The following is a 72,089-nucleotide window of genomic DNA, read 5'->3' as shown; positions in this document are numbered from 1 at the left end:
GCGACCGAGGAGCTTGCGCCTGCCCTATCGGAAGGCGGCGAGCGGCACGACGCCTCCTCCTCCTCTTCCTCCTCCTCGTCATCATCCGACCAGTCTTCCACGCCTCCTCCTCCTTCGAAGCCACCCGCTCCACCACCACCTCCTGTGGCATTGCCCTCCAGGGTGGCTGCCCCCAAGTCGGGGTCCGCCACATCGCTTGCGTCCCGGTCCGGCATGAAGTCGACATTGGCCTCCAGCTGGAGGGGCAGGACCTACATCATGGCTGAGCTGGTCAGCCGGCAAGAGAGAAGCTGGCAAGAGAGAGGCCGACAAGAGAGAAGCCGGCAAGAGAGAGGCCGGCAAGAGAGAACCCGGCAAGAGAAAAGTAAAAGAGCCGAGAGCTTACAATAGGTGGCGGATTTGCACGGGAGTACGACCACTTGCCGAACTGCCATCCCTTCGGCTTGAGCTTGATGTTGACAATCTCGTTCAGCAGATAGGCCACCTCGGTAGTCGACATCTCCTTGGTGCAAATCCGGCATGGGTCGTGATGCTCACTCATCTAGCTTATGATGTGGGGCCGGCCTTGGAGCGGGAGGACTCGGCACACCACGAAGGCGAGCAGCAAGTCGGCTGCCTTGAGGCCCTCCGACTCCTTCATCACCTTGATGCGGGTGATGGCGGCGGAGGCGTCGGGCGACAGCGGCTTCGGCTTGAAACCCCAGTTGGTGCAGGGCTCGGCAGGCAGACCGGCTACGTACTCCGGCAGGTTGATGAAGTCGATCACTGGGTTGACTTTCTTCACGTAGAAATACGACTTCTGCCACATCTTCACCGACTGTATCAGCTTGATGGCCGGGAAGGCGTTTCTCGCACCCGGACACCGCACAGCGATGAAAGCACCACACTGAGTCGCCTCCTCCCTTGCGGAGGTGCCAAGCTTGGTGTAGAAGAAAGCCCCCCAAAGCTCGATGGTGGGGAGGATGCCGAGGTACCCCTCGCAAAGGGTGACGAAGGCCGACAGCAGCACCACCGTGTTCGGTGTGATGTGGTGCGGCTGAAGTCGGTAGAAGGCGAGGAACGAGCGGAGGAAGCCACTCGCCGACAGGCCGAAGCCGCAGAGGAAGTGCAAGCGGAGGATGATGCACTCGCCTTCCTCCGGCACCGGCGAGATCTCATCGGCGGGTGGCACGCGCATCTTGATGTAGCCCGCGCCGGGCAGCCACCGCGTGTTGCGGAGGAAGGTGAGATGATCTTCATGGACGTTGGATCCGTCCCAGTCGCCGGAGCGCTCCATGATGGCCCGAGCTCGATGAGGACGAGCGGCGGTGATGAGCGTGCGAGCTCTCCGTGAAGCAGAGAGAGAGCTTGAGGAGGAGAAGCTCAAAGGCGACGGTGAGCCGCGGCAGCACTCCGACGGAGCGCGGATGCAGCGGCGGCAAAGAAGAGGCAGAAGCAAGAGGAGGCAAGGGAGGGGAGAGCGCGCGTGCCTTTGCCGCTCCTCTCCTCCCCCAATTTATAGCCCCCCGGCTACGAAGCCGAGGGGGCGGGGCATGGGGTTGTGGGATTAACTGCGCCCACGTCCCCACGACCCCGCATTTACCGCGTGGTAAAGGCGCATGGGATCCCAACCGCCCCGCCACGATCGTAGCGGATCTGCACGCGCGCCAAGGCCCGGTAGTGGCAGGCCCGACCTGCAGCATGTCGTCATGCTCGTGGGCTGGCAGGCCGGCCTGGCTAGCTCACGCCGCGTGGCATGCGAGCGGCGAGCAGCAAGCCTAGATGCCTAGCTAGCGCGCCACCTGGTTCCCTCCTCGGCAGTTCAAAATCCATCAGGCGGCTGTCTGCCGCGCCCGACTCCTAGCAGTCGGCATTCCAGAAGACCAACAAGACAAGCAAACAATACTACACAGAGTTGGAAGCTGCTGGGCACCCCGCCTCGTCAGCTGCAGCGAACCACCAGCTTCGGGCACTACCGCCAGAGTTATTGGCCATGGGTAGCCTCATCTGCCCCCCATGGCGTTTCAATACATCGTGGCCAACTACGCCCCTCAGACCTCCATGCATGACCGCCGCCTTCTTGAGGCCGGCTGGTCTGAGCGTCCGGCTGCCGGAAGGCGGCTGACCCCAGGAGACGGCCACGAAGCGGGCCGCCTCCTAGCAGGCCGCCTCCAGAGAGGCCGGCTCCTAGCAGGCAACTCCAAGCGCCCTCAAAGTATGCACCCTCTTGGGCACAACGGGATGGGGCGTGGCTACAGCGAAGCCTGCCACCCCTGAATCCAGGGCAGGTCGTGGCCACAGTGCGCCGTACCAGCCGGAGATCTCTTGCGCGGAGCGGAACTGTGCCCCTCCGCCCATGACATCACCCAAGTCAGACGGGCCATTCCTCCACGACGGGCTGTCGGTACGGCCCGCAGACGGCGGGCCCTACCTGCCAGCAAGAAGCTAGAAGGCGGCAAGCCTGGCCAGCCAGCCGAGGGGGAGGCCGGCACCCAGAAGGCAGCCCTCCCCCTTCCTAGGAGTTTGTGCGCCATTAACCAGAAGGGACGGGGAATGGCTACAGTGAACGCTCGCCAGGCGGCGGGACTTTAGCCATGCCTTCCCCAACAAAGCAAGCATCATTAGAGGCATGGCTACAGTAACAAGCAGCCGGCAGGACCCACAAGTGGCGGGCGCGGCCTGTCGCCTAAGTACAAGACAGCCGGCGGGGCCCACCGGTCGGCAGGCCCCAGCAGCCAGCGGAGAAGCCGGCCACAAGAGACACTGACGGCTTGAGCGTACAGCCGACCGGTTTACCATTGTACCCCTGGGGGGTAGGCCTATATAAACCCCCCAGGGCACCCATGCAAAGGGTTCAGATCCTTAGACTACACAACCACATACATAGAGAGAGAAGAGAGCTAGCCTTGCCCTTCTTCCTCCTCTAGCGAACAGATCAAGGAGCAACTTGTAGCTACTTGTTGATATAGTGATCATGCGGAGACCCCGCAGAGCAGGACTAGGGGTGTTATCTCCTAGGAGAGCCCTAAACCTGGGTAAAGTTCGCCGGCGTACGTGTCTACGCCTCATCCCGCTTCCTGGCACCGGCGACATCTTACTATCCCCCACCATGATAAGCCACCCGTTGGCATATGTCGCACCAAAACCCCGACAAAGATCATATAGTAATCTTATGGTAGGTGATGACACCACATAAGGAAAAGTATAATTAGATAATTTTATTAGATATTGACAAATATAGCATTAGTCAATGATGCAACTCATGAAATAATTAATAAGGGAAGAGAAGATTCGCATATAAATATACTATCCTAGAAATCTTTTGTGATTGTGAGCCCCCATCAAAATATTATATGCCAAAATTGTTGACGTTGGACAAGGAAGACAACTTAATGGTTTATGTTTGTTTATATTCACATAGAAGTCATATTGTCATGGATCCTTTAACATGTGGTGCGTGCTCCTATCTTTGCTAGCCAAAAATTCCACACTAAGTAGAGATTGTTGGGGACCGCAATATTTCAAAAAAATTCCTACGATCACGCAAGATCTATCTAGGAGATGCATAGCAACAAGATGGGAGAGTGTGTCCACGTACCCTCGTAGACTGAAAGCGGAAGCGTTTAGTAACGCGGTTGATGTAGTCAAACGGCTTGACTATCCAACCGATCCAAGTACCGAACGTATGGCACCTCCGTGTTCAGCACACGTTCAGCATGATGACATCCCTCAAGCTCTTGATCCAATTGAGGACAAGGGAGAGTTCCGTCAGCATGACGACGTGGCCATGGCGATGATGAAGTTACCGGCGCAGGGCTTCGCCTAAGCACTACGATGATATGACCGAGGTGTGTAACTGTGGAGGGGGGCACTGCACACAGCTAATAGAAGACTTGATGTGCCTTTGGGGTCCCCTCTGCCCACGTATATAAAGGAGGGAGGGAGAGAGGCCGGCCCTCCTAGGGGCACTCTAGGTGTAGGGAGTCCTACTAGGACTCCCAAGTCCTTGTAGGATTCCCTTTCCTTTTCGGAGTAGGAAAGAAGGAAAGGAGGGAGAGGGAGAAGGAAAGCGGAGCCGCGCCCCCACCCCTTGTTCAATTCGGTTTGGGCAGGGGGGAGGTGTGCGCCACCTCGTGGCCCTTCTTCCCTCTCTCCACTAAAGCCCAATAAGGCCCATTAACTTCCCCCAGCGAATTCCCATAACTCTTCGCTACTTCAAAAAATACCCGAATCACTCGGAACCATTCCGATGTCCGAATATAGCCTTCCAATATATTGATTTTTACCTCTCGACCATTTCGAGACTCCTCGTCATGTACGTGGTCTCATCTGGGACTCCGAACAAATTTCGGTCATCAAATCACATAACTCATAATATAAATCGTCATCAAACGTTAAGCGTGCGGACCCTACGGGTTTGAGAACTATGTAGACATGACCGAGACACATCTCCGGTCAATAACCAATAGTGGAACCTGGATGCTCATATTGGCTCCTACATATTCTACAAAGATATTTATTGGTCAAATCGCATAACAACATACGTCATTCCCTTTGTCATCGGTATGTTACTTGCCCAAGATTCGATCGTCGGTATCATCATACCTAGTTCAATCTCCTTACTGGAAAGTCTCTTTACTCGTTCCGTAATGCATCATCCTGCAACTAACTCAATAATCACATTACTTTCAAGGCTTATAGTGACGTGCATTACCGAGAGGGCCCAGAGATACCTCTCCGATACTCGGAGTGACAAATCCTAATCTTGATCTATGCCAACCCAACAAACACCTTCGGAGATACCTGTAGAGCATTTTTATAATCACCCAGTTACGTTGTGACGTTTGATAGCACACAAGGTGTTCCTCCGGTATTCAGGAGTTGCATAATCTCATAGTCAGAAGAATATGTATAAGTCATGAAGAAAGCAATAGCAATAAAACTTAACGATAATTATGCTAAGCTAACGGATGGGTCTTGTCTAATGATGTGATCCTGTTCATCAAATGACAACACATGTCTATGGTCAGGAAATTTAACCATCTTTGATTAACAAGCTAGTCAAGTAGAGGCATACTAGGGACACTCTGTTTTGTCTATGTATTCACACATGTACTAAGTTTCTGGTTAATACAATTCTAACATGAATAATAAACATTTATCATGAGATAAGGAAATATAAATAACAACTTTATCATTGCCTCTAGGGCATATTTCCTTCAGTCTCCAACTTGCACTAGAGTCAATAATCTAGTTCACATCGTCATGTGATTTAACACCAATAGTTCACATCTTTATGTGATTAGTTCACATTACCATGTGACTAATACCCAAAAGGTTTTACTAGAGTCAATAATCTAGTTCACATCGCTATGTGATTAATACTGAAAGAGTACAAAGGAGTGATCATGTTTTGCTTGTGAGAGAAGCTTAGTCAATGGGTCTGTCACATTTAGAGCCGTATGTATTTTGCAAATTTTCTATGTCTACAATGCTCTGCATGGAGCTACTCTATATAATTGCTCCCACTTTTAATATGTATCCAGATTGAGACTTAGAGTCATCCGGATCGGAGTAAAAGCTTGCATCGACATCTCTCTTTACGGCGAACTCTTTATCACCTCCATAACCGAGAAATATTTGCTTAATCTTCTAAGGATAATTTTGACCGCTGTCCAGTGATCCACTATTGGATCAATATCATACCCCCTAGCCAAACTCATGGCAAGGTACACAATAGGTTTGGTACACAACGTAGCATACTTTATAGAACCTATGGCTGAGGCATAGGGAATGACTTTCATTCTCTTTCTATTTTCTGTCGTGGTCGTGTTTTCAGTCTTACTCAACTTTACACCTTGCAATACAGGCAAGAACTCCTTCTTTGAATGTTCCATTTTGAACTACTTCAAAATCTTGTCAAGGTATGTACTCATTGAAAAAATCTTATCAAGCGTCTTGATCTATCTCTATAGATCTTGATTGACAATATGTAAGCAGCTTCACCGAGGTCTTTCTTTGAAAAAATCCTTTCAAACACTCCTTTATGCTTTCCAGAAAATTCTACATTATTTCTGATTAACAGTATGTCATTCACATATACTTATCATAAAGGCTGTAGTGCTCCCACCCACTTTCTTGTAAATGCAGGCTTCACCGCAAGTCTGTATAAAGCTATATGCTTCGATCAACTAATCAAAGCGTATATTCCAACTCCGTGATGCTTGCACCAGTCCATAGATGGATTGCTGGAGCTTGCACATTTTGTTAGCACCTTTAGGATTGACAAAACCTTATGGTTGTATCATATAAAACTCTTCTTTCATAAATCCATTAAGAGATGCAATTTTGACATCCATTTGTCATATTTCATAAAATGTGGCAATTGCTAACACGATTCGGACAGACTTTAAGCATCGATACGAGTGAGAAAATCTCATCATAGTCAAAACCTTGAACTTGTCAAAAACCCTTTTCGACAAGTCGAGCTTTGTAGATAGTAACACTACTATCAGCGTCCATCTTCCTCTTGAAGATCCATTTATTCTCAATGGCTTTCCGATCATCGGGCAAGTCCACCAAAGTCCACACTTTGTTCTCATACATGGATTCTATCTCAGATTTCATGGCCTCAAGCCATCTGTCAGAATCTGGGCTCATCATCACTTCCTCATAGTTCGTAGGTTCATCATGGTCTAGTAACATGACTTCCATAACAGGATTACCATACCGCTCTGGTGCAGATCGTACTCTGGTTGACCTACAAGGTTCGGTTGTAACTTGATCTGAAGTTTCATGATCATCATCATTAACTTCCTCACTAATTGGTGTAGGCATCACTAGAACTGATTTCTGTGATGAACCATTTTCCAATTCGAGAGAAGGTACAACTACCTCATCAAGTTCTACTTTCCTCCCACTCACTTCTTTCGAGAGAAACTCCTTCTCTAGGAAGGATCCATTCTTAGCAACAAATCTCTTGCCTTTGGATCTTTGATAGAAGGTGTACCCAACAGTTTCCTTTGGGTATCCTATGAAGACGCATTTCTCCGATTTGGGTTCGACCTTATCAGGTCGAAGCTTTTTCACATAAGCATCACAACCCCAAACTTTTAAGAAACGACAACTTAGGTTTCTTGCTAAACAACAGTTCATATGGTGTTGTCTCAACGGATTTAGATGATGCCCTATTTAACGTGAATCGGTAAAAGACATCATAGATCGCACCATATCTAATAAAGTACAGTTACGATGTTCGGACACACCATTACGCTGTGGTGTACCAAGTGGCGTGAGTTGTGAAACTATTCCACATTGTTTGAAATGATGCCAAACTCGTACTCAAATATTCTCCTCCACGATCAGATCATAGAAACTTTATTTTCTTGCTACGATGATTCTCCACTTCACTCTGAAATTCTTTGAACTTTTCAAATGTTTCGGACTTGTGTTTCATTAAGTAGATATACTCATATCTACATAAATCATCTGTGAAGGTCAGAAAATAACGATACCCGCCGCGAGCCTCAACACTCATTGGACTGCATACATCGGTATGTATTGTATCCAATAAGTTATTGGCTTGCTCCATTTTTCCAGAGAACGGAGTTTTAGTCATCTTTCCCATTGCTACCTCTTGAGCATGCGTTGGTTTTGCCTTGAAGAGGAAAGGGTGATGCAGCAAAGTAGCGTAAGTATTTCCCTCAGTTTTTGAGAACCAAGGTATCAATCAAGTAGGAGGCCACACGCAAGTCCCTCGTACCTACACAAACAAATAAGAACCTTGCAACCAACGCGATAAAGGGGTTGCCAATCCCTTCACGACCACTTGCAAAAGTGAGATCTGATAGAGATGATAATATTTTTGGTATTTTTAACATAAAGATTAAAAGTAAATATTGCAAAGTAAAAATAGATTGGAAACATATATGATGGAAAATAGACCCGCGGGCCATATGTTTCACTAGTGGCTTCTCTCAAGATAGCATAAGTATTACGGTGGGTGAACAAATGACTGTCGAGAAATTGATAGAATTGAGCATAGTTATGAGAATATCTAGGCATCATCATGTATATAAGCATCACATCCGCAACAAGTAGACCGACTCCTGCCTGCATCTACTACTATTACTCCACACATCGACTGCTATCCAGCATGCATCTAGAGTATTAAGTTCATAAGAACAGAGTAACACATTAAGCAATATGACATGATGTAGAGGGATAAAAGAGGGATAAACTCAAGCAATATGATATAAACCCCATCTTTTTATCCTCGATTGCAACAATACAATACGTGTCGTTTCCCCTACTATCACTGGGATCGAGAAACACAATATTGAACCCAAAGCTAAGCACTTCTCCCATTGCAAGAAAGATCAATCTAGTAGGCCAACCCAAACTGATAATTCAAAGAGACTTGCAAAGATAACCAATCATACATAAAAGAATTCAGAGAAGATTCAAATATTGTTCATAGATAATCTTGATCATAAACGGATCTCGACAAGCACATCGAAAAAGAGTTACATTGAATAGATCTCCAAGAAGATCAAGAGAACTTTGTATTGAGATCCAAAGAGAGAGAAGAATCCATCTAGTTAATAACTATGGACTCGAAGGTTTGTGGTAAACTACTCACACATCATCGGAGAGGCTATGGTGTTGATGTAGAAGCCCTCCGTGATTGATGCCCCGTCCGGCGGAGCGCTGGAAGAGGCCCCAAGATGGAATTTCACGGGTACAGAAGGTTGCGGTGGTGGAAATAGGGTTTCGTGGTGCTCCTGGATGGTTTCGGGGTACGTAGGTATATATAGGAGGAAGAAGTAGGTCGGTGGAGCCACGAGGGGCCCACGAGGGTGGGTGGCGCTGTCAGTGTCAAAACCGGCGGATCTCGGGTAGTGGGTCCCGAACTGTGCGTCTAGGATCGATGGTAACAGGAGATAGGGGACATGATGTTTACCCAGGTTCGGGCCCTCTCTATGGAGGTAATACCCTACTTCCTGCTTGATTGATCTTGATGAATATGAGTGTTACAAGAGTTGATCTACCACGAGATCGTAATGGGTAAACCCTAGAAGTCTAGCCTATGTGAATATGGTAATGAGTATCCTCCTATCCGGACTACGCTCTCCGGTTTATATAGACACCGGAGAGATCTAGGGTTACATGGAGTCGGTTACATTAGAGCGAATCTACATAGTCGGTTGCCAAGCTTGCCTTCCACGCCAAGTAGAGTCCAATCTGGACACGGGTACATTCTTCGGTCTTGATGTCTTCATAGCCCATCAGTCCGGCCCACGGATAACAGGTCGGACGCCCGAGGACCCCTTAGTACAGGACTCCCTCAGTAGCCCCTGAACCTGGATTCAATGACGAGGAGTCCGGCGCGCAGATTTGTCTTCGGCATTGCAAGGCGGGTTCCTTCCTTCCGAACTGCAGAATATTCTTCGGATGTAGTAAGTATATCCGGACCTGTGCATATAGTTGCAGAGAATATAATATTCCATGAGTCCAATTTGCTGATAGTTGTTTATGACGTCGTATCACGCCTGCCCGGTTACTATTTCCAACCGTTGGCTAGCACGTCGCCCCACGTCTCGGGATGTGGATTTACTGGCACATCTTGTCAAGGTAGAGATCGTGTCCCCTTATTCACGGGATTTTTATTAATGCAGGCGTGGGTAACCCAACCGTCCCCTGGGTACAACAATTTGGGGATATGTAAGTTTCGAGACGCAGGTGGAGACGCTTAGTATTTGGGGTCTTTATATAGGGACCCAGTCTCGTCTTTTTCTTTTGCGCTTGCTTCTTCCTCAACCCCAGCCACCTCGAGTTCTCACCCTCGGGGTCCAATCTCCTCCAGCCCCAATCATGTCCGGATCCAGCCGTCCAGGCCGGTGGGTGGCTTCTTCTGTCGCGGAGGAGGATATCGCAAAGCTCCGCGCAGCGAGGTATCTGACCGCAGAAATCCTTCATCGGCTTCCCGCAAAGGGGCAGGTTAATCCTACCCCCAAATCCGGCGAGAGGGTAGTATTTGTGTCCCACTTCCTCCATGGGTTAGGGTTCGCGCTTAACCCCTTCGTCCGGGGGCTCATGTTCTACTATGGGATAGATTTTCACGATCTGGCCCCGGACTCTATTCTCCTCATCTCGACATTTATCGTCACGTGTGAGGCTTTCCTCCGGACTCCTCCACGCTTTGGTTTGTGGCTCAACACCTCTGACGTGAGGCCGCAGGTGACAGAGGAGGAGCAGGGAGAGTGCAGCAGCGCCATAAGAGGCAAGCTTGCCAGCGCGGTTTGGTTTGAAGGATCTTTCGCGAAGTCTTCCGACCTATGGCAGCAGGGGTGGTTTTATATCAACGAGCCGCGGGGCTCCAAGTGGGCGGCTACGCCTGCATTCTGACCCGGCCCTCCAATTCAGCTTGCTTCATGGATCAATAAGGGATTGGACCGGGGATCCGTCAATGAAGTGCAGAGTCTACAAAGTCGCATCTGAAGCCTTACCGAGAAGGGCATCGATCTTGTCAACATCATTCAAGTAATGCTAGTCCGCTGGACCCTGCCATGTCAGCTGCGGCCTCTCCGTATGTGGGAGTTTAATCCAAAAGGGCAGTGGACTCTTCAGCACTTCTTCGGCACCACACACGAAGGAATGTGGAAATTGTATTTCGGGGAACGAGAGCAATGGTCGGACACCACCGAAGATGTTGGCCTTGACTGCAATCATCCGGACACTGCGGTAAGTATTCAACCTCCGAACACCTTCCATTCAAGCGTCTCTTAACAAGATACTGAACAATCCGTCCCTATAAAGGACTGGATAAAGAAAGCAGTGTTAATCTGGTGTCCGGCGCCCCTTCCCGAAGACTCTGCGACCGCCCTGCTGACGAGAATGCTGATAGCGACACCGTACCCAGTGTCCACAGAGGGGGTTAGAGCAGGGAGCCCAGAGGTGATATCCGCCCTGAGGATGAACTAGACGCTGTGTTCGGGGAAACCGAAACCTCTTTGTCCAAGGGCAAAGGTGCAGAGGAAACCCTCCATGGCAAAAAGAGGGCCGCTTCCTAAGATCAGGAGGGGAAGCCTTCCAAGAGAGGAAAAATGCCATCGTCGGGGGGCTTGGGCCGGGCAAGCGATGCTGCCGTAGGACTTTATGACGAGGATGAACCTCTGGCCAAACCGTAAGTGAAGCTGGGGCACTTTTAAACGTACCTCATTCTTTTCCTATTAGTGAAGTAATCATCTGACATATGTACATCCACGCAGGTTAATGCCTGGTGTTTCTCAATCGTCCTCCTCCTCGGGAGACCTTCTTCCGGAGATGATGGAGAGTGACACGTCTTCTCCGGCCTCCTCGCCCAACAGGGGGGACGATACCGAGATGTTGTTCCGAGGGGCTCCTCCCGATCGTCAAGTAGTGCAGGAAACGAAGAAGGCGTTACCCGAAGGTGGTGCCTCTATCACTCAGGGTTCGGGAATCAAGAATGACGGCCCCGAACCATCCGGTTTATAGCTGGAGACAATTTTGGAGGTGAGTAAGCGGATTCTGTCAAAGGAATGCCGTACTTCGGCGGTGGTTTCCAAAGACCCCGGAGCGCCGGAAAAGCTGACGGACATGTCACGACAAGCGTCCATTTAAGAGGAGCACCATGACTTGATGGTTACGGTGGTCGAAAGGGTTCTATCTGTGTAGAGCGGACTGAACAAGGCCTTCTCGAGCCTTCTAAGAGGTTTTGAGGTTTGTGATGTAGTTTTGCCAACTGAATAATATTGACAGAATGCACCTGTTGTATTTGCAGTAGCCCCTGAGACTCGGGTTGCCTTCCGGAGGAAGCGATTGGAGGATCAAAAAGATATGCTCAGGTACTAACCTTGATTTAACTTGGAATACATGCTGTCTTTCTTCCTGCGGCTACCCAAAATACGGAAGTGGCCGAATTGTAGCGAAAGCTGGATATTGCCGAAGATGACATTGCATTGATCAATAGGCGTCCTGACCACTCGCAAGGTATATATTTCGAGCATTCCTTACACCAATGTGTTTATTATTTAGGCCTGACGCTGAAAAGAGTTTTATATGAAATGTGCATGAGTGCAGATGGTGCTGCCGCCGTTGAAGCTCTTCGTGCGGAGCTAGCCCGGGCCAAGGAGCAGGCCCGGTGTAGTGATGCGGCTGCCGAGAAGGCATCGACTGAGCTAAGAGCCGAACAAGCAGCTCAGCGCCGATATGAGGAGAAAATATCCGCACTGGCGCTTGAATTGAAGAATACTGCCAGCCGCTGTGAATACCTTGAGAAGGAGAATAAAGCCAAAATGGCTGAACTTGATAAGGCTGTACGAGAGGCGAGTGAAGCTCGGTCTAAATCTAGGGCAACTCGTGAAGAGATTCGGTAGGCTGAGGATATAGCGGCCGATAAGCCCTTTTTGCTTCAGACTAAGTTTGGCGACCCGGACTATGCTCAGCTGAACCAGGTCTGGAGTTCTCCGGCTGAATTTTTGGACTTGCCAAAGAGTTCTTTTGATGCGGCGCAATTTTACCAAGCACAAGAGGGGTATGCAACGAAGAAGCTTTTCTGGTCACAATTTGGCGCATCAAAGCGCCCTCTGTTGCTGAATGAAAAGATGTCCCAATGGGCCAAGCTTCATAGGATATCCGGTGACGCCATGAAGAACGTCACAATCCGGTTGTGGCCGAATGAGCATGTTCCGAAGAGCTACTTTGGCCTGGTGCAGCGTCTTGTTGATGCAGTGCCGCGTATCGATGCTGCGAAGCGGTCGGCATGCATTAAAGGTGCACGGATGGCCTTTGCTCGAGTTAAGACATTCTGGGGGAAGATGAAGGCCGTCGATGTTGCGGCAAAGAGTCCGCCCAAGGGCAAGGACCGTAGTGAGTCGGAGCATTATTTTGAAGACGTCCTGGAAGCCGCCTGCCTGATAGAGCGTCAATTCTCGAAGAACATAATGTTCGAGTGAGGTGTATTAGAATTGTAAAAGACAATTTTATAATTGATCTATTTTTATATTTTTTCTCAAAATCTTGAATTCCTCCTATGCGGCCGTTCTAATATAATCTGAAAGTTTTCCAGTCGTCGGCTTCAGCCCCGTCGTAGGAAGTACGGGGGTGTTCGGAAAAGCATTTGTCACTCTTTATCCAACATCTTGGTCCGTGAAGGAGGTGATAATGCAGCGAACCAGGCAATCGGACTATAAGGCGTTAACACTTTCACTTAGCCATAGAAGTTTTATGGTGGGACTCCGACATAGCCCCTAGTATGTATGCGGCATATAGTGCCTTACATATTTGATCTGAAAAAGATCCCTCGTGTGACACGGAGAATCGCTAAGGATTCCAAGAAGTCGTCAAGTGGTTGACCAGCTCTCGCCGCATCATGACAGTCAGTTTTTGGCTTTCTCTACCGAGGTGCTCATCCAGTTTAGACCAGGGCACAATCGCAGTAGTTCTCCCTTTACTACCCTAGCCGTTAGAACAGAACGTAGGGTAGCAAGCACATGAGACGGGCAACCCAACTATTGACCCAAGACAATGATTCGGAGTTGATGCATATAAGGCCTAACTTGCGACGCCGAAGTATGCTATAGAGCTGTTTGGACTTTTACTGGCAACTCATTCGTTCCCATACCAAGCCCCTGGCAGGGCCGAGGTGCATCTGCAAAGCAGCCGTTGAGGCCGTACTCATTTTTGAAAGAGTATGAAAGATTAGTTCGGATGAGGTTTACTGGGAGCGGAGCAATATGCCAATGATAAATTTATGTATATATAAAAAGGAAATCTTAAACCCGGCTATTTGACATGCTCGGGGTCGGGAATAGAGGAAAAAGGGCATAGTACAGGCTCGGAATGAAGAGTGCGGTCTTCAAAAAGTTATTTTGGACCTCTTGTCGCACGTCTGCGCTGCCCATCCTCGAGGAGGGGAATCCTTAATGGAAGTAGCCCCTTAGGTGAGTGTACGGATCCGAACTCCGATAGAGTCCGTTGTAGATGTTTTCCTATTGGTCACCTATTCATAAGAGATGATACAGAAAAAAAAGGAAAACAGATAAAAACATTACGGGAATGCTTGCAGGGTTGTCCGTATTGTGCTTAAGCCGATGCCCATGGTATGTTGAGTGCATAGTGATGTACGTGTGGTGTAAATCTTGCCGGTATAGTAGGTGGGTGGCGGAAACCGAACTGCTATTTCCGTTCCGGGAGCGATCGAACTTCAGAGGGAAACTGTTTCTGGCCCCTGGTGTTCGGCTGGCGAGCCACTCCGTCATCTTTATCGCCTGGTGGCCTTCTCCCTTTGTGATCGGTGTTAAGCTTGCCTGCCTGCTTGAGGACCCAACAGTCTCTGTTGGTATGATTAGCTGGCTTATCAGGGTGACCGTGAATCTGACAAGGTCGGTCCAATATCCTGTCAAGGGTGGATGGTCTATCCTTGTTTTCCTTTAGTGGCTTCTTCCGTTGACCGGGTTTTGGATTGTGAAATCTGGCGTTGACCACTGTGTCGCGTAATCTTTCAGTATTATTGCGACTGTTGTGTTTGGTTCGTCGTGGCTTACCGTTGCCGTCTCGGATTTCATAAGTGCCCGGATCGCTGGCGTTGTTGCTTTTACGAGCGAGCCAGTTGTCTTCTCCTGCACAGAAGCGAGTCATTAAAGAGGTAAGGGCTGTCATGGATTTGGGTCCTTCCTGGCCGAGGTGACGCGCTAGCCATTCATCCCGGACGCTATGTTTGAAGGACGTAGGGCTTCTGCATCCAAACAGTCGACAATTTGGTTCTTTTTGACTAAGAACCTAGTCCAGAGCTCCCTGGCTGACTCGTCGGGCTCCTGGATAATATGACTCAAGTCATCGGCATCTAGTGGCCAGACATAAGTTCCTTGGAAGTTGTCTCGAAAGGCGTCTTCCAAATCTTCCCAGTTGCCAATAGAATTTTCTGGCAAACTGTTCAGCCAGTACCGAGCTGGCCCTTTGAGCTTGAGTGGTAGGTATTTAATGGCATGAAGGTCGTCTCCGCGAGCCATGTGAATATGGAGGAGGTATTCCTCAATCCATACCGCGGGATCTGTTGTTCCATTGCATGACTCGATGTTAATGGGTTTAAACCCGTCTGGAAATTCATGCTCCATTACCTCGTCAGTGAAGCAGAGAGGGTGTGCGTCTCCTCTATGTTGGGCCACACTATGAAGCACCTCCGGCGGACTCCGTTTACGTTGTTCAGACCGGGCATGGTCTGTTCTGTTGTGTCCGAATAGGTAACCATTATCACTGGTCGGGGCATGTCCCCGCGATCTGTATATTGATTTTGTGTGTCCTGTTCTACCCTCCAGGTCTTGTTGGATGTCGCGAGTATTCCCCCGACCTATTTTTTTCTTGTTTTGACGGCCGGATGGGTTGGTCTGGTCCCTGCTTGGGCTGCTGCTTTATCTGGGCCGAACTGTAGTCGGCCTACCGCATTATTCGATGGTGGTGTGGGCTCCAATGCCCTGCCATCGTATTGAGGGAGCCATCTACCCTTGGGGTGGCTTTTGTCTGGGCTGCTAAGGCTGTATTCTTCGGCGGCCAAGACCTCGGTCCATCTATCATTGAGCAAATCTTGGCTCGCTTGAAGCTGCAGCTGCTTCGTCCTTAGGCTCCTTGCAGTGGCTATGAGCCGGCCTTTAAAGGGCTCCTACTCGCGAGGTTGCTTAGGCACAATAAAATCCTCATGGCCAAGGATCTCCTCTTCCTCGAAGAGTGGGAGCTAATTTCTATCCTCTGAATCTCCATATGTGGCTTGTTCATCATGGTTGTCTTGCCCGCCCTCCTGTTCTTCCTGTTCGGATCCTACCTCAACAGGGTCTTCATTGTCCAGAGTGTTATCTTCTCCGGTGCTAGTATTGTTTTTTCTTGAGCGACGTGACTTAAGGCGGCGCAGGACGCGCCGGTGTTCGGACTGTGTACCAGGAGGTTTGTCCTCAACTGGGTTTGCCTTGTCATCGTCGAGAGTGTCGTTGGGTGTGTCTACCATACACATGTCATGCCATGAAGTGGCCAGCCCGCGTCTAGCGGGTAGTGAGTTTTGGCCTTTCCCCTCATCGTCGTCCATACCGTCGATGTCTTCGGAGCAGGGGTCTAGTGTGTTGGTTGGGTCTTCGACAGTGGCTATGAAGTGGGTGGCGGGTGGAGAGCAAAATTCTCCATAATCTACCGCAAGTTCGAACCGAACATAGTTCGGCGGAGAGTCACCTGCCAGGGATAGGTTTTTTAGTGAGTTTAGTATGCCGCCCACGGGCGAGTGTTGGAAGACGTCTGCGGCCCTGAACTTGAAGACCGATAACCGATTTAGTTCGGTATCCGCGGACTCACAAGGTTCGGAACTTGTCACCGGAGACGAGCTCGAGGCTCCGTTGGTGCAGATATCATATGAAGTAAAATTTGTGTGCGGCTCAAACGCCGTGGGATCAGCAGCCTCCGTGACAGGGTTGAGCTTCCCATCTTCGGATGACTCGATCTGCACCAGATGTAAGGCCGGAGTTGTTGCAGGAGCTATCTCCTGGATGGGGCCCGACGACAGGTTTAAGCCATGCTCATCGGGGCGAAGGGGAGCGGCGGCCGTGGTCTCAAATCCATTGAAGATCAAGTCTCAATGGATGTCCACGACGTAGTTCAAGCTTCCGAATCTAACCTGATGGCCATGGGCATAGCTATCGATCTACTCCAGATGGCCGAGTGAGTTGGCCCGCAGTACGAAGCCTCTGAATACGAAGATTTGCCTAGGGAGGAAGGTTTCTCCTTGGACAATGTCATTACAGACGATCGAAGGGGCCATCGAACCTTTCGTCAACGGCACAGTGGAACTCTCAATGAAAGCACCAACGTCGATGTCAAAACTAGCGAATCTCGGGTAGGGGGTCCCAAACTGTGCGGCTAGGATCGATGGTAACAGGAGACACGAGACACGATGTTACCCAGGTTCGGGCCCTCTCTATGGAGGTAATACCCTACTTCCTGCTTGATTGATCTTGATGAATATGAGTGTTACAAGAGTTGATCTACCACGAGATCGTAATGGCTAAACCCTAGAAGTCTAGCCTATGTGAATATGGTAATGAGTATCCGCCTATCCGGACTACGCTCTCTGGTTTATATAGACACCAGAGAGATTTAGGGTTACATGGAGTCGGTTACATCAGAGGGAATCTACATAGTCGGTTGCCAAGCTTTCCTTCCACGCCAAGTAGAGTCCGATCCGGACACGGGTACAGTCTTCGGTCTTCATGTCTTCATAGCCCATCAGTCCAGCCCATGGATAACAGGCTGGATGCCCGAGGACTCCTTAGTCTAGGACTCCCTCAGGCGCGCCCAGGGGGCAGGCACGCCTCCCTACCTCGTGGCCTCCTCGGTTGTTTCTTGAAGTCCACTCCAAGTTCCCTGGATCACGTTTGTTCCAAAAATCACGTTCCCAAAGGTTTCATTCCGTTTGGATTCCGTTTGATATTCCTTTTCTAGGAAACACTGAAATAGGCAAAAAAACACCAATTTACACTGGGCCTTGGGTTAGTAGGTTAGTCCCAAAAATAATATAAAAGTGTATAATAAAGACCATTAAACATCCAAAATAGAATATATAATAGCATGGAACAATCAAAAATCATAGATACATTGGAGATGTATCACCCATGAGGCATGGTTCGCAAGTATCAAATGATTCATAATTAGGTGATTCCAAAAGCCCATCTGTATGGAGTTTCTTCATGCGCTTTACACCAATATGACCTAAATGGCAGTGCCACAAATAAGTTGCACTATCATCATTAACTTTGCATATTTTGGCATCAATATTATGAATATGTGTATTACTACGATCGAGATTCAGTAAACCATTTACATTGGATGTAAGACCATAGAAGGTTTTATTCATGTAAACAGAACAACAATTATTCTCTGACTTTAAATGCATAACCGTATCACAATAAACATGATCCAATCATATTCATGCTCAACGCAAACACCAAATAACATTTATTGAGGTCCAACACTAATCCTGAAGATAGAGGGAGTGTGCGATGGTGATCTTATCAACCTTGGAATCACTTCCAACACACATCATCACCCCACCCTTAACTAGTCTCTGTTCATTTTGCAATTCCTATTTCGAGTTACTAATCTTTGCAACTGAACCGGTATCAAATACCCTGTGGTTGCTATGAACACTAGTAAAATACACATCAATAACATGTATATCAAATATACCTTTCACTTTGCCATCCTTCTTATCCGCCAAGTATTTGGGGTAGTTTCGCTTCCAGTGACCATTCCCTTTGCTGTAGAAGCACTCGGTTTGAGGCTTAGGTCTAGCTTTGGGTTTCTTCACAGGAGTGGCAACTTGCTTGCCATTCTTTCTTGAAGTTCCATTTCTTTTCCTTCGCCCCTTTTCTTGAAACTAGTGGTCTTGTTAACAGTCAACACTTGATGCTCTTTCTTGATTTCTACCTTCGCCGATTTTAGCATCGCGAAGAGCTCGGAAATCGTTTTCGCCATCCCTTGCATATTATAGTTGATCACGAAGTTCCAATAACTTGGTGACAGTGACTAGAGAACTCTATAAATCACTATCTTATCTGGAAGATTAACTCCCACTTGATTCAAGCGATTGGAGTACTCAAACATTCTGAGCACATGCTCACTGGTTGAGCTATTCTCCTCCATCTTGTAGGCAAAGTACTTGTCAGCGGTCTCATACCTCTCGACTCGGGAATGAGTCTAAAATACCAATTTCTGCTCTTGGAACATCTTATATGCTCCGTGGCGTTCAAAACGTTTTTGAAGTCCCTGTTCTAAGCCATAAAGCATGGCGTACTAAACTATCAAGTAGTCATCATACCGAGCTTGCCAAACGTTCATAACGTCTGCATGTGCTCCTGCAATAGGTCTGTCACCTAGCGATGCATCAAGGGCATAATTCTTTTGTGCAACAATGAGCATAATCCTCAGATCACGGATCCAGTCAGCATCATTGCTACTTTCATCTTTCAACTTATTTTTCTCTAGGAACATATCGAAAATAAACGGGGAGCTATAATGTGAGCTATTGATCTACAACATAATTTGCAAATACTATAAGGACCAAGTTCATGATAAATTAAAGTTCAGTTAATCATATTACTTAAGAACTCCCACTTAGATAGACATCCCTCTAGTCATCTAAATGATCATGTGTTCCATATCAGCTAAACCATGTCCGATCATCACGTGAGATGGAGTTGTTTTCGATGGTGAACATCACTATGTTCATCATATCTACTATATGATTCATGTTCGACCTTTTGGTCTTAGTGTTCCGAGGCCATATCTGCATATGCTAGGCTCGTCAAGTTTAACTCGAGTATTCCGTGTGTGCAAAACTATCTTGCACCCGTTGTATATGTTAGCGTAGAGCTTATCACACCCGATCATCACGTGGTGTCTCGGCACGATGAACTGTAGAACCGGTGCATACTCAGGAAGAACACTTATACCTTGAAATTTAGTGAGGGATCATCTTATAATGCTACTGCCGTACTAAGCAAAATAAGGTGCATAAATGATAAACATCACATGCAATCAAAATATGTGACATGGTATGGCCATCACCATCTTGTGCCTTTGATCTTCATCTCCAAAGTACCATCATGATCTCCATCGTCACCCGAATGACAACATGATCTCTATCATCTTGATCTCTATCAATGTCTCATCACATGGTTGTTTCGCCAACTATTGCTTTTGCAACTATTGCTATCGAATAGCGATAAAGTAAAGCGATTATATGGCGCTTGCATCTTATGCAATAAAGAGACAACCATAAGGCTCCTTCCAGTGGCCGACAACTTTAACAAAACATGATCTTCTCATACAACAAATTATATCACATCACGTCTTGAGCATATCACGTCACAACATGCCCTGCAAAAACAAGTTAGACGTCCTCTACTTTGTTGTTGCAAGTTTTACGTGGCTGCTATGGGCTTCTAGCAAGAACCGTTCTTACATACGCATCAAAACCACAACAATTTTTCGTCAAGTGTGCTGTTTTAGCCTTCAACAAAGGACCGACCGTAGTCAAACTCGGTTCAACTAAAGTTGGAGAAACAGACACCCACCAGCCACCTGTGTGCGAAGCACGTCAGTAGAACCAGTCTCATGAACGCGGTCTTGTAATGTCGGTCCGGGCCGCTTCATCCAACAATACCACCGAATCAAATTAAGACGTTGGTGGTAAGCAGTATGACTATTATCGCCCACAAGTCTTGGTGTTCTACTCGTGCATATAACATCTACGCATAGACCTGGCTCGGATGCCACTGTTGGGGAACACAGTATTTCATAAAAATTCCTACGATCATGCAAGATCTATCTAGGAGATGCATAGCAACGACACGCGAGAGTGTGTCCACGTACCCTCGTTGACCGAAAGCGGAAGCGTTTAGTAACGCGGTTGATGTAGTCGAACATCTTCACAATCCAACCAATCCAAGTACCAAACGTACGGTACCTCCGTGTTCAGCACACGTTCAGCACGATGACGTCCCTCAAGCTCTTGATCCAGATGAGGACGAGGGAGAGTTCCGTCAGCACGACGGCGTGGCGACGGTGATGATGAAGTTACCGGCGCAGGGCTTCGCCTAAGCACTATGACGATATGACCGAGGTGTGTAACTGTGGATGGGGTCACCGCACACCTCTGCTACCTCTTGAGTATGCATTGGTTTTCCCTTGAAGAGGAAAGGGTGATGCAGCAAAGTAGCATAAGTATTTCCCTTAGTTTTTGAGAACTAAGGTATCAATCCAGTAGGAGGCCACACACAAGTCCCTCGTACCTACAGAAACAAATAAGAACCTTACAACCAACGCGATAAAGGCATTGTCAATCCCTTTACGGCCACTTGCAAAAGTGAGATCTCATAGAGATGATAAGATAATATTTTTGGTATTTTTATGATAAAGACTAAAAGTAAAGAAAGCAAAATAAACGGTGATAGAAATAGCGTCAGCCTCCCCGGCAACGGCGCCAGAAATCCTTCTTGCTACCTATTGAGCATGCGTTCGTTTTCCCTTGAATAGGAAAGGGTGATGTAGCAAAGTACCGTAAGTATTTCCCTCAGTTTTTGAGAACCAAGGTATCAATCTAGTAGGAGGCCACACGCAAGTCCCTCTTACCTACACAAACAAATAAGAACCTTGCAACCAACGCGATAAAGGGGTTGTCAATCCCTTCCCAGCCACTAGAAAAAGTGAGATCTGATAGAGATGATAAGATAATATTTTTGGTATGTTCATAATAAAGACTAAAAGTAAAGAAAGCAAAATAAACGGCGATAGAAATAGCTAGTTGACGGGAGATTAATATGATGGAAAATAGACCCGGGGCCATAGATTTCACTAGTGGCTTCTCTCAAGATAGCATAAGTATTACGGTGGGTGAACAAATTACTGTCGAGCAATTGATAGGAAAGTGCATAATTATGAGAATATCTAGGCATGATCATGTATATAGGCATCACGTCCGTGACAAGTAGACCGACTCCTCCCTGCATCTACTACTATTACTCCACACATCGACCGCTATCTAGCATGCATCTAGAGTATTAATTTCATAAGAATAGAGTAATGCATTAGGCAAGATGACATGATGTAGAGGGATAAGCTCAAGCAATATGATATAAACCCCATCTTTTTATCCTCGATGGCAACAATACAATACGTGTCATTTCCCCTTCTATAAACTGGGATCGAGCAACACAAGATTGAACCCAAACCTAAGCACTTCTCCCATTGCAAGAAAGATCAATCTAGTAGGCCAAACCAAACTGATAATTCGAAGAGACTTGCAAAGATAACCAATCATACATAAAAGAATTCAGAGAAGATTCAAATATTGTTCATAGATAATCTTGATCATAAACCCACAATTCATCGGATCTCGACAAACACACCGCAAAAAGAGTTACATGGAATAGATCTCCAAGAAGATCGAGGAGAACTTTGTATTGAGATCCAAAGAGAGAGAAGAAGCCATCTAGCTAATAACTATGGACCCGAATGTCTGTGGTGAACTACTCACACATCATCGGAGAGGCTATGGTCACTAGTGCAGAACCGGGCTTTAGCGTCGGTTCGTAAGGGCCTTTAGTGACGGTTCAATAACCGGCACTAAAGAGTGGAGAGTAAAGCCCCCCCTTTACTACCGGTTCGGCACGAACCGGCGCTAAAGTGCCACCACGTGGCACGAGCCATGCCCGGGTGCTGGTAGACCATTAGTACCGGTTTTAATTTTTTTCCATTAATTTTGTGTTTTCCATTTAATTCTTTTTTGTTTGCTGGTATTTTACGATACTACATATTGTACACGTTATGCATATATATAAATAGATTTTCTCGTAGAACCGATCATATATATATATATATATATATATATATATATAATCGAATGTCTCACAACCACCATTAATTATTCACACATACACATGTATATATATATATATATATATATATACTAGCAAAAGGGCCCGTGCATTGCAATGGGAGAAATATTTGCCACACTAAGAATCGGGTTGTTTTCTTAGTGAAACTAATTCATGGTCAACGCAAATATGTGTTTCAAGGCGGATGCATGGTGTTCAGGTCATAACATGTTCAATAAAGTAAAAGGCTGGCCCCATTCTTTCTATCTGACCAATTAAACACAAGGAGCATGCTCAAACGTAGGCACTACAATATCGGTGATGACCATGGTTGCATCCTTTCTGGTTTGCGAATTGAAGTGACTGTGGAACATATATTTTTTGAATGCCAATTCCATGTCCTTTGCTGGGTCAGCCTTCATTTATCCTGGCCTTCCGGTGGAGCTCGACTTCAAAACATAACCTCGGCCAAGGACCCTTGGGGCCGACCACTATTTATGGAGGTATTCTTGCTGGCTGCTTGGAGCATTTGGAAGGAGCGTGACAACAAACATTTCAGAGGAATTGCACCATAAAAAAAATCTTTATTAGGATAGATTGAAAGCAGAGTTTTCCCTCCTCACCTATAGGGTTAAGGAGAAACACAAACGCCCCATCCCCCCTTTGGTTGTCTCTTTGACTTTGTAGTACCCCCACCCCCCCACCCCCACCCCAAAGTGGGATGGGTTGTAATTATCTCATGTTCATTTAAACTCTCATTGTCCAGTTTCAAAATAAAATAAAATACAAAAATAAGTTTTTTTATGATTTGTTTTGTGTTTTCAGGGATTAGAAATATATCAGATGAAAATATATTAATATATCACATCTAAGATAAGAAGGACCGTTCTCAAGAAAAATGTTTGAAAATTTCACAAACAGATGATAGATACAATAGATGGATGAATCTACGACACATAAATTTGTTTATCAGTTATCACATATATGTTAATAGGTTGTGAACATTTTTGCATGTAGCAAACTTAAAATCTATTTGAATATTGTAAATGGTATAGTTGACTCAACCAATATCATGACACCAATAATTATATTAGCATATACATGTATTGGCTGAGAAAATAACAAAAAATAAGGGAAATAGTTTAGTCCAGATATGTATGTTTATGCATAAACATTTGGGAGTAGTTGTCATAATGCATGCATGACCACAGGAGTTTTGCACTAACATGGTTCTGTATTCTACACTAACATTCAGAATGCATGGAAAATGAAAAGCTACAACATTTAGGCCACAAAATTCACTCAAACCGAAGAAAACTGCACATACAGTACTTTTGAGCTCCTCAATTGACCTCTCCAATAGCTTGACTTCTTCATCGTTGTCTTCAGCATATGACTTCCTTTCATCTGCTATCTATATATTGGAGTACCACAGAAGGGTTCTAAAAGAAGAAAAATGTAAGCACTATTAGGAGCGGAAAACATTAATCAAGTAGGTAGATGAACATTTAGCTGGCGGTCACAGCAATTGCTTCACTCTTCTGCCACTGCTAAATTCACAATATTGCTGCTCGTCTGAGAGCTTGCAGATGTTATTTTGCAAATTTTGAAGAAAGTTGCTCCTTTCATCAAGTAAATTTCTCAGCTTAATCAAACTCTTCTTCCATTATTGAGAGCCAACCATCACATGTTATTTTGCAAATGATGCACATCCGAATAATTAGAATCTGCAGATGCCGGTGACCGACGACGGCTGCGACGAGTCCTCACCGGTGTGCCATGGTAGCTAGCTTCTACATGAGCCTGTACGCAACCGTCCAGCGAGATCGGTGAGCCCACTCTACTTTCCTTGCGCACCTCGATGGAATGTGACCGGAGAATGAGAAGATCATTGCAGATGGGAATAGTTTGAATCATTATCAAATAAGGAACTGACAAACACACTATCCAACCCAAATCGTAGTCTTATAGAAACTGATTCTTAACAGAAAAAATAGTAAAACTGGTTTTGCTAAAAATCAGGTAAAAAATCATTTTATATAAACCAACGCCTAATATTACTATCCAAACAAACACGTAGGAACTACATTTGGTTCACCAACTGCACTTGCTTATCTTCTCTCCAGGATATAGCATGACAACCGTGCTTCAATGCAAATAAAAAGAGCAATACCAACATGCAAGAGGAAGATACCCGAACTCTCAAATAATAAATGAGGTTGTTTGTGTTGATACATGATCATAATAACATTTGCCCTGACATGGAAGTTACAGGAGAAAAAGCTAAATAGGTCGTCCATGAGATGCTAGCTCCAGGTAAGTATGCATTACAGTAAAAACAGTTGGGGTGGTTGTATTATATAAATTCCGCAAAGACGACCAAATTTAATCGAGAACCAAACATTAGAGAATGTTCATTTAAATGGTCAAAGAACAATGGTCAATATCATGGAAAAATGGAGTGATGTGGACACATCTTGCAGGACATAATCACACTAAATGATGAAGATATACATATAACTACAACTGATATCTTTGATGGAAAGCTAGAAGAAGAAAAACACATGGTAGAATGATTATCATTACAACTGATACATGCAGTGCTGTAACTTTGGGCCAATAATGTTCATATTTCAGTTGATCTGTCAAACTTGTTTTATGGTGTCTTGGTTTATGTAGTTAATTGACCATCCCAACCACTTATGTACGTTCTTTGTAGCTCGGGAACTTACCAGCATCCATCACCAATTGAATGACCAAAACGTGATTAACTATTCCTGAGAAAATTCATTCTGTCACCCAGAAGCCTTGCCAAGTTAACAATACATGAAAAATATCTAGAGTGCATTGTCCAACTGCAAGGGTTATGAGGAAGGGGGGGGGGGGGGGGGGGGGGGGGGGGGGACTGAACCTGGGGAGAAAGGTTGGGGATGAAGTGGTCGCATGCGAAGCGAGCGGCAAGGTGGCCCGCATGGTCGTCGAGGACAGTGCAGAGGGGCAGGGCAGAGTGGAGGAGGCAGTGGTTCTACACCACACCTTCTCACATCCAATGCTGCATGAAGCTCCTGCTTGATCATGTTCTTGAAGTTTAATTTTACCTTGAAATATATGTGCAACGGTGAGGACTGCACTAACTTTGTCAGTCCGTGCTGCAATCAAATCTGTCAACATTCATAGACCATATTCCACAATTACTCTTCTTTCACAAAGGGATTAGAATTTAGGGGCCATATAATTTCAGATTTGGTGAGAAAATCATAGAAAAATTTGCTTCCTTTGCTACCCCTGTTGTCTTGAAGCTCTTGTACCACAAAACATAAATCAGTGCACTACTGATGAATCCTGACCATGAAGCCTGCTGCCCCATTTTGTCTTGAAGCTCCTGCACCACAAAACAAATTCTGAGAAAAAAAGCGCGGTGCTGTACTGAAGTTACATCCAAGTGTCTCGCTTTTGCCAAGCTCCACCAGGAGATCCTCCTCCTGGTCTACGGCGCGCCGTCGAGCACCCATGTCGAGGATACCTTAGCCCCTCCGGCTTCGCCACTACCATCATAATGCATCTGGAATTTTCCTACAATAGGTAGCACTGGTAGAAAATGGGCTTGTTGTCCCGGTTCGTAAGGGCCTTCTGTCCCGGTTCTGGAACCGGGACTAAAGGGTCGGTACTAATGCCCTGTCCCTTTAGTCCCGGTTCAATCCAGAACCGGGACAGATGGGCCTCCATGTGGCCTGTGCGCGGAGCCCAGGCAGGAGACCCTTTGGTCCCGGTTGGTGGCACCAACCGGGACCAATAGGCATCCACGCGTCAGCATTTCTGTGGTTGGGGTTTTTGTTTTTTTGAAAGGGGGGTGTTTGGGGGTTTTGGGGGGTTAATTTAGGTGTTTCATATATTGTGTTAGCTAGCTATAATTAATAGAGAGAAGTGTCCTCTCTTATGTCCGTGCTTGGTCGACGCTACGTACTATACATACGTATAGAGAGGACTAGACACACTAGCTAGCTAGTAAGAAAACGAAGGAAACAGAAGATCGTCATGAACATATATGCATACAGAGAGAAGTGATATCGACCACCTCTCCTTCTCCAAGAGATTGGTCGAACAACAAGTTCTCGTATATCTATCCGACACTACCGGCTACATATATACAATAATTATCTCTTACAAATATAATCATACGGACTCAGGGTCCACATAGAATTCTCCGTCTTCAGGGATCACGTGGTCAAGAAAGAATGCCGCCAATTCCTCTTGAATTGCTCGCATGCGAGCTGGTGCTAGGAGTTCATCCCGCTTCCGAAACATCTAATTTAAAGAAGGGGGTCAATACATATATATATGAATGAATGAAACTCAACACAAATGATGGTAATAAAATAAAATTGTGAATGTTGTTATTTACGTACTTCATATTGTTCGTCAGTGTAGCCCTGCTCACAGGTCATGTGGCGGATGGACTTGCAAACGTAGTATCCACAGAAATCATTCCCTTGTTCCTGCCACAACCACTTTACAAGAAATAGAGGTCAATCAAACTGATAAGCAAGAATGCCAAATGGTATTGATGAAACTAGCGCTTGAATGACTAGTAGATGCGCGGAACATGCTACTATAGTACTTACTTTCGGGTGTCTAAATTGCAGCTCCTTCGGCAGTCCCGGAGCTTTTCTGGTGAATTTTCTCCAAACCCTGCCGGACAAAGAAAACAATTACTTGATATATCAGGAAATGAACAAAGTTGCTGATATGGTGGATAATGATCGATTTAACTTACTTCTCGAGTATTTGAGTCATGTCTGCATAGTCCTGGGGATGTTTTCGTCTTGAGTCTATGACGGTTACTAGTCCCTGCTCAAGCTTAATCTCTAGGAGAATATAGTGGAAACTGCACACGCATGCATAACTCATCAATTACATTACTATAACCTTGACTAATATATAAGGGAAACCGAACACGCACAAGACGGTAACACTCACTTGAAGTTGTAAGGAAAGAGTATTATATCTTTGTTTTCATTTATTACAAACGATCGTAGCAAGTTGGCCTCGGTAGCTGCGGCATGAAATTTAACCTGAGTTGGATCTATGAGATATGTGTTAATGAACCCAATATCACCGACTTGTCTTTTCTTCAATTCGGCGATCTTCAATCTGCATAATATAGTGAGGATGATTATAAATACATGCAATGAAAGAGCTGGGATATATAGAGAGACTTAATGACAGAAGTACTACTACTTACAGACAGTAGCAGGCGACCATTGTTTTATCGAGGGCCAATTGATTGAAAAACTGATAGAACTCCTCAAATGGAACAGGCAACAGTTCAATTCCAACGAGGTCATGCTCCTTTTTAACTTTCACATACAAAGTACTCCTCCCCCCAGAGTCTCTGCAAATTTTCAAGTACCAATCATGCAATCTTCGCATCATCGTTGATAGAGATCTTTCATCTTTGACGAGAGGCTTCCCGTACTCGTATCTTTGTATCTGCACGTCCATGGGTTCATAATGTACATCGTCAGGCAGGTAATCTGCAAGATTGCTATAACCGGGCACCATCCTCGGATCATTAGCGACGTTGTGCCTAGGCACCTTGAGCGTGGGGCACGATTGCTTCGCTTGTTCGCCGAGCTAGGCAATTTGTTTCCCAGCTCGTCGTTCTTTCAGCCTTTGATCACTGACAGTACTTCCCGACCGCTCCGCTTCGGCAAATTCCTTTCCAATAATGCGCTCATAGTTTCCTTTCGGCAGAGACTTTGGTGGTTTTGTCAGGGCAACCAGAGTGCGCTTCGCTTTCACCGGATCTACCTTCTCCTCCGGAAGTGGATGTCTCTTTGCTTTCAACCCTTGAAACCAGTCATCCACTTCGGTTCGTGCAATCTCGGCGTTCTCCTTCGGGGTCCTCTCGTATGGTAACTTCTCTGGAGTCTTCAGAGAAGGACCGAATCTGCATGTCCTCCTGCCTCTGGCTGTACTGCTAGACGCCGGCCGAGCAGACGAAGCGGTTGTCTTCTTTACTTGCTTACGAGGCGGAGGAGAAGGACTACGACGCGCCGGAGCAGTCGGAGCGGCGGCAGGTCTCTTCCGCCCTTGCTGACGAGGCGGAGAAGGAGGAGGCTGGCTGCTCGGGCGCGGCGGTGCAGGCGGAGAAGGAGGTGGAGTGCCGCCACGCGCTGGAGAAGGAGCCGGTCGAGTGCCCTGATCGTCACTCGCCGGAGGAGAAGGCGGTGGAGGAGGCGGAGTGCCCTACCTCGCCGGAGGAGGAGGAGGAGGAGGCGTCCAGTTCGGAAGGTTGATGAGCTCCTTCCGCCATAGGCATGGAGTCTTCAGAGCAGACCCCAGCCGAGTCTCGCCTTCACCGGTAGGGTGGTCAAGCTGGAGGTCCTCAATTCCCTCCGTTATTTCATCCACCATCACCCTAGCATATCCTTCTGGAATCGGCCGGCAGTGAAAAGTTGTGCCGGGTTCAGTAGGATAAACAGAGCCAACAGCCGCCTTGACCTTCAAATTCATCCATTGCGTCATAAGGTGGCAATTTTGAGACTCCGTGATAGCATCCACAGGATAGCTGGCAGGAGCCATCAAGGCATGCTCCGGCTGAAGCAGCTCGGTGGAAGCCACACTGCTTCTGCGCTGAGATGGCGGGGTAGCTTCGGGGGAAGCTTCGGCAATACGTTTGCTGCGATTTGCTTCTCGTTCCTCTATCGCGTCTACCCTTGTTTGCAGCGCCTGCATTTGGGTCTGCTGCACTTTTTTCCTCCTCTCATGGGATTTGTAACCGCCTGCGTCCGGAAACCCAACCTTCCACGGAATGGAGCCTGGCGTGCCTCGTGTCCGTCCAGGGTGCTCAGGATTCCCGAGGGCCATTGTGAGCTCGCCGTTCTCTCTGTCTAGAAAGAACGTCCCTTGCTGCGCTGCTTCGATATACTGCTTAAGCATCCTGACTGGTATGTCCATTTGATCATTCGTCCAAATGCACTTCCCTATTACAGGGTCCAAGGTTCCGCCAGCCCCGAAGAACCAAGTCCGGCAACGGTCTGGCCAGTTAATTGTCTCTGGTTCGATCCCTTCACTGGTAGAAAAAGGGCTTTTAGTCCCGGTTCGTAAGGGCCTTTAGTCCCGGTTCTGGAACCGGGACTAAATTGTCGGTACTAATGCCCTGACCCTTTAGTCCCGGTTCAATCCAGAACCGGGACTAAAGGCCCTCCACGTGGCCGGTCCACCTTTAGTCCCGGTTGGTAACACCAACCGGTACTAAAGGAAATTTCCTGATTTTTTTTTTGAATTTTTTTTGAATTTTTTTTGAATTTTTTTATTTTCAAATTTCTGAATTATTTTAACCTCTAATCTCTAATCACTGCTCAATTTAATAGTTAATCACCCCTTGTCGGTGTACTAAAGTAGGGGTACCCTTAGTACCCCGAACTTGCGCACGGGCAGTCGCAGCGTCCCGCGGCAAGGCCTGCCAGGTCACCGCCAAGATCCTCCGTGGTCCTTTCGAAGACCATTCAAGAACAAAGTACTTAAGACAAGACCCCGGCAAGAGGAGCTTGCCGGGAAGAAGGCAACGCCCCGGCAAGAGGAGCTTGCCGGGAAGGCCATCAGAAGCGTCCCAAGGCCCCGGCAAGAGGCGCTTGCCGGGAAGGCCATCCAAGGCATTCCAAGGAACTTGGCGCAGCGCGCTACGCGCCCTGACAAGGCCCGGTGAGCGACAAGCTCCCGGAAGCGACAAGTTGACGGCCGCGGCAAGACGCTTGCTGCGGCAAGCTCCCACTCCACGCCCGCGCTCCAGCACATCCACCCACGTGTCGCTCCGGGGCCCCTCCCAAGCGCACGTGGCAGGAGGCTGTGCAGCTAGGGGCGTGCGGTGGCACGCAGGCGCTGACAAGACAACCACCGTGGCAAGACGGTGGCGTCCCTAGCGGTCCCTTTCGGTGCTGTCTAGGCGACACAGACGGGCATTTAATGCCCTTGTCCCCTGCCGTCAGGGTTAGGTATGATAACACTATGGCAGCTAGCTGTGCCTACTACAGCACCTAGCTGTGCCTACCCACGGCACCCTTTCCACTTTTGCCCTTGGCCCCCGTTGCTCTATGTCGGTAACCCCTTGAGTATAAAAGGAGGCCCGTGTGCAACGTAGAGGGGGTCGGCCACCTCGAGAGCTCTCGCGAGGTTCAGCAATCCCACACACTCACGCTCGCTCCCGAGCTAGAAATCAATACCAATCCACAAAGCAGGAGTAGGGTTTTACGCATCCGTGCGGCCCGAACCTGGGTAAATCGCTCGCGTGCTTCACCTCGATTTACTCCTCGCACGACCAACCGCCCGCTTGCTTCGCCTCGATCTGCTCTTTGCGCAACCTCCGCCCCCCGCCGAACCAAAAGGGACCCGGTCCGCCGGTCCCATAGGTGCCCGTGGATCAGAAACCCCGGCACTCTGGCGCGCCAGGTAGGGGGCGTCGAAGTGGTGTGAATCAGATCCGGCGTTCTTGCGGGCTAGATCTTCATCTTCTTCATCGATCTTCACCATCTTCATCAACATGCCGCCGAAGAAGAAAGTTTCGGAGGCAGCTGCTCCGTCCGCGCCGAGCCACCCACCGCCGGAGCAAACGGACGGTGGGGCAGGCGCCGGCGGAAGGGCACGCATCGATGAGGGAACTCTTGGTGATGCCAGGTCCCAGGGCAAGGCTGCGCTGCACATCAGCGGCGTGGCCGGCTCCCACAACGACCGGGCGCACTCCAAGACCTCGGCGTCCGTGCATGCACCGCGCCCATCTCAGGAGGCGCGGGACCGGCAGCGTCATGGTACTCACGGTACCATGCGCTCGCTAGATCAAGATCGAGCTGGTGGATCCCGGAGCGCCCAGGACCACCATGCGCGTCAACAAGCCGGCGCGAGCGAGACACGGTCGCCTGGACGGGATACTGCTCCTTCTAACGTGGTTAGGAGTCCGAGCGTATCCCGCTCCTCGCACCGTTCGCTACCGCCGCCCGCCACCGCAGCGGAAGCTCTGGCACGAGCTCAGCTGCTCCTAGACTACCCTCCAGCGGCGGACAAGATCGACGACTGGAGGGCCACTATCCAGAGTCTCATCGGCTTCGCCAACGGCGACACTCCTCGGCAGCCGAGCACGTTGCAGCCGCAGCGAGTCAGCCAGGCGCAAACCGGTGGAGACAAGACTGGTGGGGGTGCAACTACTGTGCACTCCCCACCCCGAAGGCCAAGATCGCCGACCCGTCGGATCTGCCACGACAGCGACTCCACCGCGTCGTCGGATCCGCTAGCTCGTCGCGACCAATGACAAGTTCTTCAAGAATGGCAGCGGGAAGACGCTCGTACACGCATCGAGCGCCGGAGAGAAGCGCGACGTCAGTCAGACCAGCGCGCTGGGCCCTCTGTCGACATGCATGCACCAGGGGAACCAGGCGACCTGCCGTACCCAGTAGGTTGCCCTGCGTTCACTCGTGAGCTGCGGCAAGTCCAGTGGCCCAGTACGAAGAACTTCAAGCCCGACGTACCAGAGAAGTACGACGACAAGTTGCATCCGTCGGAGTTCCTCGGCATCTACACCATCGCGGTGCAGGCTGCTGGGGGGCAAGACGACAAGATCCTTGCCAACTACTTCCCGCTGGTACTCAAGCCCAACGTCAGGTCCTGGCTCATGCACTTGCCGGACAACTCCATATCCTCTTGGGCTGAGCTGTGCCATCAGTTTGTTGGCGCCTTCACAGGCGGCCACAAACCTCATGGCCAAGAGAGCGATCTTCATCTGCTCGTCCAGAAGGAAGGAGAGCCCCTGCGCCAGTATACCCAGAGGTTCAGCCGTGTACACCACAACATCCCAAATATCCACCCTGCTGCGGTAATCAGCGCGTTCCATCAGAACGTGCGTAACCGCAGGATGCGGGAGGAGCTGGCGATGTGCAAGATTCGGGATGTCAGCGAGTTTTATGCCCTGGCCGACAGATGTGCACGCGCTGAGGAGGGGAGGAAATTCCCCGGGGAAAGCACTGGAGCAGGAGGATCTGACAGTGAGGATGCCGCCCCGGCAAAGAGAAGCCGGCGGCGCAACAACAGGAAGAAGCAGAACAACGAGGTGATGGTCGTTGAGCAGTCCGGCAATGAAGGTGACACCACGAAGGCTACAGTTGGTAGCTCCAGCAAGGAAGTTGCCGCGTGCACCAACTGTCAGGCTGTGGCGGTCGCCGACAAGCGGGACGGCTCCGGCAAGAGGTACTGTAAGATTCACCGCACCAAGGGCCATGACCTCCAGAACTGCAAGAAGGTCGAGCAGCTCGCCCAGCAACAGAGGGCTGAGTACGAGCGGCGCAACAAAGAGAGAGCCCAAGGGGGTGCCGAGAAACCTGGCCAGAAGCGCACCGGCCAGGAAGGACACCGCGGCAGGGCCAAGCAGCGGCAAGGAGACAGACCTCCCCGCGGTCGCGACAACGACGACGACGACGGCGAGGATGAAGACATGGATGACGTTGAGACCAGTGAGCAGGAGTTTCAGAAAGCCACAGAGGTCTTGTGCGTTGACGGGGGTGCTTCCCTGCATACCTCGCACCGCCAACTCAAACAGTGGGTGCGGGAAGTCAATGCAGCGGAGCCACCCATCGAATCGCGCAAGCTTCTGAAGTGGTCCAGCACGCCTATCATCTTTGACATTGAGGACCACCCTGATCGCACAACCGCGGTCGGGTGTCTGCCGATGTTGGTTTCACCAACCATCCGCAACCTCAAGGTCACCAAGATGCTAGTCGACGGCGGGGCCGGCTTAAACCTGATCTCCTCCGTTGTGCTCCAAAAACTCCAGATCCCTGACGGCGAGCTCGAAGAGACCGGCACATTCCAAGGAATCAACCCGGGAAGGAGCAAGCCGAAGGGGAAGGTCACGCTGCCGGTAACATTCGGCAGCGAGTTAAACTTCAGGACTGAGAGGGTCACGTTCGACGTTGCCGATATCCCGTTGCCTTACAATGGGATACTTGGCCGTCCAGCGCTCGCCAAGTTCATGGCGGCCTCTCACTACGCGTATAACGTGCTGAAGATGCCAGGCCCGATAAGCGTCATTTCTGTCCCTGGCGACAAGAAGGACGCTCTTATCTGTGCCGACAAGATCTACCGGGAAGCAGCAGCCACGGCAGGCCGCGATCCACTTGCCGCTGAAGCTCCCGGGACCAAGAAGACCAAGTCCGGCAAGAGTTCTGGTGCCTACTCCGGCGAGCGCACCTCTTCGGAGTGCTGCGCTGCCGTCGAGGACGCACCATCGAGCTCCACCGGCAAGAAGACCAAGTCCGGCAGGGACTCTGGTGCCCACTCCGGCAAGCGCACCTCTTCGGAGTGCTGTGCTGCCGTCGAGGACGCGCCATCGAGCTCCATCGGCAAGAAGACCAAGTCCGGCAAGAGTTCTGGTGCCTACTCCGGCGAGCGCACCTCTTCGGAGTGCTGCGCTGCCGTCGAGGACGCACCATCGAGCTCCACCGGCAAGAAGACCAAGTCCGGCAGGGACTCTGGTGCCCACTCCGGCAAGCGCACCTCTTCGGAGTGCTGCGCTGCCGTCGACGACGCGCCATCGAGCTCCACCGGCAAGAAGACCAAGTCCGGCAGGGTCTCTGGTGCCCACTCCGGCAAGCGCACCTCTTCGGAGTGCTGCGCTGTCATCGAGGACGCACCATCGAGTTCCACCGGCAAGAAGACCGAGTCCGGCAAAAGCTCTGGTGCCCACTCCGGCAAGCGCGCCTCTTTGGAGTGCTGCGCTGCCGTCGAGAACGCACCATCGAGCTCCGCCGGCGAGCACAAGAAGACGATGGCGGCTCCGCCAGAGACGAAGAAGGTGTCCGCCAAGGAGGATGGCGCTGGTGGTACCTTCACCATCAGTGCCACGCTTGACCCTAAATAGGAAAGCGCGCTCGTTGCTTTCCTGCGGGCGAACGTCGACGTGTTTGCATGGCAATCGTCTGACATCCCCGGTGTTCCCAGGAAAGTGATTGAGCACCACCTTGCCGTCTCTCCTCATGCGCGGCCCGTCAAGCAAAAAGTCCGGAAGCAGGCGGTGGAGCGCCAAGAATTCATTGCGGAGGAAATCAAGAAACTGGAAGCACCAGGCCTCGTCAGAGGAGTGCTCCATCCCACGTGGTTGGCCAATCCTGTAGTCGTGCGCAAGGCAAACGGGAAATGGAGGCTTTGCATCGATTTCACCGATGTTAACAAAGCTTGTCCCAAAGACCCATTTCCTTTGCCGCGCATTGACCAGATTGTTGACTCCACAGCTGGGTGTGATTTGCTTTCATTTCTTGATGCATACTCCGGGTATCATCAAATCTTCATGGCAGAGGAGGATGAAGAGAAAACCGCATTTATTACTCCATGTGGCACGTACTGCTTTGTACGAATGCCTTTCAGATTAAAAAATGCCGGTTCAACATTTGCAAGAGTAGTCCATATTGCTCTTGAGCCACAAATACACTGAAATGTGGAAGCCTACATGGATGATATAGTGGTCAAGAGCAAGGACAGAGCAACCCTGATCCAAGACTTGGACGAGACTTTTGCAAATCTGCGCAAGATCAGCCTCAAGCTCAACCCAGAGAAGTGCGTGTTCGGAGTTCCCTCCGGCAAGCTTCTCGGGTTCTTCGTGTCTCAGCGGGGAATTGAAGCCAACCCCGACAAGATCAGGGCCGTTGAGCAGATTGAAGCCCCGAAGCGCGTCAAAGATGTTCAGAAACTTGCCGGTTGCGTGGCTGCTCTCAGCAGGTTTATCTCTCGGTCTGCTGAGCGCGCCCTGCCGTTTTTCAAACTATTGAAAAAGGCAGGTCCAATGAAATGGACTCCGGACGCGGAGGCTGCGCTGCAAGACCTGAAGAGATACCTGTCCTCCCCTCCAATACTTGTCGCGCCTAAGCCACAAGAGAAGTTGCTGCTGTACATAGCGGCAACCAATCAAGTGGTTAGTGCTGCGTTAGTGGCAGAGAGGGAGGCGGATGATGAGCCAGCAACCGCGGCAAGCGCATCCAGCGACAAGCAGGGGGCTTCCCCGACAAGCTCTGGTCCCGACAAAGATGAACCCGCGCTGATACACGAGGAGATACGGAAGAAAACGGTGCAGCGCCCAGTTTACTTTGTCAGTTCCCTCTTGCAGGGGGCTAGGTCAAGGTACTCTGGTGTGCAGAAACTGCTTTTCGGCCTTCTCATGGCCTCGAGAAAGCTGCGCCATTACTTCCAAGCACATGAGATCACAGTGGTCACTCGCTTTCCGCTGAAGAGGATACTGCAGAATCCTGAAGCGACAGGCAGGATTGTTGAGTGGGCACTGGAACTGTCAAGCTTTGGTCTCAAGTTTGAAAGCACTTCAACTATCCAGAGCAGAGCATTGGCAGAGTTCATAGCGGAATGGACGCCAACTCCGGACGAAGAAATCCCGGAGACGAGCATCCCCGACAAAGAAGCAAGCAAAGAGTGGCTGATGTACTTTGATGGTGCTTTCTCGCTGCAAGGCGCCGGCGCCGGTGTGCTGCTTATCGCGCCCACCGGAGAGCACCTCAAGTACATAGTCCAGATGCACTTTCCAAAGGAGCAAGCAACAAACAATACTGCAGAGTATGAAGGATTGCTTGCCGATCTCAGGATCGCGGCAGACCTTGGGATTAAGAAGCTCATTGTCAGGGGTGACTCACAGCTTGTCGTCCGCCAAGTAAACAAGAATTATCAGAGTCCGTTGATGGAAGCTTACGTCGATGAAGTGAGAAAGCTAGAAGAGTGCTTTGACGGCCTGCAAATGGAGCACGTTCCGAGAACTCAGAACGCCATTGCTGATGGCCTGTCAAAGTGCGCCGCACTTAAGTTACCTGTGGAACCAGGGACCTTTGTGCTCAAGCTGACTCAACCGTCCGTAACACCATCAACTGGACAAAGCAAGAAGAGGAAGTTGATTCCTGGTGACTACCTGCCGGCAGAGCTTCCCGAAGCCGCCGCCAAGAAGGTCCCCAAGATCAACACCGAAGGCGCTGGTGAGCCAGATGCTCCGACAAGCCCTAGGGTTTGTTCCGTTGAAGCTGAAGCTCCCGGCAAGCTTGTCGCGGGATGTCACGCTCCGGCAGAGACACAGCTTCTCGCCGTCGAAGCAGATATTCCCGCAGCAACCTCCAAGATCAACGCCAAGAGCGCCGGTGAACCAGATGCTCCGGCAAGCCCTAGGGTTTGTTCCATTGAAGCTGAAGCTCCCGGCAAGCTTATCGTGGAACGTCAAGCTCCGGCAGAGACACAGCTTCTCGCCGTAGAAGCGGACGTTCCCGCAGCAGCAGAGTTGCCTTTAGCCCTTGTTGTCGAGCCACAGGCTCCAACATGGGCGCAGCAGATTGTCCGTTTCCTTCAGACAGGAGAACTTCCCGAAGAGCAAGAAGAAGCCGAAAGAGTAGCCCGGCAGTCAAGTATGTACCAGTTCCTCGACAAGACGCTGTACAGAAGAAGACTCAACGGTGTGAAATTGAGGTGCATCCCCCGGGAAGACGGACAGAAGCTATTGGCAGAGATACACGGAGGCATATGTGGTCACCACATTGGCGCAAGAGCACTTGTCGGCAAAGCATTCCGGCAAGGTTTCTTCTGGCCAACAGCCCTCCAGGATGCAACTGCACAAGTAACCAACTGTGAAGCGTGCCAGTTCCATTCCAAGCAGATACACCAGCCAGCTCAAGCTCTCCAGACGATCCCTTTATCCTGGCCATTTTCGGTCTAGGGGCTCGACATCCTCGGCCCCTTCCCCCGAGCTGTCGGGGGCTTTGAGTACTTGTACATCGCAATCGACAAGTTCACAAAGTGGCCAGAAGTGGAACCAGTGAGGAAGGTGACCGCACAGTCAGCCGTCAAGTTCTTCAGGTCGATTGTTTGCCGCTTCGGGATCCCTAACCGGATAATCACCGACAACGGCACACAGTTCACGAGCCGCGCCTTCATGCAATACATCCAAGATCTCGGCGCCAAAGTCTGCTTCGCCTCTGTTGCTCACCCAAGGAGCAACGGTCAAGCGGAGAGGGCAAACGCCGAGGTGCTGCGCGGGCTCAAGACCAGAACTTTCGACAGGCTGCACAAGTGTGGAAAAAACTGGATCGAGGAGCTACCGGTGGTTCTTTGGTCGATCCGAACGACGCCAAATCGAGCCACTGGACAGACACCCTTTGCTCTAGTCTATGGAGCAGAGGAAGTTACCCCCACGGAACTCGTATACGGGTCACCTCGAGTGCTCGCTTATGATGAGCTTGAGCAAGAGCGGCTGCGGCAAGAGGACGCGCTGCTCCTTGAGGGAGATCGTCTCCAGGCTGCCGTGTGAGCTGCTCGCTACCAGCAAGCTCTGCGCCGCTACCACAGCCGCAGAGTCAATGCCAGGAGTCTCGAGGAAGGCGACCTTGTTCTTCGGCGCGCTCATTCCGCCAAGAATTCCAACAAGTTGACGCCGAAGTGGGAAGGCCCTTACCGGGTGAGACGAGTCACCAGGCCTGGCGCTGTCCGCCTGGAGACCGAAGACGGTATTCCAGTGAGCAACTCCTGGAACATCGAGCATCTTCGCAAGTTTTACCCGTAAGGCGCGGTTGTCGGACCCCGTCCGGCAACCACCTCTCTGTGCAAGTCTTGCCGCTGCTGCATGTAATCCTTTGTACAGAGCCGGGCGCAGACCCTGGCGCAGGAACAGATATCCTCACGGAACTCGTATACGGGTCACCTCGAGTGCTCGCTCATGATGAGCTTGAGTGAGAGCGGCTGCGGCAAGATGACGCGCTGCTCCTTGAGGAAGATCGTCTTCAGGCCGCTGTGCGAGCCGTCGCTCCCAGCCCGTGCCAGAAGCTTCGAGGAAGGCGACCTTGTTCTTCGGCGCGTTCAGTCGGCCAAGATCCAAACAAGTCGACGCCGAAGTGGGAAGGCCCTTACCGGGTGAAACGAGTCACAAGGCCTGGCGCTGTCCGCCTTGAGACCGAAGATGGCTTTCCAGTGAGCAACTCCTGGAACATCGAGCATCTTCATAAGTTTTACCCGTAAGGCGCGGTTGTCGGACCCCGTCCGGCAACCACCTTTCTGTACGAGTCTTGCCGCTGTTGCATGTAAACCTCTGTACAGAGCCAGGCGCAGACCCTGAGCACCAGAAAATGAAGCGCTGCATACCCCGGGGGCTATAGCCTGCATGCTAGATTGAGTCTGAGTCTCGTCCTTGGTTAGGGTTGATAGTCCCTAACAGCGGCTAACCCCTAGCTTAGAGGTCGAGAGTCCGTCCCTTTGCTTTTCCTTCGTTCGCAGGGCTCGCGCGTCCTGGCCAGGCCACCTGGAGGCGAAAAGGAGAAGAAGGGCGTGCCGGCACCTGGGCCCCGGCAAGAACGCCGGGGGCTGCGAATGCCAAGATGTCCCCCCCGGCAAGCCGGAGTTGCCGGGAGCTGCAATATCAGATAAGTCTTTTATCCCACTTCATGCATCCTCTTATGGACTGGGGAATGCGAAACCCCGTTTCTTCCCGGAAACTGCCGTGCTCCCCCGACTCTAGGCCCTGGAGCGTGTTCCCGGGGCCAAGTTTGGTCGTAGTCGCGGCAGCAGCAGGGATGAAACGAGGAAGCCGCGCCCACCTCGTTCCCACCTCCGTCAAAGGCGTGAGAAAGGTCGAGCGGCGTGGGAAGGCGGCGGGGCTTGTTGTCGGGGAATGGGATGCCTGTCCGAGAGATACCAAGGATTTGCTCCTTGGCGTGGGCTCGACCCGCGAGGCAAATAACTCGTCAAACATCCCCTTTTCATCAAAAAACATCCCATACAGGTACAGTCCATAGAGGATGAAAAACATGAAAGAGAGGATTACAAGATACAGCTAAAAGCCCGAAGGCTTACAATTAAAAAGATAAGGTGCCCATAATCCTTTTCCTGTCCCTCTCTTCAGGAGGTAGAACAAGCAGGCGAAAAGGGGAAAGGGGCACCAAGGCGAGCTACAGGTGCCAGAAGACACCAAGAGAACATCCGGGGGCCGGACAGTGATGGCGACGCCGGGAGAAGGGTGCGAAGGAGGGGCGGCAGGACGTCAGCACGCTGTCGAGGGCACCACGCCCTCGTACTCTGACCTGACGGCCTTGTCGCCAGCCCTCTTCCCCTTCCGCGACCTCCCTACGCCAACCGCCCAAGGAGACGCCCTCGGGGAGTTCAAGAAGCCGGCGCCGCGGATAATAGGGTCGCTGGTGCCGCACGAGACGGCGCCCGACACCTAGTTGGAGCCGCCGTCCTGCCGCCCGCCACCCTCACCATCACTGCCGCTCTCCTCCTCGTCACTCTCGCTCGAGGAGGAGCCTTCGCTATCGGAGGAGCTGTCCACGCAGCACTTCGCCCGGGTGCCGAAGCACCCGAAGACCTTGACGGAAAGGAGATCGCCCTCCACCAGCTTAAAATGGAGGGTGAGTCCCCCCGTCAAGCTGTGGATGCGGGCGAACGTCTTCCACCCTCGATCGAGATACATCACACCCGGGGCTGGGAACGCCACGCGGACCCGCGTGCCGCTGATCCCACAGCCCATCATGTGTAATCTCAGAGTCTCGGGCGGGTCCGACTCCATCGCGGCCGCGAACGGAGCCGGAAGCCGGAGGCGATGACGAGGCGCCCGGCGCAGCTTAACGAAGAACTCGCAAGGGTTGTCCCCTATATGGACCGCCGCGGGGGGAGGAGCCGCCGGCGGGGGCGAAGCTGGCGCGTCTCCCCGTCCGCCTCTTCCCCGAGCGCCTCGACCTCGTCCTCGACCTCGTCCACGACCTCTCCCCCTCCCTCTTCCCCTTACGGCTGGCTCTGCCACCACGAGCGAGGAAAAGGGGAGGGTGCGCTGTCTGGCGGCGACCCTCGCCGCCACCGATGAAGGCCCAGGATTCCCTTTCTCCATGGCGAATGAGAGAAAGGGGAGCAGAAGCTGAAGAAAGGAGGAGGCGCGAGAGTGCAGGCTTCGGTGCTCCCTTCCCGCTCCTTATAAAGGAGCGAAGTGGGAGCCCAGCCACCCCGCTCAGCGAATCAAGGCACATGAAGAGCAGGGAGGCGGGCCGACCCGTCCCCTCTGCTCGCAACGGCCCGGGTTCCCGCTCCCGCCGTCCGCGATCCCAAATGCATGCGAGCCGCGTGGCGGAGATGCAGAACTGAGGCGACGGATGGGGCGGCCTCACCCTACCCCGTGATCTCGGGGAGTGGGCGCTTCGGAAATCGCGCACCGGCCCCGTCCAGTAAATGCGCCACGCCCCCACGCCTACCTCCGTTTGGAGAAGAGGGCGTGGGCCGTTCCCCTTCATCATGGCTTGACGCATGCTCGCGGGGCTTAGCCCCGCGCGCGCGCGCCGCCCGCGTCACCCACAACGCCGCGTTCGACGTGCGCCGTTACGGGCGTGCACGATGGAAGCGGAGAGATATGCGGCGTGACCTAGGCCGCGCGTGCCCGTGCACTGTTTTGGGCCTGGCCCAACAGCGCTCGGCACCGTGTCTGGCCCAGGCCCGGGGGCTCCTGTCGGTGTACTAAAGTAGGGGTACCCTTAGTACCCCGAACTTGCGCACGGGCAGTCGCAACGTCCCGCGGCAAGGCCTGCCAGGTCACCGCCAAGATCCTCCGTGGTCCTTTCGAAGACCATTCAAGAACAAAGTACTTAAGACAAGACCCCGGCAAGAGGAGCTTGCCGGGAAGAAGGCAAGGTCCCGGCAAGAGGAGCTTGCCGGGAAGGCCATCAGAAGCGTCCCAAGGCCCCGGCAAGAGGCGCTTGCCGGGAAGGCCATCCAAGGCATTCCAAGGAACTTGCCGCGGCGCGCTACGCGCCCCGACAAGGCCCGGTGAGCGACAAGCTCCCGGAAGCGACAAGTTGACGGCCGCGGCAAGACGCTTGCCGCGGCAAGCTCCCAGTCCATGCCCGCGCTCTAGCACATCCACCCACGTGTCGCTCCGGGGCCCCTCCCAAGCGCACGTGGCAGGAGGCTGTGCAGCTAGGGGCGTGCGGTGGCACGCAGGCGCTGACAAGACAACCACCGTGGCAAGACGGTGGCGTCCCTAGCGGTCCCTTTCGGTGCTGTCTAGGCGACACAGACGGGCATTTAATGCCCTTGTCCCCTGCCGTCAGGGTTAGGTATGATTAACACTGTAGCAGCTACTGTGCCTACTACAGCACCTAGCTGTGCCTACCCACGGCACCCTTTCCATTTTTGCCCTTGGCCCCCGTTGCTCTATGTCGGTAACCCCTTGAGTATAAAAGGAGGCCCGTGTGCAACGTAGAGGGGGTCGGCCACCTCGAGAGCTCTCGCGAGGTTCAGCAATTCCACACACTCACGCTCGCCCCCGAGCTAGAAATCAATACCAATCCACAAAGCAGGAGTAGGGTTTTACGCATCCGTGCGGCCCGAACCTGGGTAAATCGCCCGCGTGCTTCGCCTCGATTTACTCCTCGCACGACCAACCGCCCGCTTGCTTCGCCTCGATCTGCTCTTTGCGCAACCTCCGCCCCCCGCCAAACCAAAAGGGACCTGGTCCGCCGGTCCCATAGGTGCCCGTGGATCAGAAACCCCGGCACCCCTCATCACTGCTCAATTTAATCTTTAATCACCCCTCATCATTCCAAATCATCTCACTTCCCGAACGGTCACCCATCCTCTCACTACTCCAGCCTGAGCACGCTTAACTTCCGGGTTCTATTCTCCCTCGTTTCCAAGTCTGCACTTGTTGTTTTCCTGACAATAGTAAGATGTCAATCCTATTAACCCTCAGGAATTTAGCTTGAGCATGAAGTCACATATTTCACTGTTTGAGTTTAAAACTATTGTTCTAAAAAACAATAATTTTTTAGTAACACTAATATTTCTTGAATAAGTAGTTTGACCATTGTTTGACCACAGTTTGACCATAGTTTGACCAGATTTGACCAAAATTCAAAAAAGGTGAAATAATTATTTAATAACACTAATATTCTTGAATAATTATTTAGTAACACTAATACTTCTTGAATAAGTAGTTTGACCATAGTTTGACCAGATTTACAAAAATTTAAAAAAACTGAAATTTAAAAAACTGAAATTTGAGCATAACTTTTTTTCCTTTTGGAATTTGAGGATTCTAGAAATTTGCAAACAGGCCGTAGGCGGTCTCCATCGGATGTAACTTTTCAAGTTGATGATTTTTCATATAAAAAACTTTTTCATCCGAGTTCGTATGCAAAAGTTATGCCCATTTTACAAATTCCAGAGAGATTTTGTAAATAAAGTCGAAATTCATATTTGTAAATTTTCCCAACAACTAGACCACATATCACATGTGAAACTTATTTTCTTTTATTTTTTTGACATTTTCATCATTTTCTTTTATTTTTTTTAAACTGAAAAGGCGATCCAGGGGGGGGTAGAGTTTGAAAATGGGACCTTCAGTACCGGTTCGTGGCACGAACCGGGACTAAAGGTCTCATCCCCATTAGTCCCGGTTCGTGCCTCAAACCGGGACTAAAGGTCTAATCTTTAGTCCCGGTTTGTGGCACGAACCGGGACCAATGGTTGTGGGCCAGGAGCGAGGCCCATTGGTCCCGGTTCATCCCACCAACCGGGACCAAAAGGTCTAGATGAACCGGGACTAATGCCTTAGCCACACGAACCGGGACCAATGCTCACATTAGTCCCGGTTCTAGACTGAACCGGGACTAATGGGCTAAGCCGGCCTGGATCATAGCCCTGTTTTCTACTAGTGCTTTATCAACCGGATCATTCTCAGTCTTGGCCCACTTAGGCCGGGCTACGAGGTAGCCACCTGACCCCGTGCGATGGTGAAGCTTCTTCTTCACAGCATTTTGCTTGTTTGTAGCCGACATCTTCTTACTCTTTTCCGATGTCTTGTGGGCCACAAATGCGGGCCAGTGATCTCTGATCTTCTCATATCTGCCCTTGAATTCTGGTGTCTCATTATTTTTGACAAACTTATTCAGCTCTTTCTTCCACCTCCTGAATAGTCCTGCCATCCTCTTAAGAGCAACAGACTTGATTAATTGCTCTTTAATTGGGTTCTCTGGATTATCCTCTGGCGGTAGGGTGAAATTTGACTTCAGCTCAGTCCAAAGATCATTTTTCTGCATATCATTTACATAAGACACCTCAAGGTCTTCTGTAGCCGGCTTAAACCATTGCTGGATGCTTATCGGGATCTTGTCCCTAACCAGAACCCCGCACTGAGCAAAAAATGCGTTCTTTGTTCGGATGGGTTCAATCGGTTGGCCGTCGGGCACGATTGCTATGATCTCAAACTTTTCATCCGAGCTCAACTTTTTCTTCGGGCCTCGTCTCTTTACCGAAGTTGTGCTTGATCCGGAGGGCTAAAAAAAAGAACAAAGACTTAATTAATATGTGTACATACCAAAACAGTGAATGCATCAATCAGCTAGTCAGCATAGGCTTAACTAATATATATACCTGGCCGGACTCAGTTCGGTCACCGGAGCCATCATCACGGTCTCCTTCTTGCACCAGCATTGGGTCACCGGAGCCGTCCTCATGTTCTTCTTCTTGCACCGTCATTAGGTCACCGTAGCCAGCTTCTTCACCCTCTCCTTCCAGAACATCGGTGTCGTTGAGAAACAACGAGACGGCATCACTTCCTTCTGCGATTATGTCCCTCAACAACGCTTCTTTTGCTTCGTCTCGGGCGGTGTCCATAGTTTCTACAAATATTTACAACATGGCAATTATTATTCAAACATGACAGATGGATATATTAGTGGCAAACGTAGAACTAGCTACCTAATCATAGTAAGGAGTCATATATATTAATTAGTGGCCTCGACGCTGCTTCTCTAGGGTTTGGGGTGGCCTCGACAACGCTTCAAGGGTTTGGGGTGGCCTCGGGAACGCTTCAAGGAGGGGGTAATATCGACCCCCCCCACATGTTGAAGCTATCGGGAGGGGGTATATATCGACAACGACGACACTACATCTATGTCCCTCGACGACCCTCGTTCCCGATAAAAAAAGAGGAAGAAGAAGAAAAAAAAAGAGGAGAAGAACTCCTCTATTCTTTCTTCTCCTCTTTTTTTCTTCTCCCTCTTCTTTTTTTATCCTCTTCTTCCTCTCATGTTCGAGAGGATCGCCGAGGGGTCGGGAGGTAGCCTAGTGTCATAGGATTCAACAAAACCATGTCTTCATCATTAGGCGAAAGTAATAGGTGCATGATGGTACGAAGCTCTCCAAAGTTATTTTGAAACGGAGTCCTAGATAGGATAATTCGCTTTTTGGTACAAAGTTCAGCAAGAACCTTCCAAATATCGTTATTTGGAAGGCCTTTGCTGAAATTCATACAAAAAGGAAAATTATCCTATCCGGGACACCATTCCAAAATAACTTTGGAGGACTTCGTCATGCCCTGGTTACTTCTGGTTAATGATGAAGTCATTCTATTTTCTCTTCTTCTCACTATTCCTTTCTTCTTCTCCTCTTCTTTTTCTTCTTTTTTCTTCTTATTTATTTCTCCTCTTCATCCTCTCCTCTTCTTCTTTCGACCCCTCGTCCCTCTCTCGACCCCTCGACGATCCTCGTCCCTGATAACATTTTTTTTCTCCCCTCGACCCCTCTCGACCTCTCGTCCCCCTCTCGACCCCTCATCATCATCTATCACCCCCCTCGTTTTCTTTAGCATATATCCATGAACAAAAAAATAATTCATATATAGAAAAAATGCTATATGAACATACATACATATGAGCATATACAGAGAGCATATACATAGCCAAATCCATATACAGAGAGCATATACATACATACATACATATGAGCATATACATACATACATAGCCAAATCCAAATACATATGAGCATATACATATACACATATGAAAATTTTTATCACACACAGAGAGCAGCGGCGGCGGCGGCGATGGTCAGAGCGACAGGGATCGATGGGAAGGGGGGAGCTCACTGGGGGCGCGACGGGGAGGAGGCCAGGGACGGGGAAGGAGGCCGGCGACGGCGCGAGGGAGGCCGGTGACGCGGCGCGGGGCGACGGGGAGGGGGCCGGAGATGGCGCACACAATGATGAGGAGGAGGCCGGCGACGGCGCACGCAACGATGGGGAGAAGGCCTGCGGCGGCGCGGGGCGACGGCGGCGGGGAGCGGGCGACGACGGGCTCAGGGCGGCGATGACGATGACGAACGGCCTGGCGGCGTCGGGGGGGGGGGGAATGGGAGCGGTTGGCAAAATTTTCACAAGTGCTACCTTATATACCCAGAGCAATGGTCCCGGTTCGTGGCATGAACCGGGACGAATGCCTACCTATTGTCCCGGTTGGAGCCACCAACCGGGACCAAAGGTCTCTTTTCAGCAGCCGAAAGGGCGGGAAGCAGAGGCCTTTGGTCCTGGTTGGTGGCTCGAACCAGGACCATACGGGGGCAATCGTCCCGGTTGGTGCCACGAACCGGTACCAATGCCCCCCTATGGTCCCGGTTGGTGCCTCCAACCGGGACCAATGGCCTTGTGCTGGCGCTGGCGCGGCCGAAAGTTTAGTCCCACCTTGCTAGCTGAAGGGCGCCGGCACTTGTTTATAAGCGCTGGTGTGCCTCCCCATTCGAGCTCCTCTCTTATGCAGGCTTTCGGGCCTAAACTTGCTACTGCCTGTGGGCCTATTGGGCCTTCTGCGGGCCTGAATCCTGGCCCATGTAGGGTTTCCAGTCGTATTCAGGCCGTGGAGGCCCAGTAGGTGGCATTTTTTTTGGTTTTTTCTTTTTATTTCTACATTTTTTTTGTTTTTTTTTTATTTTTTTATTTCTACTTAAAGCTAAATACTTACAGTTTTTTAGTGATTTCTTTTTGCCTTTAGGTCACAAAAATTATAAACTTTCTGTTAGTGCCATTAGTTTTAAATTTTGAATAGTTTAAATTTGAATTTTTAAAAATTTGTGTGAATCACTAGTTTATGAATAACTTTACTATAAAAATAGAATTTTTTTTCAATTTATTTTTTATTTATACTTACAACTAAATACTTATATTTTTTTAGTGATTTCTTTTTGATTTTAGGTCACAAAAATTATAAACTTTCTGTTAGTGCCATTAGTTTTAAAATTTTGAATAGTTTAAATTTGTATTTTTTAAAATTTGTGTGAATCAATAGTTTATGAATAACTTTACTATAAAAATAGAATTTTTTTCTTTTTTGCTATTTATTTTTTATTTATACTTACAATTAAATACTTATAGTTTGATTTTAGGTCACAAAATTATATTCTTTTTGCTATTGAAGAATATTATAGTTTTATTTTAGTTGATCATAACATAATATTTTAATTGATTGTTTTTATTTTCATAAAAGTTTTGTAGTTCATTCTGTTTGCTATTAATTCATTCTTTGAGTTAAATGACCTTGAAATTGGAAAGCATTTAAAATGAACTCTGAAAAGGTTAAAAGTTGGCATGGTATCATCATTTCACCCACAGAGCATGTTCCAAAAAGTAGAGAGGGTTACGACAAAAACTTGATGCACTTCGCGTACAAAATGGACAATCACTTTCGAAGTATCAATGTTTCGGACAATAACTGCGCCACATCATTGGCTAGGACGAATGGTTCGTCTCTGTACCCAAGATTGTTTAGATCCACTGTTGTCATACTGTACTATGGGTCTACCTGTACCCCGCCTCCTGACATATTGATCCATTTGCCTCAACACATAAAACCTTGAACCATAAGACATGAAAGCATTTCAAATGAACTATGAAAAAGTTGAAAGTTGGGATGGTATCATAATTTCACCCACATAGCATGTGCATGTACAAAACGGACAATGGTAGCATGTTCGTGTGTTACAAAGTTGGCATGGTATCATCATAATAGTTGCGGGAGAAAGTCTTCGCTTTTTCTTCGCTTGTGTCATTTGCTTATTGCGCCGTAACCATGGATAATCTTCATTGTTTATCAGGATGCTTGGGTCAGCCTTGACATTGAAGGGAGGAATTTCATGAAACTTTTCATAATCTTCAGACATGTCTGTCTTGCCGTCCACTCCCAGGATGTCCCTTTTTCCTAAAAGAACTATGTGGCGCTTTGGCTCATCGTATGATGTATTCACTTCCTTATCTTTTCTTTTTCTCGGTTTGGTAGACATGTCCTTCACATAGATAACCTGTGCCACATCATTGGCTAGGACGAACGGTTTGTCAGTGTACCCAAGATTTTTCAGATCCACTGTTGTCATTCCGTACTGTGGGTCTACCTGTACCCCGCCGCCTAACAGATTGACCCATTTGCACTTAAACAAAGGGACGTTAAAATCAGGTCCGTAGTCAAGTTCCCATATGTCCACTATGTAACCATAATATGTGTCCTTTCTGCTCTCGGTTGCTGCATCAAAGCGGACACCGTTGTTTTTGTTGGTGCTCTTTTGATCTTGGGCGATCGTGTAAAATGTATTCCCATTTATCTCGTATCCTTTGTAAGTCAATACAGTCAAAGATGGTCCCCTGGACAACAAGTACAACTCATCACAAACAGTGTTGTCACCTCTGAGACGTGTTTCCAACCAACTGCTGAAAGTCCTGATGTGTTCACATGTAATCTAGTCGTCGCACTGCTCCGGGTGTTTGGAGCGCAGACTGTTCTTGTGTTCATCGACATACGGGGTCACCAAGGTAGAGTTCTGTAGAACTGTGTAGTGTGCTTGAGACCAAGAATATCCGTCCCTGCATATTATTGAGTCTCTTCCAAGAGTGCCTTTTCCAGTCAGTCTCCCCTCATACCGCGATTTAGGGAGACCTATCTTCTTAAGGCCAGGAATGAAGTCAACACAGAACCCGATAACATCCTCTGTTTGATGGCCCATGGAGATGCTTCCTTCTGGCCTAGCGCGGTTACGGACATATTTCTTTAGGAATCCCATGAACCTCTCAAAGGGGAACATATTGTGTAGAAATACGGGCCCCAGGATGACAATCTCATCGACTAGATGAACTAGGACGTGCGTCATAATATTGAAGAAGGATGGTGGGAACACCAGCTCGAAACTGACAAGACATTGCGCCACATCACTCCTTAGCCTTGGTACGATTTCTGGATCGATCACCTTCTGAGAGATTGCATTGAGGAATGCACATAGCTTCACAATGGCTAATCAGATGTTTTCCGGTAGAGGCCCCCTCAATGCAACCGGAAGCAGTTGCGTCATAATCACGTGGCAGTCATGAGACTTCAGGTTCTGAAACTTTTTCTCTGGCATATTTATTATTCCCTTTATATTCGACGAGAAGCCAGTCGTGACCTTCATACTAAGCAGGCATTCAAAGAAGATTTCTTTCTCTTCTTTCGTAAGAGCGTAGCTGGCAGGACCTTTATACTGCTTCGGAGGTACGCTGTCTTTTTCGTGCAAACGTTGCAGGTCCTCCCGTGCCTCAGGTGTATCTTTTGTCTTCCCATACACGCCCAAGAAGCCTAGCAGGTTCACGCAAAGGTTCTTCGTCACGTTCATCACGTCGATTGAGGAGCGGACCTCTAGGTCTTTCCAGTAGGGTAGGTCCCAAAATATAGATTTCTTCTTCCACATGGGTGCGTGTCCCTCAGCCTCATTCGGAACAGCTAGTCCATCGGGACCCTTTCCAAAGATTACGTAGTGTAAATCATTGACCATAGCAAGCACGTGATCACCGGTGCGCATGGCGGGCTTCTTCCGGTGATCTGCCTCGCCTTTGAAATGCTTGCCTTTCTTTTGACATTGATGGTTGGTCGGAAGAAATCGACGATGGCCCAGGTACACATTCTTCCTGCATTTGTCTAGGTATATACTTTCAGTGTCATCTAAACAGTGCGTGCATGCGTGGTATCCTTTGTTTGTCTGTCCTGAAAGGTTACTGAGAGCGGGCCAATCGTTGATGGTCACGAACAGCAACGCCTTAAGGTTAAATTCCTCCTGTCTGTGCTCATCCCACGTATGTACACCATTTCCATTCCACAACTGTAAAAGTTCTTCAACTAATGGCCTTAGGTACACATCAATTTCGTTGCCGGGTTGCTTAGGGCCTTGGATGAGAACTGGCATCATAATGAACTTCCGCTTCATGCACATCCAAGAAGGAAGGTTATACGTACATAGAGTCACGGGCCAGGTGCTGTGATTGCTGCTCTGCTCCCCGAAAGGATTAATGCCATCCGCGCTAAAAGCAAACCATACATTCCTTGGGTCCTTTGCAAACTCATCCCAGTACTTTCTCTCGATTTTTCTCCACTGCGACCCGTCAGCGGGTGCTCTCAACTTCCCATCTTTCTTTCGGTTCTCACTGTGCCATCGCATCAACTTGTCATGCTCTTCGTTTCTGAACAGACGTTTCAACCGTGGTATTATAGGAGCATACCACATCACCTTCACAGGAACCCTCTTGCTGGGGGGCTCGCCGTCAACATCACCAGGGTCATCTCGTCTGATCTTATACCGCAATGCACCGCATACCAGGCATGCGTTCAGATCCTTGTATGCACCGCGGTAGAGGATGCAGTCATTAGGGCATGCATGTATCTTCTCCACCTCCAATCCTAGAGGGCATACGACCTTCTTTGCTGCGTATGTACTGTCGGGCAATTCATTATCCTTTGGAAACTTCTTCTTCAATATTTTCAGTAGCTTCTCAAATCCTTTGTCAGCCACAGCATTCTCCGCCTTCCACTGCAGCAATTACAGTACGGTACTGAGCTTTGTGCTGCCATCTTTGCAATTGGGGTATAACCCTTTTTTGTGATCCTCTAACATGCGATCGAACTTCAGCTTCTCCTTTTGACTTTCGCATTGCGTCCTTGCATCGACAATGACCCGGCGGAGATCATCATCATCAGGCACATTGTCTGGTTCCTCTTGATCTTCAGCAGCTTCACCCGTTGCAGCATCATTGGGCACATCGTCTGGTTCCTCTTGATCTTCACCAGCTCCCCCCGTTGCAGAATCACCATATTCAGGGGGCACATAGTTGTCATCGTACTCTTCTTCTTTGCCATCTTCCATCATAACCCCTATTTCTCCGTGCCTCGTCCAAACATTATAGTGTCGCATGAAACCCTTGTAAAGCAGGTGGGAGTGAAGGATTTTCCGGTTAGAGTAAGACCTCGTATTCCCACATTCAGTGCATGGACAACACATAAAACCATTCTGCTTGTTTGCCTCAGCCGCATCGAGAAACTCATGCACGCCCTTAATGTACTCGCGGGTGTGTCTGTCACCGTACATCCATTGCCGGTTCATCTGTGTGCATTATATATAATTAAGTGTCCAAATTAATAGAAGTTCATCATCACATTAAAACCAAAGTGCATACATAGTTCTCATCTAACAACATATAGCTCTCCAGAGCATCTAATTAATTAAACCATACATTGAAACTATGTAAAACATTTCAATGCGAAAACAAATGCGATCATAATCGCAACCAAGGTAACAATTGATCCAACGACATAATGATACCAAGCCTCGGTATGAATGGCATATTTTCTAATCTTTCTAATTTTCAAGCGCATTGCATCCATCTTGATCTCGTGATCATCAACGACATCCGCAACATGCAACTCCAATATCATCTTCTCCTCCTCAATTTTTTTTATTTTTTCCTTCAACAAATTGTTTTCTTCTTCAATTAAATTTAACCTCTCGACAATAGGGTCGGTTGGCATTTCCGATTCACATATATCCTACATAAATAAAATCTATGTCACGTTGGTCGGCATAATTTTCATAAACAATAAATGAACCAATAGTTATAAAGATAATATATATACCACATCCGAATCATAGACAGGACGAGGGCCGACGGGGGCGGATACCAAAACCATCGCACTATATAAGATGCAATAATAAAAGTAAGAAAATAATACAAGTATCTATGTAAACATACAAGTAAGAATATTTTTTCTTTCAGAAAGAAGATAAGAACAAGAGGCTCACCACGGTGGTGCCGGCGATGAGCTCGGCGCGGGTGATCGACGGCGGTGAAGACGGGGACGGGGCATGATGGACCGCTAAACCTAGACAAATATTATGGAAAATGGAGCTTGGAGGTCGAGCTTGGAGAGGAGAAAGCTTAAGTAGTGTGGCTCGGGCATTCCATCGAACACCTTGTGTGCATACGAGGTGAGCTAGAGCACCACCAAGCCCTCTCCCCCTCGGCCAGAGAAAAACAGAGCACTGGGGTGCTCTGCTCGCGAGCGAGGGGTATATATAGGCATCTCATTGGTCCCGGTTGGTGACATGAGCCAGGACTAAAGGGGAGCCTTTGGTCCCGGTTCAAGCCACCAACCAGGACCAATGGTGGTGGGCCAGGAGCAAGGCCCATTGGTCCCGGTTCATCCCACCAACCGGGACCAAAAGGTCCAGATGAACCGGGACCAATGGCCCACGTGGCCCGGCCGCCCCCTGGGCTCACGAACCGGGACCAATGCCCACATTGGTCCCGGTTCTGGACTGAACCGGGACTAATGGGCTGACCCGGCCTGGACCAAAGCCCTGTTTTCTACTAGTGTAGTATCAATTTACCTCGGACGACACAACCCATAATGAAGTTATTCACCATCAAAAAGTAATGAAGTTATTCATCTAGCAAAGAAGCAAGATTAATTACTCTATCTGCAGTTGTTATTCTCATAACCGAATCAAATAGTGAGCTACTTGAAGAATTGATGCATGTATATAAACCATGATATAATTTTGGCCCAACAATAAATTATAAACTGTTATACTTACGAGTACTTCCGAGCCCATCCTCTTGTTGAACATCACATAAACGAGATCATTCAGCTTCTTCTGAACTGGGCTGGTTCTGCTCTGAGTGTATCTACAACATAAATATGGTTGTACATGCCCCTGATTGTGATGAAGATATTTTGCAAGTAGCCTACTACTACAGGAAAAGAAACAAACAAAAGTTAGTTTTACTGAATTACAGGTGCATATTGTTGATTAATTTAATTTAGAAACTAAAAGTGAACTGAGCTATGTGCTGTAAGCATAATCTACTTACAGTGGCATCATACAGGAAGGACAATATATGTACATACAAAGATCAAAATACTATGTACTTTTTGAGATGTTGCTGAGTGAGTAATTTGTTTGAAATGTTTTTTAGCTAGTCTACTGTAACTATAAGTGTTACTTACATGGCAGCAGGAGAATCTTGCATCTTCTGTATAAACAAAAAACAAAGCTTACACCTTGAGGAGTCTGAGGTGGTGGAGGCTTGAGCGTGGTGTGCTGCGGACTGAAGGAGCCGCCTTGCTGGGGAGCGGACCGGCCGGATTGGATGAGCTGGACTGCCGGAGGCGGAGCAAGGTGGCCTTGAGCTCAACCAGCGAGGGGGTGAGGGCATCCAGCAAGAGATGAGGGCATCGAGCAGGGCGTTGACCTTGACTTCCATCGTCCTGGCGTCCAGCAGAGGTGGCCATCCTGCTTCCGGAATGACGAGGAGAGGAAGGAGGCTAGGGGAGGTTCCCAGTTCATCCCCATAATTTTTGATAGCTCCATGCTATATTATCTACTGTTTTGGACTATATTGGGATTTATTTTCCACTTTTATATTATTTTTGGGACTAACCTATTAACCGGAGGCCTCGCCCAGAATTGCTGTTTTTTTGCCTATTTCAGTGTTTCGAAGAAACGGAATATCAAGCGGAGTCTAAACGGAATGAAACCTTCGGGAACGTGATTTTCTCACCGAATATGACCCAGGAGCCTTAGACCCTACGCCAAGGAAGCTTCGAGGTGGGTACGAGGTAGGGGGGCGCGCCCTATACCCCTAGGCGCGCCCCCACCCTCGTGGGCCCACCGAAGCTCCACCGACGTATTTCTTCCTCCTATATATACCTACGTACCCCCAAACGAACAGATACGGAGCCAAAAACCGAATTCCACCGCCGCAACTTTCTGTATCCACGAGATCCATCTTGGGCCTGTTCCGGAGCTCCGCCGGAGAGGGTCGTCATCACGGAGGGCTTCTACATCATCATAGCCTCTCCGATGAAGTGTAAGTAGTTTACCTCAGACCTTCGGGTCCATAGTTATTAGCTAGATGGCTTCTTCTCTCTTTTTGGATCTCAATACAAAGTTCACCCCTCTCTCGTGGAGATCTATTCGATGTAATCTTCTTTTTGCGGTGTGTTTGTTGAGACCGATGAATTGTGGGTTTATGATCAAGTCTATCTATGAATAATATTTGAATCTTCTCTGAATTATTTTATGTATGATTGGTTATCTTTGCAAGTCTCTTTGAATTATCAGTTTGGTTTGGCCTACTAGATTGGTTTTTCTTGCCATGGGAGAAGTGCTTAGCTTTGGGTTCGATCTTGCGGTGTCCTTTCCCAGTGACAGAAGGGGCAGCAAGGCACATATTGTATCGTTGCCATCGAGGATAACAAGATGGGGTTTATTTCATATTGCATGAATTTATCTCTCTACATCATGTCATCTTGCTTAAAGCGTTACTCTGTTTTTAACTTAATACTCTAGATGCATGCTGGATAACGGTCGATGAGTGGAGTAATAGTAGTAGATGCAGAATCGTTTCAGTCTACTTGTCACGGACGTGATGCCTATATACATGATCATGCCTAGATATTCTCATAACTAAGCTCAATTCTGTCAATTGCTCAATAGTAATTTGTTCACCCACCGTAGAATACTTATGCTCTTGAGAGAAGCCACTAGTGAAACCTATGGCCCCCAGGTCTATTCTCATCATATCAATCTCCATCACTTTAATCTTGCTTTGCTTTTTTACTTTGGCTTTTACTTTTCACTTTGCATCTCTATATCAAAAATACTATCTATCAGATCTCACTCTCGTAAGTGACCATGAAGGGATTGACAACCCCTAATCGCGTTGGTTGCGAGTAGCTATCGTTTTGTGCAGGTACGAGGGACTTGAGCATGGCCTCCTACTGGATTGATACCTTGGTTCTCAAAAACTGAGGGAAATACTTACGCTACTCTGCTGCATCATCCTCTCCTCTTCGTGGAAAATCAACGCAAGCTCAAGAGGTAGCAAGAAGAATTTCTGGCGCCGTTGCCGGGGAGTCTACGCAAAAAGTCAACATACCAAGTACCCATCACAATCCCTATCTCTCGCATTACATTAGTTGCCATTTGCCTCTCGTTTTCCTCTCCCCCACTTCACCCTTGCCGTTTTATTCGCCCTCTCTTTCCCAATCTCCTTCTCCTTCTCTTTCTCCGTTTGCCTTTTTGTCGCTTGCCTTTTGTTTGCTCGTGTGTTGGATTGCTTGTTTGTCGCAATGGCTCAAGATACTACCAAATTGTGTGACTTCACCAATACCAATAATAATGATTTCCTTAGCACTCCTCTTGCTCCTCTTGCCAATACTGAACCTTGTGAAATCAATACTGCTTTGTTGAATCTTGTTATGAAAGATCAATTCGCCGGCCTTCCTAGTGAAGATGCCGCTACTCATCTGAATAGCTTTGTTGATTTATGTGATATGCAAAAGAAAAAAGATGTCGATAATGATGTCATTAAATTGAAGCTATTTCCTTTCTCGCTTAGAGATCGTGCTAAAGCTTGGTTTTCGTCTTTGCCTAAAAATAGTATTGATTCTTGGAACAAGTGCAAAGATGCTTTTATCTCTAAGTATTTTCCTCCCGCTAAGATCATCTCTCTTAGAAACGATATTATGAATTTTAAGAAACTTGGTCATGAACATGTTGCACAAGCTTGGGAGAGAATGAAATTAATGATACGTAATTGCCCTACTTATGGTTTGAATTTGTGGATGATTATACAAAAAATTTATGCCGGATTGAATTTTTCTTCTAGAAATCTTTTAGATTCCGCAGCGGGAGGCACTTTTATGGAAATCGCTATAGGATATGCTATTAAACTCCTAGATAATATTATGGTTAATTATTCTCAATGGCATACTGAAAGATCTTCTAATAAAAAAGTGCATGTGATAGAAGAAATCAAAGTTTTGAGTGGAAAGATGGATGAATTTATGAAATTATTTGCTACTAAGAGTGTTTCTTCTGATCCTAATGATATGCCTTTGTCTACTTTGATTGACAATAACAATGAATCTATGGATGTGAATTTTGTTGGTAGGAATAATTTTGGTAACAACGCGTATAAAGGGAATTTTAATCCTATGCCATATCCTAGTAATCCATCTAAAATTATGGAAATTCCTACAACAACTCTTATGGAAATTATCATAAGATGCCCTCTGAATTTGAGAATAGTGTTAAAGATTTTATGAATTCACAAAAGAATTTCAATGCTTTGCTTGAAGAGAAATTGCTTAAAGTTGATGATTTGGCTAGGAACATTGATAGAATTTCTCTTGAGGTTGATTCTTTATAGCTTAGATATATTCCTCCTAAGCATGATATCAATGAGTCTCTCAAAGCTATGAGAATTTCCATTGATGAGTGCAAGGAAAGAACCGCTGGGATGCGTGCTTCCAAAGATGCCTTTATTAAAGCATGTTCTTCCAATTCCTATGAAAATCAAGATGAAGATCTAAAAGTTATTGATATGTCTCATATCAAATCTTTGTTTTGCAATATGAATCTTGATGAAACTAAATATGATCTTCCTTTACCTAGAAGGCGTTCTAAAAATTCGGAGTATTTAGATCTTTATGATAAAATTGTTGAAAGTGGGATTGAAAGAAATAAAAATCTAGAAGTTGCTAAACCCACTATATTGGATTTGAAGGAATTTAATTATTAAATTTGCTCTTTAATTGATTGTATTTCCTTGTTGCAATCCATGCTAAATTCTCCACATGCTTATAGTCAAAAGAAAGCCTTTACCGAACATATTGTTGATGCCTTGATGCAATCTTATGAAGAAAAGCTTGAGTTGAAAGTTTCTACCCCTAGAAAACTCTATGATGAGTGGGAACCAACTATTAAAATTAAAATTAAAGATCATGAGTTTTATGCCTTGTGTGATTTGGGTGCTAGTGTCTCCACTATCCCCAAAACTTTATGTGATTTGCTAGATTTCCGCGATTTTGATGATTTCTCTTTAAACTTGCATCTTGCGGATTCCACTATTAAGAAACCTATGGGAAGGATTAATGATGTTCTTATTGTTGCAAATAGGAATTATGTGCCCGTAGATTTCATTGTTCTTGATATAGATTGCAACCTTTTTGCCCTATTATTCTTGGTAGACCTTTCCTTAGAACGGCTGGTGCGATTATTGATATGAAGGAAGGGAATATTAGATTCCAATTTCCAATTAAAAAGGGCACGGAACACTTTCCTAGAAAGAAAACAAAATTGCCATATGAAACTATCATGAGAGCCACTTATGGATTGCCTACCAAAGATGGCAATACCTAGATCTATCCTCGCTTTTATGCCTAACTAGGGGCGTTAAACGATAGCACTTGTAGGAGGCAACCCAATTTTATTTCTAGTTTTTTGTGTTTTTCTTCTGTTAGGGAATAAATAACCCATCTACCTTCTGTTTGGATGTGGTTTTGTGTTTTAATTAGTGTTTGTGCCAAGTTAGACCTATTGGATCTTCTTGGATGATAGTTATTTGATCTTGCTGTAATTTCCAGAAACTTTGCGTTCAGTGGCCGAATTGTTAAAAATCACCAGAACGTGATAAAATACTGATTCCAATTGCTGATGATCAATAAACAAATTATCTAGGTCTTATAATTTTGGTAGAATGTTTTGGGTTCCAGAAGTTTGCGTTAGTTACATATTACTATAGACTGTTCTGTTTTTGACAGATTCTGTTTTTCGTGTGTTGTTTGCTTATTTTGATGAATCTATGGTTAGTAAAATAGTTTATAATCCATAGAGAAGTTGGAATACATTAGGTTTAACACCAATATAAATAAAGAATGAGTTCATTACAGTACCTTGAAGTGGTCTTTTGTTTTGTTTCTCTAACGGAGCTCACGAGATTTCTATTGAGTTTTGTGTTGTGAAGTTTTCAAGTTTTGGGTGAATTCTTTTGATGGATTATGGAACAAGGAGTGGCAAGAGCCTAAGCTTGGGGATGCCCATGGCATCCCCAAGATAATCCAAGGACACCAAAAAGTCAAAGCTTGGGGATGCCCCGGAAGGCATCCCCTCTTTCGTCTACTTCCATCGGTAATTTACTTGGAGTTATATTTTTATTCACCAACATCATATGTGTTTTGCTTGGAGCGTCTTGTATTATTTGTGTCTTTGTTTGTTAGTGTGCCACAATCATCCTTGCTGTACACACCTTTTTAGAGAGCCATACATGAATTGGAATTTGATATAATACTCTATGTGCTTCACTTATATCTTTTGAGCGTTATAATTTTGCTCTATGTGCTTCACTTAGATCTTTTAGAGCATGGTGGTGGATTTGTTTTAAAGAAACTATTGATCTCTCATGCTTCACTTAGATTATTTTGAGAGTCTTAATAGCATTGTAATTTGCTTAATATCAATATGCTTTGGTATTCAAGATTTGTGAAACTTTCTTTTGAGTGCATTGAATACTAAGAAAAGATTGAAGCATGATTATTGTTTTGAGATATGGAGGTGATAATATTAGAGTCATGCTAGTTGAGTAGTTGTGAATTTAAAGAATACTTGTGTTAAAGTTTGTGACTCCCGTAGCATGCACGTATGGTGAACCGTTATGTGATGAAGTCGGAGCATGATTTATTTATTGATTGTCTTCCTTATGAGTGGCGGTCGGGGACGAGCGATGGTCTTTTCCTACCAATCTATCCCCCTAGGAGCATGCGCGTAATACTTTGCTTTGATAACTTCAAGATTTTTGCAATAAGTATATGAGTTCTTTATGACTAATGTTGAGTCCATGGATTATATGCACTTTTTCCCATCCTTCCACCATTGCTAGCCTCTCTAATACCGCGCACTTTTCGCCGGTATCATACACCCACCATATACCTTCCTCAAAACAGCCACCATACCTACCTATCATGGCATTTCCATAGCCATTCCAAAATATATTGCCATGCAACTTTCCACCATTCTGTTTACTATGACACGCTCCATCATTGTCATATTGCTAGCATGATCATGTAGTTGACATCGTATTTGTGGCAAAGCCACCATTCATAATTCTTTCATACATGTCACTCTTGATTCATTGAATATCCCGGTACACCGCCGGAGGCATTCATATAGAGTCATATTTGTTCTAAGTATCGAGTTGTAATTGTTGAGTTGTAAGAAAAATAAAAGTGTGATGATCATCATTTTTAGAGCAGTCCCAAGTGAGAAAAGAATGATGGAGACTATGATTCCCCCATAAGTCGGGATGAGACTCCGGACGAAAAATAAAAAAAATAAAAAAAAGAGGCCATGAAAAAGAAAAAAGGCCCAAATAAAAAAATGAGAGAAAAAGAGAGAAGGGACAATGTTACTATCCTTTTACCACACTTGTGCTTCAAAGTAGCACCATGATCTTCATGATAAAGAGTCTCTCGTTATGTCACTTTCATATACTAGTGGGAAATTTTCATTATAGAACTGGGCTTGTATATTCCAATGATGGGCATCCTCAAAATTGACCTAGGTCTTCGTGAGCAAGCGAGTTGGATGCACACCCACTTAGTTTCTTTTGATGAGCTTTCATATACTTATAGCTCTAGTGCATCCGTTGCATGGCAATCCCTACTCACTCACATTGATATTCTATTGATGGGCATCTCCATAGCCCGTTGATACGCCTAGTTGATGTGAGACTATCTTCCCCTCTTTTTGTCTTCTCCACAACCACCATTCTATCCCATATATAGTGCTATATCCATGGCTCACGCTCATGTATTGCGTGAAGATTGAATTTTTTTTGAAAAAGTTAGAGTATATATGAAACAATTGCTTGGCTTGTCATCGGGGTTGTGCATGATTTAAATACTTTGTGTGGTGAAGATAGAGCATAGCCAGACTATATGATTTTGTAGGGATAACTTTCTTTGGCCATGTTATTTTGAGAAGGCATAATTGCTTTGTTAGTATGTGAGGGAGTCCTGGATTAGGGGGTGTCCGGATGGCCGGACTATACCTTCAACCGGACTCCTGGACTATGAAGATACAAGATTGAAGACTACGTCCCGTGTCCGGATGGGACTTTCCTTGGCGTGGAAGGCAAGCTTGGCGATGCGGATATTTAGATCTCCTACCATTGTAACCGACTTTGTGTAACCCTAACCCTCTCCGATGTCTATATAAACCGGAGGGTTTTAGTCCATAGAAGACAACATACAACAATCATACCATAGGCTAGCTTCTAGGGTTTAGCCTCCTTGATCTCGTGGTAGATCTACACTTGTACTACCCATATCATCAATATTAATCAAGCAGGACGTAGGGTTTTACCTCCATCAAGAGGGCCCGAACCTGGGTAAAACTTCGTGTCCCTTGTCTCCTGTTACCATCCGCCTAGACGCACAGTTCGGGACCCCCTACCCGAGATCCGACGGTTTTGACACCGACATTGGTGCTTTCATTGAGAGTTCCTCTGTGTCGTCGCCTTTAGGCCCGATGGATCCTTCGATCATCAACAACGATGCAGTCCAGGGTGAGACTTTTCTCCCCGGACAGATCTTCGTCTTCGGCGGCTTCACACTGTGGGCCAATTCGCTTGGCCACCTGGAGCAGATCGAAAGCTACGCCCCTGGCCATCAGGTCAGATTTGGAAGTTTAAACTACACAGCTGACATCCGCGGGGACTTGATCTTCGACAGATTCGAGCCATAGCCGAGCGTGCCGTGCTATCTCGATGGGCATTATCTAGCTCTGCCGCCGAACAGTGCCCTCGAGGCCGCACACGCATCGGTTCCGACCCTTAATTCGGAGCCTACTGCGCCGTTCGAGGATGAGTGGTTGGACGCTGCCTCGGGGGCTATGATCTCAAAGGCGATCGAGCCGAACACCAGCCCCGCACTCTACAAGGCCCGTGACTCCGAGGGGCCGGATTCCTCTCCGGACTCCGAGCCCTCCGCGCCCCTTCCGATCGAATCCGATTGGGTGCCGATCATGGAGTTCACCGCTGCAGATATCCTTCAGCACTCGCACTTTGGCGATATACTGAAGTCACTAAAATCTCTCTCTTTATCAGGAGAGCCCTGGCCGGACTACGGTCAGCAAGGTTAGGATACGGACGATGAAGAAATTCAAAACCCACCCATCACCCATTTGGTAGCCATCGTCGATAATTTAAACGACGTGCTCAATTTCGACTCCGAAGACATCGATGGTATGGACGACGATGTAGGAGACGCATATGAACCAACACCTATAGTGCATTGGACAGCCACCTCATCTCATGATGTGTGCATGGTGGATACACCTAAAGGAAGCGACAACGAGGAACACGGGGAGGCAACGAGGGATCGATCTCTCGAAAAACAATCAAAGCGGTGGCGTAAATGCCGCTCCAAGCCCCACCTCGATACAAACCCAGCCGTAGAGCAGGATGAGCTGGCAGACGACGAGCATGCCTTAGAGCAACCGTCCGAACAGGGCAACTCGGATAAAGAAACCGAACAACCCGTCCCTGGCAAAAACGGCATTCTGGACGACCTTACTCTGGATAAGCCCATGGAGCAGAAGAACCTCCACAAAAGGACCGTTGCAACCGCACACAACCTGAAAAAGCAGAAGCGGAAGCTAAAAACTGCGGAAGAAGCACTCCGAATCAGATGGAGTAAAGTTATCAATACCGTAGACAAATACGGCGGCAGTCGTCACACTAAAAGCTATCCGAAGCAAAAGCTACTGCCCGAATTCGACGAAGAGGCCTTAGCACCCTCGCATTCAAAAAGTAAGAAAGCCACCCGGTCGGATAGACGACCCCATGGCCAGCATAAAGTGGCGAGCGGCGCCGCACTCAAGCCGGCATGCGACCCACTCAAGGATTTGCATCAAAAGGATGGCCCAGCCAGGTCCATTTATGGGCCAAGAAAGCAAGCTCTCATAAGCAACGCAACAAAACCAGTATCCGAACATCACGGCACACCCAAATACAGGGGCACCGCACACCCCCTATGTTTCATCGATGAGGTCCTAGATTATGAATTTCCAGCGGGATTCAAACCCGTAAACATAGAGGCATACGATGGAACAACAGACCCTGGAGTCTGGATCGAGGATTATATCCTCCACATACATATGGCTAGAGGAGATGACCTCCACGCCATAAAATACTTACCCCTCAAGCTTAAAGGGCCAGCCCGGCATTGGCTTAAAGGCCTTCCCGAAAACACAATTGGAAGTTGGGAAGAGCTCGAGGACGCTTTCCGAGCAAATTTTCAAGGGACCTATGTCCGCCCTCCGGATGCAGACGATCTCAGTCACATAACTCAACAGCCCGGAGAGTCAGCTCGGCAATTCTGGAACAGATTTCTTACTAAAAGAATCAGATAGTCGAATGTCCGGACGCCGAAGCCTTAGCAGCTTTTAGGCATAACGTTCAAGACGAATGGCTCGCCAGACACCTCGGCCAAGAAAAGCCAAGAACAATGGCCGCATTAACAAGCCTCATGACCCGCTTTTGCGCAGGACAGGACAGCTAGTTGGCAAGACATAGCACCAGTGACCCAAGTACATCCGAAACTAGGAAGGGAAACAGAAAACCACGACACAACAAGGATCATCGCCGGACTAAGGAAAACATTCCGAAGAGCACGACAGTCAACGCCGGATTCAAAAGCTCACGGCAGAATCAGAAAAAGCCTCCCCTCCAGGATAATAGGGATGAGCTATCCAACCTAAACAAAATCTTGGACAGGATATGTCAAATACACAGTACTCCCGGGAAGCCTGCTAACCACACCCACAGAGATTGTTGGGTCTTCAAACAATTCGGCAGACTCAATGCCGAACACAATGGGCTCGACACACCAAGCGAAGACGATGACGAAACCCAAAGGCAGAGCACCAGGAAACAAAACGAGAAGTAAAGATAGTAAACTTACTTCACATAACAAAACGTGCAGCACCCATAAAGGTACGCGCCATACGGCCTATCCCAAAGGAGTCTCGCCACCGGTTGTCAAAACCAATCATCTTCGATCATCTGGATTATTCTAGAAGTATCAGGAATGTAGGATGGACTGCCTTGGTACTCGATCCAATAATTGACGGACTCCAGTTTACAAATGTCTTGATGGATGGCGGCAGTGGTCTAAACCTGATATATCAGGACACAATCCGCCACATGGGGATAGACCCAACAAGACTTCGCCACAGCAAAACCTCCTTTCAAGCGGTAATGCCAGGTCCGGACACCCATTGCATGGGTTTTCTCCGGCTTGAAGTTATATTCGGCTCCACCGATAACTTCCGTCGTGAAAAGCTAACTTTCCACATTGTCCCATTCTCAAGTCGCTATCAAGCACTGCTGGGACGCGAAGCTTTCGCCCTCTTTAACGCAATACCGCATTATGCATCTCTTACGCTTAAGATGCCCGGTCTGCAAGGCATCATCTCTTTAAAGGGGAAGCATTGAGGGCGCCCCCCCCCCCCCGAGCGGAGGATTTTGCGGCCGCCTTAACAGCCCCACAATAAAATGGCTTCACCAGCCAAAACATCTAAACAGGTCATTAAGACCACGGACACGGCTAGACGAGTCCGGCACAAAAATATCATTGATAAAGGCTTAGTGGTCGTATACCCCTGATCTAGGGGCTCCGCACATATAAAATAAGAGACAACCAAGCTCAAATTTACCAATTTCAATTTTTACTTTGTTTATTTAATATAACTTCTGTTCGGCACGACCTTTTTTCAACTTAGTTCCTCTCTTTTCCAGATGAATATCGTGCTGCGCCCGTCCAGGATACGGCACCGCAGACGTGTAGCAGGGACCCGTTCCAAGGATTCTTTTCAGATTAGGACCCTGCGTAAACCTTTTTTACTGTCTCTTGTTGATACACATCCCCTGGTTCTCTCTAGTTTAACCAAGGAGGAGGCTGGCGTCTTGGCATGTGGCCACGTCAGAATTTCTGCGCGTACATGGACACTAGGGGCTTATACCTAAGGGCGTTGTCTCGCCCACCCTCATAAAGACCAAACACCTTAGGGAGTGTTCGGCGTCGCGAATTTGGCCTTATATGCATCAGCTCCGAATCATGTCTTTGGTCAAATGTTGGGTTGCCCGGCTCCTGTGTTCGGCTGCCTTACATTCCGCTCTATCGGCTAAGGCAGCACTAGGAGAACTACTGCGATTGTGCCCAGGTTCGGCCAGGCGAGCACCTCAGTAGAGAAAGCCGAAAACTGACTGTCATGATATAGCGTGAGACTGGTCAGCCACTCGATGACTTACCAGAATCTATAGGATTCCTCCGCATTAACGAAGGGCCGTTTCCCGGCCAGGCACATATGCGGTCCGAATTTGGGAGAGCGCAGTCGCCACCAGGGGCTATCTAAGTAGCCTCACTGTCAAGCTCCTATGGCTAAGTGAAAGTGATAAAGCATTATAGTCCGATTGCCTAGTTCGCTGCGCTATCACCTCCTTTGTAGGACCAAGATGTTGGATCAAGTGTGAAAATGCGCCTTCTGCGAACACCCCCACATTATTTGCGTGGGGGCTGAAGCCGACGACTGCCATCTTTTAGATTTTATATATTTTAAACGGCCGCACAGGAGGTGTTACAATACTTGCAGACACAAGTATAAAAAGTTCCTACAATTTATCAAAACACCGTTTTACAATCGCATATGCTATTCGAACATAGCATCCTTCGAGCACTGCATCTCTATTACAAGAGCGCCCTGCAGAACTTCCTGAAAATAGTGCTCGGCAGGTACTCGGCTTTTGTCCGAGTCTTGGGATGCATCAGCGGTGGTCTCCATTTCCGCCCAGTATGTCTTGACACGGGCAAGGGCCATCCGCGCACCCTCTATGCATGTTGACCTCTTAATTGCATCAATACGCGACACTGCACCAAGGAACTGCTGCACCAAGCTGAAATAACTCTTCGGCTCCTATCTCCCCGGGCACAGGTGACTCATGACGCACTTCATGGCGAGTCCGGACAACCTATTCAGTTCGGCCCATTCGGCCAGACGATCGGCCACTGATAGTGGACGCTCTGGATTATGGAACTGCGACCAGAAAAGCTTTTCCACTTCGCGATCTTCTTGATCTCGAAAGTGTTCGGTCGCATCAGCAGCACTCGCTGCCAAATCCAGGTAGGTGTCAGTCGTACTCCACAAATGGTCTAACGGAGCATGCTTAGGATCACAAAACTTCCTCCACAGCATAAAGGACTTTCCAGCTACGATCTCTCCAGCCTGACGCAGCTCCTCCTTCGCAGCTCTCATCGCAGAGCGAGCATCCTTGGCATCGGCAACGGCCTTTTCTAAGTCCGTCTGTCCCGCCCGGTCTTCTTTTTCAAGAAGCTTGCAGCGGTCAGCAGCGCTCTTTGGCTTCACGGCCATCTCTTTCTTGCTTCGACAGTGAGCAGGCTATTCAGCTCTCAGCTCTTCAAGGGCCTTCTCGGCAGCCGCATCACTTTTTTTGTCCTGTTCCTTGGCTCGGGCAAGTTCCGCCCGAAGTCTCGCCATGGCAGCCGCACCATCTGCATCAAGCACACACATTGTAAGATAGTGGTATAAAGCTCCTCTTACCAGGTGCTGCCCGAGGAATTACATACCTTGCGCCTCATCAAGCCGCTTGTTGACGAGCGCGATGTCGGCATCTGCCACGTCAAGTTGCCGCTTTAGCTTGGCAAAATCATCAGTCCGGCTGGATTCCGGACACTTCGCCACCTACATACGAAGGCGATTTTTAGACCTGGGATTATGATCCTCTGCGTGCCGTCACTTTTGACAACACACAGAGTCTCAGGGCCTACTATCTACACAGGGCGCATCTTATTTATGCGCAACTGTCAAAAAGTGTACATTATTTCACGTACCTTAAAACCTGTCAGTAAACTTCTGACGGCCTCGTGCAATCCACTTTCCGTGGACGAAATCCTTTCAATCACCTTGCCCATCAATGCACAGTGCTCCTCTGATATAGAAGCTCGCCCTAGCAGATTCTTCAGCTCCTCTGACCGAGCACCGGACGGTGCTGGACTTGTCCTGTGGCCTCTTTCGAAGGACGGACGCAGAGAACCTTAGGGGGCCATACGGCTATCTTCCGCCCCTGCCGGATTCAGAGAAGCCCTCCGCGACGACACCTCATGGTCGCCCGCCTCGCTAGGTGGTATGGAAGGGGGAGGTGTTCCGCTCTCCATCATCTCCGGAAGAAGGTCCCCCGAAGATGAGCTCTGCTGAGAAGGGCTGAGGTCCGAGCTACAAGGTAAAATTTCGGTTAATCTTCTCAGATATAAAGCAAGGATTTCTCTCATCTCTCAAAAAGAAAATCTTTCTCTACTTACGGCTCACTGGAGGGCTGATCCCCTTGAGGGCATAATTCGGCCGAGGTACCCCCCGGCGTAGGACCCTCTGACGAGGATTTTTTCCCCCGCTTTGAGGCCATGGTCTCCGGGTCTTCAGAGGCAGTCCTTTTCTTCCCCAGAGGAGAGGAATTTTCGGTTCCTTCCTTCCGAACAGCCTCCTTCGAGGAGGCCGTAGTTTCCTTGTCCCCTCCCTCACTTTTATCCAAAGGCACAATCTTTAACATCCTGACTAGCACGGGATCTGGCCTGGTCTCAGGGAGGGGAGCCGGACACCTGATCAGCTTTGCTTTCGCTATCCACTCCTGTTTGAAAAGGACAGCTCTTTTAGGGGCATGTTTATAACAAATATACGGATAGCGAGTCCGGGCACAAGGCAACTTACTTGAGTATCCGGGCGATTACAGCTCAGACCTGCGTCCTCGGTCAAATCCGGACACATTGCTTGTGATCCGAAGAACAGTTTATACATCTCCGCGGGCGTTGCGCCCATAAAATGCTGGAAAGCTCGTGGTCCCTCCGGATTAAACTCCCACACACGAAGGGAGCGACGTTTGCCGGGCAGTGTTCGGCGGATCAGCATGACTTGCGTCACTTTGACCAGGCTAAGACCTCTTTCTAAGAGATCCCTGATGCGGTCCTGCAACAAAGGCACGTCCTGGGATGGCCCCCAGTTTAGGCCTTTATTGACCCACGACCCTAGTTGCTTTGGGGGACCTGAGCGAAAGGCAGGCGGCGCCACCCACTTGGTGCCCCTGGGAGCGGTGATATAGAACCACTCTCGTTGCCATAAGCCGAGCTCCTCTTGAAAAGGGCCCTCGGGCCATGGAGCATCAGCCTTCTTGCTTATAACAGCACCTCCGCACTCTGCATGTCGTCCCTCAATCATCTTCGGCTCTACCTTAAAGGTCTTGAGCCATAATCCGAAGTGAGGAGTAACACGGAGGAATGCTTCGCACACGATGATGAATAAGGAAACATGGAGGATGGACTCCGGAGCTAAGTCATGAAATTCCAGCCCATAATAGAACATCAGCCCCCTCACAAAGGGATCCGTGGGGAAGCCTAACCCCCAAAGGAAGTGAGACACGAACACCACGCTCTCACTGGGCTGGGGACTGGGAATAGACTGCCCTTGAGCAGGCAGCCTATGCGAAATTTCGCCGGTCAAGAACTTGGCCTCTCTCAACTTTAGCACGTCCTCCTCCGTGACGGAGGAGGGCATCCATCGGCCTTGAAGGTCGGAACCGGACATTGTCGAAGGTCCGAAGCGCCTGAAATCTAGAGCCTTGGGTGTTGGAACTCAAGGCGACGGGCGAACTCATTTGAGATTGAAAAGGAGTAAGGCCTTGGTCTCTTTATAAGAGGTTGAATACCAAGGGCCCTCGCCGTAACCGTTTGGGACTCGCCTTTAATCGAGAAAACATGCTAGCAGGCACGATTGGGTTACCCACGTCCGTATTGATGAGAATCCGTAAATAAAGGGGACACGATCTCTGCTTTGACAAGACGTGCCAAGGAAACCGCCTCGCAAAATGCGCTGAGGCGGGGGAGTAAAAACGATTCGAATAAAGGACTTGGTCCTAGCGTGATGTCACGCTACGGAATACATCAGCAGATTAGATTTGTGTTATTCTCTCTATGGCAATATGTGGAAACTTATTTTGCAGAGCTGGACACTATCCTTAGTGTTTAGAATCTTTTATGAAGTACTTGGAGGAGGAACCCGCCTTGCAATGCCGAAGACAATCTGCGCACCGGACTCGTCGTCATTGAAGCCTGGTTCAGGGGCTACTGAGGAAGTCCTGGATTAGGGGGTGTCCGGATGGCCGGACTATACCTTCAACCGGACTCCTGGACTATGAAGATACAAGATTGAAGACTACGTCCCGTGTTCAGATGGGAATTTCCTTGGCGTGGAAGGCAAGCTTGGCGATGCGGATATTTAGATCTCCTACCATTGTAACCGACATTGTGTAACCCTAACCCTCTCCGGTGTCTATATAAACTGGAGGGTTTTAGTCCATAGAAGACAACATACAACAATCATACCATAGGCTAGCTTCTAGGGTTTAGCCTCCTTGATCTCATGGTAGATCTACTCTTGTACTACCCATATCATCAATATTAATCAAGCAGGACGTAGGGTTTTACCTCCATCAAGAGGGCCCGAACCTGGGTAAAACTTTGTGTCCCTTGTCTCCTGTTACCATCCGCCTAGACACACAGTTCGGGACCCCCTACCCGAGATCCGCCAGTTTTGACACCGACAGTATGCTTGAAGTATTACTATTTTTTATGTCAATATGAACTTTTGTCTTGAATCTTTCGAATTAAATATTCATACCACAATTAAGAAGATTTGCATTGAAATTATGCCAAGTAGCACTCCACATCAAAAATTCTCTTTTTATCATTTACCTACTCGAGGACGAGCAAGAATTAAACTTGGGGATGCCTGATACGTCTCCAACGTATCTATAATTTTTGATTGCTCCAAGCTATATTATCTACTGTTTTGGACTATATTGGGCTTTATTTTCCACTTTTATATTATTTTTGGGACTAACCTATTAACCAGAGGCCCAGCCTAGAATTGTTGTTTTTTGCCTATTTCAGTGTTTCGAAGAAACGGAATATCAAACGGAGTCCAAACGGAATGAAACCTTCGGGAACGTGATTTTCTCACCGAATATGACCCAGGAGACTTGGACCCTACGCCAAGGAAGCTTCGAGGTGGGCACGAGGTAGGGGGGCGCGCCCTATACCCCAAGGCGCGCCCCCACCCTCGTGGGGCCCACCGAAGCTCCACCAACGTACTTCTTCCTCCTATATATACCTACGTACCCCCAAACGAACAGATACGGAGCCAAAAACCTAATTCCGCCGCCGCAACTTTCTGTATCCACGAGATCCCATCTTGGGGCCTATTCCGGAGCTCCGCCGGAGAGGGCCGTCATCACGGAGGGCTTCTACATCATCATAGCCTCTCCGATGAAGTGTGAGTAGTTTACCTCAGACCTTCGGGTCCATAGTTATTAGCTAGATGGCTTCTTCTCTCTTTTTGGATCTCAATACAAGTTCTCCCCCTCTCTCGTGGAGATCGATTCGATGTAATCTTCTTTTTGTGGTGTGTTTGTTGAGACCGATGAATTGTTGGCTTATGATCAAGTCTATCTATGAATAATATTTGAATCTTATCTGAATTCTTTTATGTATGATTGGTTATCTTTGCAAGTCTCTTCGAATTATCAGTTTGGTTTGGCCTACTAGATTGGTTTTTCTTGCCATGGGAGAAGTGCTTAGCTTTGGGTTCGATCTTGCGATGTCCTTTCCCAGTGACAGAAGGGGCAGCAAGGCACGTATTGTATCGTTGCCATCGAGGATAACAAGATGGGGTTTATTTCATATTGCATGAATTTATGGCTCTACATCATGTCATCTTGATTAAAGAGTTACTCTGTTTTTAACTTAATACTCTAGATGCATGCTGGAAAGCAGTCGATGAGTAGAGTAATAGTAGTAGATGCAGAATCGTTTCGGTCTACTTGTCATAGACATGATTCCTATATACATGATCATGCCTAGATATTCTCATAACTATGCTCAATTCTGTCAATTGCTCAACAGTAATTTGTTCACCCACCGTAGAATACTTATGCTCTTGAGAGAAGCCACTAGTGAAACCTATGCCCCCGGGTCTATTCTCATCATATAAATCTCCATCACTTTAATCTTGCTTTGCTTTTTACTTTGCCTTTTACTTTTCACTTTGCATCTCTATATCAAAAATACCAAAAATACTATCTATCAGATCTCACTCTCGTAAGTGACTGTGAAGGGATTGACAACCCCTAATCGCGTTGGTTGCGAGTAGCTATCGTTTTGTGCAGGTACGGGGGACTTGAGCGTGGCCTCCTACTGGATTGATACCTTGGTTCTCAAAAACTGAGGAAAATACTTACGCTACTCTGCTGCATCATCCTCTCCTCTTCGGGGAAAACCAACGCAAGCTCAAGAGGTAGCAGCAGCCTCACCGAGCAACCTCACGCCTGAGTGCCTCTCTGGATCTTTGCGTCCCCGAGCAAGACCTCTACGCCTGTGCCCCGATCCAGTGCCGTCGGAGAACCAACCACCGCCGCGCCTTTTCCTCTTCCTTTCTCCTCCCCTTCGTGCTGCTCTCTCCATCTTTGTCAACTAACTCTTTGCTCTCTCAAAAAGTAAGTTCGCCACCCCGAAGTTCAAGGCGCCGCCGCCGGTCGCCCTGTCCTCGACCGGTTGGATCCGGACCCCTCCTAGATCCACGCGCCCAGCCACCTACGCATCCAATGCGCCACCGCACGCCGGAGGATCCTGCGCCCTGCCTTCCTCGCCCTTGAGCACGACAGGCTATCAATCGGGAGCCGGACAGCAGCGCCGCACCCTCCAATCCTCTTCCTCTCGCGAGGTCGCGACCAGTAGGTGGAGGGGAGCCGTGAACGGCGAAGAAAGCCACGGGTGAGGAGGAGATGGGATTGGGAGAGGCAGGAGGCGGTCGGCGGTGCGGGGCGGGGCAGGAGGCGACCGGCGGCGCGCGGGGCATGGCCGGAGGTGTGTGGGGCAGGGCGGAGCGCCGTGAGGCAGAGGATGGCTGCATTTATTTTTTTCCTTCGTACCGATTCGATTTGGACTGCGGGTTCAATTACTAAAAAACATAGGGACGTTTTTGCAAAAAGCCCGATGACGGACGACCAGAAGCAATCGCTGGTTTATTATTAGGGAATATATATATATATATATATATACAATTTCTCCTACATGTTGCCTTGGTGCCTTCGGAGCACAATGACAAGTGGTTCATGGGGGCGGTAGTGGGTAATAGTATTCTCCTTTGGGATCTATGACCTGGTCGAGCAAAAATCCCGCTATTTCCTCTTGAAGTGCTAGTATGCGCTCCGTTGGTAGGAGCTGCTCCCTCACCTCTCTGAACTGTTAAGCAGGAGATCAATATGCATGTGTATTAGTTGTGTGAATAGATATCGATAATCATGTAAAAATTGTGAATAGTGTTCTATGAAACGTACCCAGTCCTGTCTATCAGATCTGCTCCTTTCGGACGCCATCATGCGAATGTTCTCGCAAACGTAGTATGCACATAGATTAGTCCCCAACGCCTGCTTCAGGGCCTTTACGAGAATGTAATTGAATTAGATAATGATTAATCAAGCATGATATAATTAATTAATGCTATTGAAACAAGAATTAAACAGATGGCAGCTAGCTAACTAGTACTACTTAATTACTTACCTTGGGTCGATACCAAAACAACTTTTTTGGCCATTTGCCTGGAGTCACCTTGATGAACTTTGCCCAAGCCCTGCCCGCCGGCAAAGAAAATTAATAAAGGGGTTATTAAATAGTTAATATCAGGAAAATGACGAACTAAATAGGCCGAGATATAATTAGTGAGTCCAGTACTTCAACTTTTCCTTTGTCAACTTTAATGTCTAACAAGATCCAGTGGAAACTGCATGCGCACACGTTTGCATGTCTTAATTAAGTGGGCATGTGCATAACACTAATCAACTACCCTAAACCATATACACTTAATTATTAACATCTAGCTAGCTAGTAAGCAAAAACAGAATTTGTAGTACAAGACAGTGTGACTCACAGGAAGTTGTAAGGAAGTAGTATATCTTCATTGGTATTGAGGCGCTTGAAGAACTCTAGCATGCTTTCCTCTAAACTTGCTCGACAACTTGGAATATTCCATGTGTACTCATTAATGGTATTTGGGTCAATGAACCCAATGCCATAGCGTCCAGATTTTTTTCATTTCATACATCTTCATCCTGCATAATACCACAGAAAAGAATATAGTGAGGATAATTACAGGTAATGATTGATCAAAATGATCACTACAACTAGCTTGAGAATTAAATTACTGAAAGAAATCACTTACAGACAATAACAACTGACGATAGATTTGTCTAGTGCGTCTTGATTGTATAACTGAAATAGTTATGAATACTCAACGGACACAGCTTTCTCATGGAAGTAATGCTCCTCCTTGACATTCACCATGAGGGACTCTCGATTGGAAATCTTGATAATGTTCATGTACCATTGATGCAATTCATACATTTTCGTTGGGAGGTTCTTGACCTCGTCTGGCTCGACCAAAGGTTGGCCCCGGACACATTTCCGTTTTATTTCCTCCTCTCTAAGTGGAGACATGGGCTCAATATCGAGGAGTTGTCCAACAGTGATCTTGAGCATTTCAGCCTGCATTATATGATCCTTGGTTATTACCACATTGCCCAACTTGGGAACG

The sequence above is a fragment of the Triticum urartu genome, chromosome 6 (assembly GCF_003073215.2).
Source record: "Triticum urartu cultivar G1812 chromosome 6, Tu2.1, whole genome shotgun sequence".
Taxonomy (NCBI): Eukaryota; Viridiplantae; Streptophyta; class Magnoliopsida; order Poales; family Poaceae; genus Triticum; species Triticum urartu.
The sequence above is the reverse complement of the archived record's forward strand: the minus strand, read 5'-3'. Positions refer to the sequence as shown.